The sequence below is a fragment of the Tenrec ecaudatus genome, chromosome 4, assembly GCF_050624435.1.
Source record: "Tenrec ecaudatus isolate mTenEca1 chromosome 4, mTenEca1.hap1, whole genome shotgun sequence".
NCBI lineage: Eukaryota > Metazoa > Chordata > Mammalia > Afrosoricida > Tenrecidae > Tenrec > Tenrec ecaudatus.
Window position 1 is genome coordinate 16,207,276 of NC_134533.1, and position 72,089 is coordinate 16,279,364.

At 37.7% G+C, this 72,089-nt stretch overlaps 5 protein-coding genes and 2 pseudogenes across 5 annotated transcripts; 2 read left to right on the top strand and 5 right to left on the bottom strand.

Annotated features, from left to right (window-relative positions):
- Positions 1 to 2,111: 2,111 nt before the first annotated feature.
- On the bottom strand, positions 2,112 to 3,839 carry LOC142445651 (olfactory receptor 5B12-like). The gene is made up of 2 exons (XM_075547595.1): positions 2,925 to 3,839; positions 2,112 to 2,183 (listed from the first exon to the last, which is right to left on the bottom strand). The coding sequence occupies exons 1-2, from the start codon at positions 3,837 to 3,839 to the stop codon at positions 2,112 to 2,114; spliced, it is 987 nt and encodes a 328-aa protein (XP_075403710.1).
- Positions 3,840 to 8,045: 4,206 nt separating this feature from the next.
- Positions 8,046 to 9,555, top strand: LOC142446330 (heterogeneous nuclear ribonucleoproteins A2/B1-like; annotated as a pseudogene).
- A 3,098-nt stretch (positions 9,556 to 12,653) lies between these two features.
- On the bottom strand, positions 12,654 to 13,607 carry LOC142446331 (olfactory receptor 5B12-like). Its single transcript, XM_075548092.1, has one exon. It carries the CDS (start codon positions 13,605 to 13,607, stop codon positions 12,654 to 12,656), a length of 954 nt encoding a protein of 317 aa, XP_075404207.1.
- Positions 13,608 to 24,053: 10,446 nt separating this feature from the next.
- Positions 24,054 to 25,004, bottom strand: LOC142446332 (olfactory receptor 5B12-like). Its single transcript, XM_075548093.1, has one exon. The coding sequence runs from the start codon at positions 25,002 to 25,004 to the stop codon at positions 24,054 to 24,056; it is 951 nt and encodes a 316-aa protein (XP_075404208.1).
- Positions 25,005 to 29,248: 4,244 nt separating this feature from the next.
- On the top strand, positions 29,249 to 30,758 carry LOC142446333 (heterogeneous nuclear ribonucleoproteins A2/B1-like; annotated as a pseudogene).
- A 3,103-nt stretch (positions 30,759 to 33,861) lies between these two features.
- LOC142446334 (olfactory receptor 5B12-like) lies at positions 33,862 to 34,815 on the bottom strand. The gene has a single exon (XM_075548095.1). It carries the CDS (start codon positions 34,813 to 34,815, stop codon positions 33,862 to 33,864), a length of 954 nt encoding a protein of 317 aa, XP_075404210.1.
- A 14,125-nt stretch (positions 34,816 to 48,940) lies between these two features.
- LOC142446335 (olfactory receptor 5B12-like) lies at positions 48,941 to 49,894 on the bottom strand. Its single transcript, XM_075548096.1, has one exon. It carries the CDS (start codon positions 49,892 to 49,894, stop codon positions 48,941 to 48,943), a length of 954 nt encoding a protein of 317 aa, XP_075404211.1.
- Positions 49,895 to 72,089: the final 22,195 nt, after the last annotated feature.

Here is a 72,089-nt window from a genome sequence, read left to right on the forward strand (position 1 = left end):
AAATCTATTTTCATAAAGAATATTTGTCTGTAATTTTCTATTCTGGTAATGTCTTTGTGTGATTTTCATATCAAGGGTATGCTTGCTTTGTAAAACAAGTTTGAGAGTTTGCAGTCCTTTTTTTATTTCTGGAATAGTTTGAGTAGCATTAGTGCTAGCTCTTAATTGAATGTTTTGTAGAATTCTTTGGTAATGCTGTCTGCTCCTGGGCATTTTTTTTGTTAGAAATTATTAATGACCTAATCTATTTATTTATTTTTAATGCTCTGTGGAGATTTCCCATGTCAGTCTTTATTAATTTAGTTAAGTAATGTGTTTCTAGAAAATGTTCCATTTCTTTTTGTTTTTCAGATTTGTTGGAGTAGTCTCATAGTATTGTGTTCTTAATTTCTTTTATTTCAGTTCATTCTGTATTAAGCCTACCCATTTCATTTCAAAGCAATGATATTTGTATGTTATCTTTCCTTTCTTTTGTTAAATTTGCCATTGGTTTGTCAATTTTGTCAACGTTTTCAAAGAACCAAGTTTTAATATTTTCAATTCTTTCAATATTTTTCTAATCAATTTACTCTCTTCCTTACCTTAACCATTCCTTTTCTTCTGCTGGTTGAGATTTGATTATGCTGATCTTGCTCCAATCAAAGATGAGGTTAAGATGTTGATTTTACCTCTTTAATCTTTTTGATGTGTGCCTTTATTACTTCAATTTCCTTCCCAATAATACTTCTGCTGTGACCAGGACCTATCTTATAATGCCTTGTTACAAAGGTCAGAAAGATGCTGAAATCTATTTTTTTAATGATGTTTACTTGTGTTTTATTCACTATGTAAAGGCATTTGACTGTGTGAATGATAACAAACCTTGGGTAACATTATAAGATGAGGCATTCTGTAACACTTAATTATGTTCCCTGAAACATGTATATAGGTCAAGAGACAGTCATTTGAACAGAACCAGGTAATATTGCATAGTTTAAAATCAGGATAAGGTGTGTATTCGGATTGTATAATTCCAATACGTATATTCAATTTGTATGCTAGGAAAATAAATAGACACTGGATTATAGGAAGAACATGAAGTCAGAATTGGAGGAAGGCTAATTAACAACCTTTGATATGCAAAAGACACAACCTTGCTTTCTAAAATGAAAAGAATTTGAAGCACTTACTGATGATGATGAGAAATTACAGCCTTCAATATGGATAAAGCTCATTGCAAAGAAAAGAAAAATTCTCACAACTGAACCAATAAATATAATCAATGGATAATGGACTGAAGCTGTCAAGGATTTCATTTTACTTGGATCCATGATCAACACTCAAGGGAGCAGTGGTCAGGAAGTCAGATGATGTATTGCAATGGGCAAACTTGCTGCACACGGCCCCTTTTCTTCTCCAATAGCTTTTTTTTTTCACATTTTATTAGGGGCTCATACAACTCTTATCACAATCCATACATATACATACATCAATTGTATGAAGCACATCTGTACATTCTTTGCCCTAATCATTTTCTTTTTTCTCTCCTTTTTTCTTTTTTTTACATTTTATTAGGGATTCATACAATTCTTATCACAATCCACACATATCTATGTATATATATGGATGCTGCAATCTATTTTTATGATGTATAGACTCAAGAAGTAAACTAGTATGTAAAGTCTTGGATGTTGTTGAATATTCGATATAGTAATTATTGTTTCACATAAAGAAGGTAAGATCAGATAAGAAAGAAAATGGAGCATTACGATAATGTTGTGTTTCTTTTCTGGATGTTGACTCCAAGGCCTTCTTAAGTATTTCTATTAAGTACATGTATATTTAAGACGGTAGTATCATAATCCAATAATAAAAATTTTAGAATACAAATAACACAGGAAATTTATTTTTAAATAAATTTCTCTTTCCATTGATGTTAGGATGTCATGAGTCTCTCTAGAGCAATAAGTGTGCAGGCATATTACAGTCACAGTATGTACTTGCAAGTACACATGCTTGTGTGTTGCAGAGTTTAAAATGATTCTATAAACAAATGAAGTGATAACATACAATAAAGGAAGGTTTTAAATGAAGACATCCCAAATCACAGGCCATTATTTTCATACCGATTACTATTTGTACTCCCAATGGGTTACATCACCATCAAAGGAGAAGAGATGGAAGTTGTCTAGGATTTCATCCTGCTTGGACCCACAAGGTACATTCAGGGAGGCAACCCACAACAGATCAAATACCTGATTGGCAAGGATGTTGCTCTGAAGACAAAGGTAAGCCTGGCCATGTAATAATATTTTCAATAACCACATATACGTGTGAAAGTTGGACATTAAATAAGGAAGACTGAAGAAGATTACATGCATTTAAATATTGGTGTTGGTGAGGAATATTCAAAGTACCATAGACTGCTAAAGAAACAAACAAATCTGTCATGGAAGAGATACAGTTAGAAAGCTCCTTAGAGGCAAGGATGACAACCCTTATCTCATGTGCTTTGCACATGTTATCAGGAGAGAGCAGTCACAGAAATGTGACATCATGCTTGGTAAAGAAGAGGGGCAGTGAATTAGAGAAAGGCCTTAAAAAGATGGGTTGACGTATGTCTGCAACAATGAGTTCAAACATAACACTACTGAGATGGCACAGAGGGTAGTTTTTCGTTCTCTTGCACATAGTGTCACTGTGAGTCAGAACCCACCGGACACCTAACAACAGCAACAGCAACAACAACATGATGATTTAGACCTCATGTCTTCAAAAAGCTCATTTTGGGGCTTGAAAAAAGTGATGGGGAAGTTATTTCTAGAATTTAGAAATTCATTGAGTTAGGAGAGCAACTAGTTACATGCATCTAGCAGCAAAGAGTCAATATGAAATGGGTTCTAACTAAAATGTGACATGTATAAAAGACTTTGCCATCTCCCGACAACTTTTAGGAAGGCATTCTTGACCTCTTTATTCCTCAAACTGTAGATTAGAGGGTTCAGCATGGGGATGACGATGGCATAGAACACAGATGCTATTTTGTCTGTTCCCATAGAGTGACTGGAGCTGGGCTGCAGGTACATGAAGGTGATTATCCCATAGAGGATGGAGACTGCAGTGAGGTGGGACGCACAGGTGGAAAAGGCCTTCTGGCGGCCTTCAGAGGAGCGCATCCTCAGGATCGTAGCAAATACTAATATATAAGACGTCAGTATTACCATCAGAGAAAAGACGGTATTGAAAGATACTATCAAATAAATAACTAGCTCAGTGATGTATCTGTCAGAGCATGAGAGGGGCAAAAGCGAAGGAGCATCACAGAAAAAGTGGTCAATCACATTGGACCGACAAAAGGAGAGCCTGAAAATGTTCCCAGTGTGGATGGAAGCATCCAAGAAAGCAATGGCATAAGATCCTATGCTCAGAGCAGTACACACATTTAATGTCATGGTGGTGGTGTAATGGAGCGGTTTACACACAGCTGCGTAGCGATCATAAGCCATTGCGACCAAGAGGTTACTTTCTGCAATGGCACAAGCTGCAAAAAAGAAGAATTGAGTGGCACAATGATTACAGGAGATGATGTTGTCTCCCGTGAGAAGCCCTGCCATTACCTTGGGAGTGACAGCTGAGGAGTAACCAAAGTCTGCCAGAGAGAGGCTGCTGAGGAAAAAGTACATGGGAGTGTGGAGACGGGAGTCCAGCAGGATCAGCAGGATCATCCCTAGGTTTCCAACCAGAGCGATGAGGTAGATGAGGAAAAACATTATGAAGAGCAGAGTCTGCAGGGTGGGATTATTGGTTAATCCCACAAGAATGAACTCAGTCACCTCTGAGTCGTTTTCCCTTGGGAACATTGGGGGATCTTGTGTCTGTCCTGTAGAAATGAGAAACAGGATCAGAAGGACAGAGGATAGAACACTGCTGTTATCAATGAGATGTCTGCCTCTAAGTTTCGCATTTCCTTGATTGCTTCCAGGATTCTCTAGATTTAATACATTGCCATTAAACAACCTTCTACTTTCAGTTATTAATGAAATGATATGGTACTCCAATGAAGGAATTTCCCAAAGTAAAATCAGAGAAGGAAAACATGTCATTCAAGATCACAAGTTTAGCTACCGATCCAAATGGGACAGGATCCCAACTCAGATTTTCTAACATTGGCACAAAATATTGTTGTAATTAATGAAAATAGATTAGCCCAATTAAGCTTGTGTGAAATTCAATTTCTTTTACTTCAACGCACAATATTCTGTCACTTGCATTTTGTCAAGAACAGTTTTCTGTGAGAATGAAAATCTATAAATAAAAGATGATATTTTCCTATTTTTATAATTAACATTTATTGTGGGCTTTTACCGCTCTTATAACATTCTATACATCAGTGGTATCAAGCACACTTGTACATATGTTGCCATCATCATTTTCAAAACATTTTCTATTTGAGCCCTTTGTATCAGTTCCTCTTTTCCCATCTTCCCCCTTCCCACCCTCACTAAAAGATATTTTTATCCTAAAAAATATCACTGTATTGTAAGTACCCAGTGTATGTAAAACCACTAAATCATAGTACCCTATTTAGGTTTTCAAACGCTATGTCTCCTACAGAAGGAGGTAGTGTCATCTGTCTTCTGCAAGTAAGGAACACTGGTGGTGGTGTCGATATCCATTGGGCTACGAAATGAGGTCAGCCTTTTGGAACCACTACAAAATCTGAGGGCGAAAGATTCCAATTCTTACTCCCTTAAAGAGGAGGTGGGAATTGGGACCTGTGAGCAAACAAAGCCATAGACAGGGGAACAACTAGGGAATTAAAATCAACAAGGAGGAGGAAATAGAGATTCTAAGGGTGTTGAGCCAATGGCAATCCAGCTGAGAGGAATTACTAAGAGGCAGAAGAAAGGCAAGCATGATGGTGGGGCAGGAGCAAGGTAAAGGGAAACAGAGGAATGATCAAGAAAGCAAAGATATGCATAGATGTATAAGCATAGGTGTGTACATATGTAAATGCATTAATTCATATTAATAGAGGTATTAGCCTATGTCCATATATTTACATGGCAATAACTGAGGTAGTGGATGGATTTTGGGGTTCTGCTAAAGAACTCTTGCCTTAACGCAGGAACACTTTGTTTTAACATTCTGCAATTCTCACCTTGGCAGGATCACTGAAGACAAATGGCTGCATATGAAAATGTGGTGAAGAAAGAAGATTGTTTCAGGCTATCAAAAGATATAGCATCTGGGGTCATAAAGTCTTGAAGCTAAACAAGCGACCATCTAGCAGTGAAGCAACAAGCCCACATGGAAGACGCATACCAGCCTATGCAATCAGGAGGTATCAACAAGATTAGGTAGAGGACGTCAGAAGACACAATACAAACAAGCAAACAAAACCATATTGTTGAGAACCAGCTGGGTTGGAGCAGAGACCTGAAACCTAACTGTGAAAAATTGGATATTCCCTCACAGAAGGGTCACAAGGCTGGGATGAGTCGACCAGGGCACAGTAGAGCACTGATGAAACACACAATATTCCTTTGGTTCCATGAGGCTTCCTCACCCCCCACTATCAAAACCCCGATCCTGCCTTTCACTGTGGGACAGCTCAGAGCATGTACACAGGTACAGATAAAAGCACATGATACCCAGAATCCAGAAACAGGAATGGTAGTAGTGACACCAGGGGTTAAAGGGTAAGGTGGTGAGATGGATGGAGGTCGGGTAACCAATCGATATGATAAACACGTAACCACCACCATACCAAGGGGTTGAACAACAGAAACCATAGGGAAAGGGAGACAGTGTTCAGTGTAAGATATGGAAATGCTAGTAATTTATCATTTTTCAAGGAGTCACAAGGGTGAGAGGGGTCAAGGGAGGGAAAAAGGAGGAGCTGATACCAAGGAGTCAAATAGAAAGTAAATGTTTATAAAATTCTGATGGCAATATATGTACAAAAATTCTTAATACAACTGAGGTATGGATTGTTATAGTAGCTGTAACAGCTGCCAATAAAATGATCTTTTAATAAAAAAAGAAATAACGCCAGAGCATATTACTGTTGTATATTAATTTTTTTAAATGTATATCTAATACCAGGTTTGTCTTTAGTAGTTAAAATCATATCTGGAGTGGAGATCTAATTCCTCTTTAAATTCTTAGGTGATATTTCCACATCAACATTCAGTGTGTTTTGTAGTTCATGTTCAAGATGATTCCAACTCTTGTTCTTTATACTACTTCTTTTATTGATAGGAATATGGACATTCAAGTTTCGATGTCTTTTCATATTGATTTCCTACTCAATTCTCTCAATAATCATGGAATAAACATAGAGAATTAATACTATCTTATTCCTTAAAATAAAATTCCAAGATAAAATTTAAATAACCTTTCAAAGACATACACACTCATACTAGGAAAGGAAGAACTCAATGTCTTTCTGGTATCTTTCCTTGCTGTCACATGTTTGAGTGCATGTTTTAATAGGCCATCCATAATGCTTAATATATATACCTTTTATCTATATGATATAAGAACAATATATAGTGAAAGATTCAAAGCTACGGTCTTAATTAGAATCCAAGTAAGTGGATGCCTTGACACATTTTCCCAGTTTTCTTTATCTGTACTAATTTACATACACTGCATGGTTCACCTAAAGGCTTACCTGGTGGCCTGAGCAAGGTAAATTATAAATCCAGCATCTTCACATATGAGTATTTCTAAAATAAGGCATTCTGTCCATAAGCTTCTCTGGAAGTTCTTCTTCTATGAATATTCAAAAGATTAAATGCTCTTTAGTTGTAGAAATAAGATAGAGAATGCTTTTGGTTGGAACCAGCTAGCATGACTTGTAGTCTTGGATCTGTTGCTCCCTGTTGTCAGATAAGTCCACTTCTTCAAGCCTCATATCAGGATGAGGAAATAATCTAAAACTAACTTCCCCAAGATTCTCACTAAAAGACAGATGCTATGATGAAAAGCAATAGGGGATCATTATAAGCACAATCAACATTATTCTTTTGGACTTTTCTGTCCTCATTTATGTAGGATTTAAGTCATATCTCAGATTGAAGGAAGTTCCCTGTTAAAAATAAACAGCTCTTAGCAACCAGAGAAATGAATTAATGACCTTAGTAGCCTTGATTCTTGCATTTTCCATTCTTATATGAGGGCAGTTGGATACATGTGGAAATTTAAAAGGGTAAATGCTAGGAACCAGGACGTAGTGAGGCTGTCATGGATCTCCCAGCTGACAAATCTCCCATGTGGGATATAAAAACTTTCTCCCACGTGACAAAGGATTATGATTACATCATCCTTGGAGCCTCAACTTTGATTATTGAGGAGACTATAAATGGATTTGCATCACTTTAGCTAATTATGTGTGATAATGCACCAATTAACCTAAAGCAAAAGCTTCATAGAAGCAATGGGGTGTGATCCCCAAGGTCCATGGTTTGAAACCACCAGCTGCTCCTCAGGAGAAAGACATGGCTTCCTACTCCTGAAAGACTTGCAGTCTCAGACACCCACAGGGGGTGTCACTTAAGTTGACATTGAGTGGAGGGCAGAGAGTTTGGGTTTGGGTTCAGTTTTTGTGTATGTAACTCTTATGTGTGTTTACTTGTTTAATTTCTGTTTTCCCCATTAGATTGAGCCTTGTAAATACATGAATATGTTTACACACCACAGAGCTATATCCAGGAATTATATATGTATCATTTTGTATATCTTATGCTTCAAGTTATGTTTAAGAATGTGTTTTCATTATACCTTTAAATATTTAAAGATATTTAAATTGCATTTATAAGAATGTAGAAGAAATGACTTTATATTAGCCACTCATAATAATTCCCAAGAAAGTTAACACTGCAGTCATTCGTCAGCATGACGAAGCCGCTAGATGGGGAGAAGCAGCAGCACCTCGAATCCTGAGCTGAATTCTTCCTTGCTGAGTTGTTTCTTCAGCAGCACAATTCTCAGAGCCAGGACTTGTCGGTTCTTGTTCTCCCTGGCGATTGCTCTATCTCGCTGAAGCGAATGAGTCCGTGATGGAGAGCAAAAAGGAGTAGTTTTGTAAATTCTTCATTGGTGGATTAAGCTTTGAAACCACATAAGAAAGCTTGGCATTAAAACTTACAGACTGTGTGGTCATGAGGGATCCTGCAAGTAAAAGATTGAGAGGATTTGGTTTGGCAAGTTTCTGATCCTTGGCTGAACTTGATGCTGCCATGGCTGCAAGACCCCATTCAAGTGATGGGCCAGTGGACTTAAGGCGCTGTAGCAAAAGAGCAATCCGGAAAACAGGGCCTCAAGTACGGTGACTGTGAAGAAGCTGTTTGTTGGTGGTATTAAAGAAGATATGGTGGAACATCTCTTTAGAGCCGCGGTTCTCAACTTGTGGGTTGCAACCCTTTTGAGGGATTGAACAACACTCTCACAAGGGTCCCCTAAGACCATCAGAACACACATATGTCTGATGCTCTTAGGAACCGAGACACCACTCCTCTATCATCTCTAGGCGGGTCCACCCACAGGCAGATACCCAGATCTGGTGAGAAAGAAGCTACTTCAACCTTCGCACTGAGGTTGGCTTTTTGCCCATCCCATCCTAAAATGTAGCATATTAGTTTACTGTTGTTATATTAAGACTGTTACCCATCCTACACTATGCTTCAAGAAAATTTCATTTATTTGTAATTCAAAATAAATATTTAACAATTGTAAATTACATCTTGTTTTGTGATGAATCATTATGTTTTAATTATTTTAAATTTGTTACAATGAAAAGACATCCTGCTATCAGATATTTACATGATGATTCATTTGGGGGTCACCACAACATGAGGAATTGTATGAAAGGGTCGAGCCATTAGGAGGGTTGAGAACCACTGCCTCAGAGATTACTCTGAGGAATATGGAAAAGTTGATACTATTTAGATAATTACTGATAGACAGTCTGGAAACTTTTGGTCCTTTTGGTTTTGCTAATTTTGATAACCATGATCCTGTGAATAAAACTGTATTGCCGAATAGCACACGTTTCAGTGATCATAATGCTGACGTAAGAAAGGCTATATCTAGACAAGAAATGCAGCAGGTCCAAAGTTCCAGAAGTGGAAGAGAAGGCAGTTTTGGTTTGTGGATTCACGTGGTGGTGGGGAAATTTTGCACCCGGACCAAGAAGTAACTTCAGAGGAGGATCTGATGGATATGGAAGTGGTTGTGCACTTGGTGATGGCTACAATGGGCATTGAGAAGGCCCTGGAGGTGGCAAGTTTGGAGGTGAGCCTGGTTATGGAGGAGGATGAAGAGGCTGTGATGGTGGAAGACCTGGCAGCCAGTGTGGGGACTACAGAGGTGGTTATGGCAACTAACTATGGAGGAGAAAATTATGGAAGTGAAAAGTACAATGCCTTTGGATATTATAGCCCACAACCATCTAAATACAGTCCAATGAAGAGTGGAAACTTTGGGGAGCAGGAAAATGGGGGACCATATGGTGGAGGAAACTATAGTCCAGGAGGCAGTGGAGGTAATGGAGGGAGGAGCCAATATTGAGCTTCTTCCTATTTGCCATGGGCTTCACTGTCTAAATAGGAGAGTTTGAGGGCCCAGAGGCAACCGAACAGCCTTAGGTTATCCAAATAACAATGTTAAGGGGCAGCTCCTGGGCAATCATAAAGTCCGGTGACCAGTCTGGGATTTTTGTATATTTCTTCTCTGTTTGTTTTTGGGGTTTTTGGTCCCTTTTCTTTTTCTTTTCTCTTTCATGTCTTTTATATTAGTTTGGGTTATGTCATAGTCGGTGTGTCTAACTATATAAGATAAGCATGAGGAGAAAGCAGTAGGACCAACAATCCCGGGGAGACCTGGGGGGGCGGTGTTGAAGTGAGAGGGGGAAGGAGGTGGTGAGCAGACAGCGCCATAGACAGGGGAACAATGAGGGTACAGGAGTCAATAACAAGGAGGAGATAGGGATCGAGGAGAGGGGGTTGTTGGAGCAATAGCAAACTAGCTAAGTGGAGGTACCAAGAGACATGAATAAGGGGAAAGTAATGGTGGGGTAGGAGGAAGATAAAAGGAAACAGAGGAAGGATGTAGGAATCAAAGCAATGAATAAAGGTATAACATAGCAGTGTACATATGTAAATATACTAATCCACCAAAATAAAGTATTGGCCCATGTACATATTTTTATACGACAATACACTGAGGTAGTGGATGAACTTTGGGCCTATGCTCATTCCCTCCCTCAATATAAGAGCACTTTTTCTAACCAATCAGCACACTGAAGTGTTCATCCTCTCGACAATTGCTGATGGCAAAACAGGTGTGGATAAACAAATGTGGTGAAGTAGGCGGTTGGTGCCGGCTATTAAAAGATATAGAATCTGGGGCTTTAAAGGCTTGAAGTTACACAGCCACCATTCAGCAGAGAAGCAACATGCCCATATGGAAGAAACACACCACTAGTGCTATCATGAAGAGTCATTAGGACTGAGTAATAGGCATCAGCAGACACATAACAAATAAACAAAAACCCCAAAAGCATATTGTTGAGAACGAGGGGGGTTGGAGCAGAGATCCAAAGCCCATCTTAGACAATGGAACAATCCAAGCACAGAGGGACCACAGGGAAAGGATGAGTCAACCAGGGTGCAGTAAAGCACCGATGAAACACACTATATTCCTCTGGTTCCTTGAGGCTTCTTTACCCCCTACTACCATGACCCCAGTGCTGGTTCTCAATTCAGACTCGTCCAGAACATGTACACAGGTGTAGATAAAAGATGGGCGCTCACAGCACACAGAACCCAGGAACAGGAGTGGAATAGCGATCCAAGAAGAGTAGGGGGAGGTGGGGGAGAGGAAGGAAGAAAGGGACAGCCCATCGTAACGATCAATACATAGACATACACATGTCTCCAGGGGAAAGAGCAACAGAAAACACGGGGGAAGGGATTCAGCAGTCAGTGTGAGATACAAAGAATAACAATTTATAATCTATCAAGGGGCTATGAGGGTAAGGGGGGTGGAGAGGGTCAAAAGAGATACTATTCATAAAATATTTTGGAAAAGTTATTAAACATGAAAAATATTGTATTAGATATCTACCCCATTTACTTAATAAATGACAAGTCAAGTTGGGTTAACGGCTTAAACTTTTAAAAGAAGATTTAGGAAAATATATTTATGTCATTTTTTTGAAAAAGTTTTCTTAAATGGACAAAAAAGTTCAAAGGAATAAGAAAAGGTGATACATTGAACTACATTCACACTGATATTTTGGCCTTAGCAATCACTCTAAAAATAAGAAAATCAATAAAAGAGGAAATAGTTGTAACACATCATCACTAAAGGAATGATTTACAGAATTATATATGATGCTCAAATTCATAAGCAAAATCTTGTGGTAAACACTTAATAGAAAATGTGGAAAGCAATATGAATTGTTATTTTCAAGAAATAAATTAGAAATAGTGATACAATATAAACTATTCTTCATTGCAATCAAAGAATATGCCAAATTAAATCATTTGGCACTCACTATATTGACAAGACTCATTGTGGTTATGTCCAGTTATGTGTTAGAGACAGAGCATCAAGAACATTCACACAGGCCTGTAGATGTGCATTTGTGATACAAGGACATATTATCTTAAAAGTCGAATAAGTTAGCTACCTTCTAACCCAGAATGTTTTACAAAGTTTATCAATGAAATGGAGAAAAAATCAGTCAGGCACCTGGAAACCAAGAAGCCGATTCAGAGTATTGTGTGTGTAGAAAATATTAGGAGAAAACATTCTTTTGGATAAGTAATCCACAATTGACCCACATAGTTAGGCATTAGATCACAGTAAAAATAAACCATAACTAGAGACATTAGCATGGATGAAACTACATGTGCACTCATATGAAAAAAGTCAGCTTCCAGAATCTTACAAACTTTATTATTCTTTCTTTTTTAAAACAAATGGCACAAATAAATACCCAACTAAAATATATTTTATTAAGGTCAACAGGCACAAGATGTAAAATTATCACTGAACATTAGATAGAGTATGTTTCAAGACCATAATTATGGCTTCTGAGTAAAGAGATGGAATCAGGGATGGAGGAAAATAGAACATCAAAACTAATCTCTCTTTTCTATTTCTAAATGTCTATTGTAAAATCTTTTTACATGTTATAATACATACGTGTGTATCCGAGAATGTATTGTCGTACTCAGATAATGCATGAAAATCTGGAATAAAAATAGACTCATAATAATTAGTTTAAAATGAATTTCTCAATCCATGGGGTTGAGATGTCATGGGTTTTCCATAAGCAATGGGGTATGACCTTTGACAACATAAGTATGTGCCTGCAAGTTTATGGGCTTATGTATGTCAGAGTATACATTATTATGTTAACAAATAAAGTCACGAAATGCAATAAGGATTATTTTTAAATAAATTCTACGCTAACAAGTGAGTTTTCTTTAGAGAGTATTCCTATGGTTTCATATCATTGAAGTTTTACTTTGCAGACTAAAGTACCTGAGAACGTTGTTTCAGTAATGTGGAAACTTGTAAGTTTGAAAGGTAAATATATTCCATGATTATACACATATCTCAGCTGCATGAAACAAAAGTTGATGGATTCAATATCATTAAATTATGATTCCTTTAAAAGATTTTGCCTTCCCAACAGTTTTTAGAAAGGCACTCTTGACCTCTTTATTCCTCAAGCTGTACACTAGGGGGTTCAACATGGGGATGACGATGGCATAGAACACAGAGGCCATTTTGTCTGTGTCCATAGAGTGACCGGAGCTTGGCTGCAGGTACATGAAGGTGACTGTCCCATAGAAGATGGACACTGCAGTGAGGTGGGACGCACAGGTGGAGAAAGCCTTCTGGCGTCCTTCAGAGGAGTGCATCCTCAGGATAGTAGTAAATATAAATATATATGAAGTCAATATTATCATGACAGAGAAGAAGGAATTGATAGATACCACTATATAAATGACTACCTCTGTGATGTATCTGTCAGAGCATGAGACAGCCAGAAGAGGAGGAGCATCGCAGAAAAAGTGATCAATCACATTGGACCGACAGAAGGAGAGCCTGAAAATGTTCCCAGTGTGGATGGCAGCATTCAGGAAACCCAAAACATAGGAGCCTATGACCAGACAAGCACACACATTTGCTGTCATGGTGGTGGTGTAATGAAGGGGTTTGCACACTGCTGCATACCGATCATAAGCCATCACAACCAAAAGGTTGCTTTCAGTAACAGCAAAAGCTCCAAAAAAGAAGAATTGAGCGGCACAAAGATTATAGGAGATGACGTTGTCTCCTGTGAGAAGCCCTGTCATTACCTTGGGAGTGACAGCTGAGGAGTAACCAAAGTCTGCCAGAGAGAGGCTGCTGAGGAATAAGTACATGGGAGTGTGGAGACGGAAGTCCAGCAGGATCAACAGGATCATTCCCAGGTTCCCAACCAGACTGATGAGGTAGATGAGGAAAAACGTTATGAAAAGCAGGATGTGCGCTTCTGGGTCATTGGTGAACCCCACAAGGATGAACTCAGTCACTTCTGTACGGTTCTCAGTTGGGATCATGGAGGATTTTGTGGCTGTTCTGTAACAACAGGAAACCAGTATCAGAATTTTAATGAAAGACCATATTGAGGTCTCTGAGCATGTTTAATATATGTTTTATTTCAAACCTGCAATGATTGTTTTCAGTACGTAAAGCCTAGTTGTGAAAATCAAATTTTAGGTTTATTTATTCATGCTATAATAGGATTTTCAGTGAAAAGAAGTTCCACAGTTTTCTAATCAAACTGCTCAATGTCAGAGATTAAGGATAAGCTATGGAAAGTGATTTGTGCAAAATAATGAGATTAGTTGGTAAAAAAAGCAAATCCGAGTCCTGATTAAAGGAATTTCAAACCAAACTAATATTTCACCTGGAAAGGTTTTTTATTTCAATTGTTTCAAGAACAGCGTTCTAGGATAATGAGCGAGTTGTATAAACAGTTATATTTCTAGCCAAAATGTTTTCATGCTATATCATAGTTGTAGAGAACATAATATTTAACACCAAATGTCAAATATTATAATGTCATGAAAAAATGAAAGAAAACTTCAAAAAATATTATTTTAAACAGATCATTAATCAGGGACTTTTGGATACACATTCCGGACTACAGAACCGATGATAACTGATTTTTGATTAAAATAACACAGGCCACTGTTTTCCAGTATCTGTTATTTAATTAAATTGATGAAGAAAACAATTGTGTAAATTTTTATATGATTTGGAGACAGAGATTAAATTAGTCAGGGGACGGTAGCAATGAAAGATGTAACAAAGGATTTCCAGATAACTATGTAAACAAGCATTCTATAATGTCTTTCAGTACATTTGCTTTCCTTTAAGATTTCTCCACTCTTCTATTCTTTCTACACTTTCCTTAACATTTCCAGTTGTATTTCTCTGTACCTATATGAATACCTAATTCAGTTTCATCAGGTAACAATGCAAATGATTTCCTCACTGACCTTAGGTATGCACTGACTTATATTGACCTCGCTTTTCCCATCTGTAGGAAGATAAAATAACCCGGGATGCATTCTAGACATTGTACCAATAAATGCATGTAGTCCATGAGAATTGTATCGGTGACGTCAAGAGGGCTTCCTTGTGATAATAACAAATGTAGTGGTGTGATAAGCCCCATAATATTTCGCCCTAATCTCTTTTCTTCTCTCAGTGTCAGTTACCTTGGATTCAGCTATTATAGACCAAAAAAAACCTCCTAAATATATATATATATATAAACTATGATGCTAACTTATTTTGGGTTATTTATTTAAGTCTGCATTATTGTGTATTATGACATTTCCACTTATATTATGAAGGCTAGAATTTTCCTAAATGAAACTTGCTTTATTTTACATTCTAAAATTTTAAGTATACCACATTTAGATTAGAGGGTTTTCAGAGATTAATTCCCACTGCACAAATTGTTTAGAATACTGAGACATGAACATCTTCATGTTTCTTCATCAATAACTTTTACTAAGTGGCTGCCAAGACCAAAACAGTGCTTCCTAGAATTCATCCACAATTTCTTCTTCCGTACACAAGGCTTTGCCATTATAATCAGTAGAACAACATTTATCAAGTTGTTACTATAAAAAGTGGGCTTTATGTTTGTTTTTTCTCTACCCACATCAAATATCAACAAAATACATATAAAATATCCATATGCAGGTCAATATTTAGATAATGACCTAAGTTTTAATAAAAAATGCAACCAACAAATTATTATTGAGTTGATTCAACTCATTATTAACTCTATCATGTAAGAATACAATGATTCTTCATAGAAGTTTAACAACTTATTTTTGAGACAGAAATAACTAACCTTTTCTTCCAAGGTACCTCTTGGTGGAAACAAGCCATCAACCTTTGTTTCTCCTTGGAACCCATTAAACATTTATACATCTCAGGGATTATTATATATATGCATAATCTATATATTTATTATTTATATATTAAATATAAGTAACATATCTAATTTATATAGTTATCTATATCATTCTCCATGGTCTATGTATATAGGTATATTTATATGTATGTGCGTAGGTATATCTATATTCCATTTAAATTTTCATTATACTAAATGACAAGCCCATCTAATAATTTACAAAATAGTTGTTCAAGACCAAGTAAGTCATTCTTGGTAGAATCCTTTCTGCAGTTCACATCTTCTCATTCCACTATCTCCGCACGTACTCTTTGTGATTTTTTTCCCCCTTGTCTCTATTTAGTCTATGGTGTTTCGTCATTGATGTCTAACAATATTCCAACTCTTTTGCTTCATTACATCTAAATATTATGTGGTCATAATATTAAAATGTTTTCATACTGGTGGATTACTTGATTTTTATTGAAAACAGAACTTATTGATTTAAGAAATATTATAACATGCCTTAAGGTAAAGTCTTTCAGATTGTAATAAGTAGAATAATGTTTTCAATGTCATATAATCTGATATTTGTCAAGGAAAACACAATACCCTCTGTGACTTACCACTATCCTATGCAATAAAAACACATGTTTCAGTAGGATCTCCACTGTGTTCCTGATATGGAACCTTTGATAGTAACTTGCAAATACATGGGAAAAAACAATTTCTAAACACTTATCTCAATTTTAATTAACCAAGGGACAGAAAACTGCTTTGATAAATTTTGCTGGTCAGCTCTCTCTTCCAAAATTTTCACTTACTGGAGATTTGATCTAAAGCAGTACCTTGTTCCATGAGTAAAACTTCCTTCTTGAGTGATTCTCAAATCAGAAATTCAATCCAAGGAAGAAAAAAAAATCTACCCTACTTGGAAATTCTTCTCTAGTGCTTTTCAAAAAGGTTGAATATTCTTCAAGGGGACACTTTAGGGAAAAGAGTCCTGATGACCTTGAAATTGGCTTGCATGAGTTTTTGTCCTTGATCTGTTGTTTTCTCCCCTCACTCAACCTCTCTGAACCTGACATCACAATCCACACTATGCATTTAATATAAAGCAGCCCCCCAAAAAGTTAGGTCCAAAGGACTGCTACTTGATGAGAAAATAAGAAGTAACAACCTTACTCATAATCAAAACCATGATCAATTATGCTTTCCTTACTTACTCTTCAAGATTCTCAGTAATAGCTCAGCTTGAAGGGGAATAGCTGTTAGAAATTAGCAGCTAGCAGCAGTCAGATAAATAAATTAATGATCAAATAGGTTCTGGTTTCGGGGAGTTTCCTTTCCTACGGGGCCAATAAGGGGTAGAACAGTTAACTACTGGGAACAGGGAGATAGTGATTCCGTTATGGACCTCTCCAGAGACAAACCTCCCATGATGCTAACAGGAACTCTTTCTGACACATATAATTAAAGGGTCTATGGAGACCCAGCTCTGCTTGTTGAGGGAAACCATGGTGCATAGACATCTCTAGAATTAATCCTCAGCAATAATGTATATATGAAGCCACAACATTACCTTAGGGATTCATTAGAGTATACAGATGCAGGCTCTGTCACTACACAAACCAACTGAATGCCAGAAATCACCTATTTCCTTAATAAAGCAGAAATGATTGCATTTTGAGAAGAAGAAATGTCAATTCTTTCAATGATTTATTGATCTCCATGAGTTTAAGGCAAAATGGGTATATACACTTTTTAAAACAAACATGGCATTGACCTCATGGCATTTAATTCTAAAGGCAGAGACAATCAACTAGATATATTTCATATATCTATGATAGTTTTATAAATGCACATATATGTAAATACATAATTTGTATAGAGTAAATACATCACTACATATGGAATTTTGAGAAAGGTAAAGTAAACATGCTTCACTTGGTGGCCAGACCTTTATAAGGAAAATTAGCATTTCAGCCACCTAGAGAATATCATAGAGCCAGGGTGGAAAATGTTGCTAAAAGAAAATTGAAGAGTGATAAAGGCCCTGAGTTTCAAGAATGCACAAAATTAAAAGAAGTGAGTGCAATTCCAGAAAGGTTCACAAGACTTTTCCGTGGCTCTTGCCGTTTTATCTTCTATCAGGAACAAAGTCTGTAACAAACCAAATAACAAACAAAGTTATTGTAGGTTTTATTGGCTTGGATTGTGTGATCAGGATAAATAGTTTCAGGGATGACTCAAAGTTTATCTTGCCTGATGCTATGACAATTGTAATTCATAATTAGCTTCACAGTTGGGACATTTTTATCCCACTAATGTGATGACAGGTATCATTATAAGAATTGTCATAATTTGTACTTCAATCTCCAAATCTATTTGTATTATATAAAATGAAATAATTATAAGGATATTAAATACTATGGTTCTTGTTGCTAGGTATGCTCCAAGGAGTTTCAATTCTTAGAAACATGTACGTAATAGAATGAAGCTGCCTGGCCCTCACAAGGTTTGCTATGTGTGAGCACCTTGTTGTAGCCACTGCATCAGTCCGTCTTGAGGGTCTTCCACTCTTTCACTGATGCTCTACTTTACCAAGCAAGCTATCTTCCTCCAGGACCTGGTTCATCCTTGTCACCTGTTCAAAGGACGTGAGACCATGTTTCAGCATCCTCTGTTCTAAGGAGCACGTTGGCTGTACTTCTTCCATGACACACGTGTTTCTTCTCCGGGCAGCCAATAGTCTATATTCACACCAAAATTCAAAAGCATCAGTTCGTTTTTAAAAATCTTTATATTGTGAAGTGATTGGGGAGTTATATTTTTGACCATCTTTTTTTTTTTTTACTTCAACCATATGGACAACTTCTCACACTTCCAAATAGTTGCCTTTCCCTTCCCTCTCCTCACTCGTTTAGATTATCTTCTCCTTCATTCCGGTAACATTTGTCTAATTTCAAACCTATTGATTCTGTTCTCTTTCTGAATTCCCCCTGCACCCAAGACACACACAAACACACCACAGACCATCAAAATCAATTTCTTTGGGTATGAAAACATTTGTCTTAATATTTTTTTTCTTTTGTAACAGTAGTATCGTACAACTTGTGTCTCTTTCTGCAGGACTAACTTAATTCAGTAAAAATTTCTTTAAATTCATCTGTTTCCTGATGTGTTTCACAGTTTCATCATTACTTGTTGTGATGCACAGAGTTCCATTGTGAGTGTGTGTGTGTGTGTGTGTGTGTAATGGTTATTTGTGCATTCCTCATCCACGGGCATTTAGGTTCTTCTCATCTGCTTGCTCATGACAATAGTACTGCAATGAACATGAGGGTTTACATATATGTTAATGAAACACAGCGGGTATCAACCTGTGGGTCACCACCCCTTTGGGGTTGTACCACCCTTTCACAGGGGTCACCTAAGACCATTGAAAAACACATAAAGATTTCACAATATATCACTACATATTGTTTTGTGATTAATCACTATGCTTTAATTATGTTCAATTTGTAACAATGGAATACATTCTGCATATCAGATATTTACATTATGATTCATAACAGTAGCAAAATTACAATTATGAAGTAGCAACGAAAATAATTTTATGGTTGGGGGGATCACTACAACGTGAGGAGCTGTATTGAAGGGTCGCAGTATCAGGAAGGTTGAGAACCCCTGATGTAATAGCCTTTCTTTCTAGTCAAGGGATTGCAGGGATGTATGTTATTTCTACTATCAATTGTTTGAGAACATGTCATATTACTTTCCACGGTGCTTGTATATTTTGATCGTCCCACCAGCAGGGTGAGAGTGTTCAGCTTTGTCCACACCCTCCTCATTCCTTATTTTTGGATTTGTTGTTATTTGGTTTTTAAATTTAATATTAATGTTGAATTGACTCATTGGATGCAGCAATGGCTCAAGCATGACAACAATTTTGAGGAAGGCACCGGACTTGGTAGTGTTTAGTTCTGTGGCACATAGGTTCACCATGCACTAGACCTGACTCAAAGGCACCTAACAACGCAGCATCATCGATGCTTGGGGTGAGGGAGTATCTCATCTTTAGTTTGATTTGCATCTCAAATAGCTAGTGATTGTGAATATTTCTTGGCGAACTTGTCTTCCTTGGTGAACTGTCTGTGCATGTTCTCAGCTCAGTTTTAAATTGGGTTTTAACTCTTTCTTGTTGACATGTTGCAGTTTTTTTATAGATTTTTTTTTTAGATTATTCTGTTACCTGATAAATCATTGCCTCAATTTTTTCTCAGTTTATGGGTTATCTTTTAACTCTTTTGATAAAGTCTTTTAATAAACACAAACATCTTATATTCAGGAGGGCTGATCTTCTATTTTGTCTTCTCTTGTATTTTGTTATGCTTGTCTCTATTTCTTCATTGATGAATTTATTTTTTGGAGTTTATTTTTATATCTTTAATTCTTCTTGAGTTCATGTTTGTATATAGAGTGAGGTATGGATTCTGCTTCCATCGTCTGCAAGTGGAAATCTAATTTTGCTAGCACTCTTTGTTGGACACATTTTATCTGACCCTGATTTAATATGTCTGAGTGCTTTTTCTAAATAAGTGTCTATAGGTGGAGAGCTTTATTTCTGAGTGCTCTATTCTGTTTCATTGCTCTGTGTATCTTCTGTTGGGTCAGTACCTAGCTGTTTTGACTAGTGTGGCCTAGTAGTAGGTTTTGAGGTCAAGAAGTGAGAAGCCTCTACCTTGTTTTTCTTTTCTTTTTTCATGGTGTTTTGTTTAATATGGGCCTCTTTACATATAATGTTGAGGATTAGTTTTTCCAACTGTTTAAAGACTGTTTCTGGGACTTGGATCAAAATTGCATTGTGTTTACAGATAACTCAGGATTATATGGACATTTTCACAATATTTCTACCCCCATATATGAATCCCCATGTGTGTAGGTCTTTCTCTAGTTTCTGGAGCCCTGATGACCTAGTGGTTATGCACTGGGCTGGGACCTGTAAGATCGGCTGCCCCAAACCACCAACATCTCTGACCATGAAAGACTGGACTTCTTTCTTACTCCTGTCAAGTGCTCTGGTATTGGACACTGTCAGGGGCAGTTCTCCTCTGTTCAACGGAGTCGCTGTGAGTCAGGATTGAATCCATGGCAGTGAATCTGTTTGTTCTTTCTTTCTATTTTGTATTATAATAGTGTTTTGTAGTTGTCTTTGTAGAAGACTTTTGTTTATCTGGTTAAATTTATTCCAAAGCATTTCATCTTTGGGGTTGCTACTATAAATAGTGGCATTTTCTTGATTTCCTTTTTAGAACTCTCTTCATTAGTACACAGGAATTCAGTTGATATCTCTATGTTGATCTTATATCCCCCAACTTCTTGAATAAAAAACATATTCCCACCTATTTTCTTGTCAAGCTTTCATGATTTTTGAAGTTTAGAATCATATCTGCAGATACAGTTTAACTTCTTTGCCAAAATGGATGCCTTTGATTATTTTTCATTGTATAATAGCTCTGGATACAACTTCCAGCACAATATCAAATAAATGTGTTAGTAAAGGGTATCCTTCTCTGGTTCCCATACACAACAGAAATTCAATTTTGTTTTTAGTAATTTTTAATCGTCTGATCTATCTATTTCTTTTTTCTTCTTAATGATGCATTGCGATTTTCTACCACACTCTTTCAGCTTCTCTTTATTGAGTGAGATGTTTCCTTTGGTTTTCTATATATGACTTTTATTGTGTTGAGGAATTTCCCTACTATTTTTCTGAGGTTTTTTTTTTTTCAGGAATGGGAGTTGTTTTTTGTCACATGCCTTTCCTGCATTAACTAATATGATCGTGTCCTTCTCTTCCTTTGTTTTATTTATAGAGCTAATTGCATTTTTTTACTGTACTTGCATGACTGGCATGAGCCCTACCTGTTCATACTTGTGTTGGTCCTGGTAAACAAGAGAAACCAATTCACAGACCCTCATATGTATATAAGAAAGAATTTTATATAAAAGAGCAATTTTATATTGAGAAAACATCCCAGCCTAGTCCAGATCAAGTCCATAAGTCTGATATTATCCCATATGTCCAATATTGGTCAATAAATTGCTCTTCAGAGTCATTCAACACATGCAATGACGCCAGCTGCAGGAAGATAACAGGCCAGTGGGTGGTAAGTCTTGTGTACCCAGTGGTGGTGGAAGCATCGTAGTGCATGGCTCTTCCTGATCCAGGAACATGGCTCCATCGGTTCAGCTCCATTGGACTTGTCAACATGGATGTCTCTCAAGGAGTCAAAGAGAGACTGTATCTAGCCTCCAGCGAACTCTTTAGCTCCGTTGCCCCTGGAAATGAGCTCATCAAGCTACCAGCTGTTTAGCAGGCTACACCACCCCTTCATAAATTGACAGATTATGTAACTGCCACAATAATGTATTTAAAAATATATCTTATTGGACTATCTTTGCTAGGATTTATCAATAATTTTAAAAATCTATTTCCATAAAGGATATTTGTCTGTAATTTTCTATTCTGGTAATGTCTTTGTCTGATTTTCATATCAAGGGTATGCTTGCTTTGTAAAACAAGTTTGAGAGTTTGCAGTCCTTTTTTATTTCTGGAATAGTTTGAGTAGCATTAGTGCTAGCTCTTAATTGAATGTTTTGTAGAATTCTTTGGTAATGCTGTCTGCTCCTGGGCATTTTTTTTGTTAGAGATTATTAATGACCTAATCTATTTATTTATTTTTAATGCTCTGTGGAGATTTCCCATGTCAGTCTTTATTAATTTAGTTAAGTAATGTGTTTCTAGAAAACGTTCCATTTCTTTTTGCTTTTCAGATTTGTTGGAGTAGTCTTATCGTATTGTGTTCTTATTTCTTTTATTTCAGCTCATTCTGTATTGATCCTACCCATTTCATTTCAAATCACTGATGTTTGCATCTTATCTTTCCTTTCTTTTGTTAAATTTCCCATTGGTTTGTCAATTTTTTTTAACCTTTCTAAAGAACCAAATTTTCATGCTTTTAATTCTTTTCCATTTTTTTCTAATCAATTTACTCTCCTCCTTCCCTTAACCATTCCTTTTCTTCTGCTGGTTGAGATTTGATTATGCTGATCTTGCTCTAATTGAAGATGAGGTTGGGTTAAAATGCTGATTTTACCTCTTTAATCTTTTTGATGTGTGCTTTCATTACTGTAAATTTCCTTCCCAATAATACTTCTGCTGTGACCAGGACCTATCTTATGATTCATTTTTACAAAGGTCAGAAAGATGCTGCAATCTATTTTTTTGCTGTATAGACTCAAGAAGTAAACTAGTATGTAAAGTCTTGGATGCTGTTGAATATTTGATATAGTCATTATTGTTTCAGATAAAGAAGATAGGATCAGATAAGAAAGAAAATGGAGCATTACGATAATGTTGTATTTCTTTTCTGGATGTTGACTCCATGGCCATTTTAAGGATTTCTATTAAGTACATGTATATTTAAGACGGTAGTATCATAATCCAATAATAAAAATTTTAGAACACAAATAACACAGGAAATTTATTTTAAAATAAATTTCTCTTTCCATTGATGTTAGGATGTCATGAGTCTCTCTAGAGCAATAAGTGTGCAGGCATATTACAGTCCCAGTATGTACTTGCAAGTGCACATGCTTATGTGTTGCAGAGTTTAAAATGATTCTATAAACAAATGAAGTGATAACATACAATAAAGGAAGGTTTGAAATGAAGACATCCACAATCACAGGCCATTATTTTCTTACAGATTACTATTTGTACTCCCAATGGGTTACATCACCATCAAAGGAAAAAAGATGGAATTTGTCTAGGATTTCATTCTGCTTGGACCCACAAGGTACATTCAGGGAGGCAACCCACAACAGATCAAATACCTGATTGGCATTGGGTAAATCTGCCGCACAAGAACTCTTCAAAGTGTTGGATGCAAGGATGTTGCTCTGAAGACAAAGGTAAGCCTGGCCCATGTAATAATATTTTCAATAGCCACATATGTGTGTGAAGGTTGAACATTAAATAAGGAAGACCGAAGAAGGTTACATGCATTTAAATCTTGGTGTTGGCGAGGAATATTCAAAGTACCATAGACTGCTAAAGAAACAAACAAATCTGTCATGGAAGAAATACAGTTAGAAAGCTCCTTAGAGGCAAGGATGACAACACTTATCTCATGTGCTTTGGACATGCTTTCATGAGAGAACAGTCACAGAAAAGTGACATTATGCTTGGTAAAGAAGAGGAGCAGTGAATTAGAGAAAGGCCTTAAAAAGATAGGTTGACATATGTCTGCAGCAATGGGTTCAAACATAACACTAATGAGGATGGCACAGAGAAGTTTTTCATTCTCTTGCACATAGTGTCACTATGAGTCTGAACCCACCGAACATCTAACAACAGCAACAACAACATGATGATTTAGATCTCATATCTTCAAAAAGCTCATTTTGGGGCTTGAAAAAAGTGATGGGGAAGTTATTTCTAGAAATTAGAAATTCATTGAATTAGGAAAGTAACTAGTCACATGCATCTAGCTGCAAAGAATCAATATGAGATGGGTTCTAACTAAAATGTGAATTTTATAAAAGACTTTGCCTTCCCAACAACTTTTAGAAAGGCATTCTTGACCTCTTTATTTCTCAAACTGTAGATGAGAGGGTTCAGCATGGGGATGACGATGGCATTGAACACAGATGCTATTTTGTCTGTACCCATGGAGTGACTGGAGCTGGGCTGCAGGTACATGAAGGTGATTATCCCATAGAGGATGGAGACTGCAGTGAGGTGGGACGCACAGGTGGAAAAGGCCTTCTGGCGCCCTTCAGAGGAGCGCATCCTCAGGATCGTAGCAAATACTAATATATAAGACATCAGTATTACCATCAGAGAAAAGACGGTATTGAAAGATACTATCAAATAAATAACTAGCTCAGTGATGTATCTGTCAGAGCATGAGAGGGGCAAAAGCGAAGGAGCATCACAGAAAAAGTGGTCAATCACATTGGACCGACAAAAGGAGAGCCTGAAAATGTTCCCAGTGTGGATGGAAACATCCAAGAAAGCAATGGCATAAGATCCTATGCTCAGAGCAGTACACACATTTAATGTCATGGTGGTGGTGTAATGGAGCGGTTTACAAACAGCTGCATACCGATCATAAGCCATTGCGACCAAGAGGTTACTTTCAGTAATGGCAAAAGCTGCAAAAAAGAATTGTGCGGCACAATGATTATAGGAGATGACGTTGGCTCCTGTGAGAAGCCCTGCCATTACCTTGGGAGTGACAGCTGAGGAATAACCAAAGTCTGCCAGAGAGAGGCTGCTGAGGAAAAAGTACATGGGACTGTGGAGACGGGAGTCCAGCAGGATCACCAGGACCATCCCCAGGTTTCCAACCAGAGCGATGAGGTAGATGAGGAAAAATGTTATGAAGAGCAGAGTCTGCAGGGTGGGATTATTGGTTAATCCCACAAGCATGAACTCAGTCACCTCTGAGTCGTTTTCCCTTGGGAGCATTGGGGGATCTTGTGTCTGTCCTGTAGAAATGAGAAACAGGATCTGAAGGACAGAGGATAGAACACTGCTGTTATCAATGAGCTGTCTGCCTCTAAGTTTAGCATTTCCTTGATTGCTTCCAGGATTCTCTAGATTTAATACATTGCCATTAAACAACCTTCTACTTTCAGTTATTAATGAAATGATATGGTACTCCAATGAAGCAATTTCCCAAAATAAAATCAGAGTAGGAAAACGTGTTATTCAATATCACAAGTTTAGCTACTGATCCAAATGGGACAGGATCCCAACTCAGATTTTCTAACATTGGCACAAAATATTGTTGTAATTAATGAAAATAGATTAGCCCAATTAAGCTTGTGTGAAAGTCAATTTTTTTTACTTCAACTCACAATATTCTGTCACTTGCATTTTTGTCAAGAACAGTTTTCTGTGAGAATGAAAATCAATAAATGAAAGATGATATTTTCCTTTTTTGTATAAATCACGTTTATTGTGGGTTTATAGCTCTTATAACATTGCATACATCAATTGTATCAAGCACACTTGTACATATGTTGCCATCATCATTTTCAAAACATTTTCTTTCGGTTTGAGCCCTTTGTATCAGCTCCTCTTTTCCCCTCTTTCCCCTTTCCCACCCTCACTAAAAGTTATTTTTATCCTAAAAATTATCACTGTGTAGTAAGTACCCAGTGTGTGTAAAACCAAATCCCAAACCAAACCCATTGCTACGGGATTGACTGTTACTCATAGTAACCCTATTTAGGTTTTCGAAAGCTATGTCTCCTACAGAAGGAGGTAGTGTCATCTGTCTTCTGCAAGTAAGGAACACTGGTGGTGGTGTCGATATCCATTGGGCTACGAAATGAGGTCAGCCTTTTGGAACCACTACAAAATCTGAGGGCGAAAGATTCCAATTCTTACTCCCTTAAAGAGGAGGTGGGAAATGGGACCTGTGAGCAAACAAAGCCATAGACAGGGGAACAACTAGGGAATTAAAATCAACAAGGAGGAGGAAATAGAGATTCTAAGGGTGTTGAGCCAATGGCAATCCAGCTGAGAGGAATTACTAAGAGGCAGAAGAAAGGCAAGCATGATGGTGGGGCAGGAGCAAGGTAAAGGGAAACAGAGGAATGATCAAGAAAGCAAAGATATGGATAGATATATAAACATAGGTGTGTACATATGTAAATGAATTAATTCATATTAATAGAGGTATTAGCCTATGTCCATATATTTACATGGCAATAACTGAGGTAGTGGATGGATTTTGGGGTTCTGCTAAAGAACTCTTGCCTTAACGCAGGAACACTTTGTTTTAACATTCTGCAATTCTCACCTTGGCAGGATCACTGAAGACAAATGGCTGCATATGAAAATGTGGTAAAGAAAGCAGATGGTTCCAGGCTATCAAAAGATGGCATCTGGGGCCATAAAATCTTGAAGCTAAACAAGCGACCATCTAGCAGTGAAGCAACAAGCCCACATGGAAGAAGCATACCAGCCTATACAATCAAGAGGTATCAACAAGATTAGGTAGAGGATGTCAGAAGACACAATACAAACAAGCAAACAAAACCATATTGTTGAGAACCAGGTGGGTTGGAGCAGAGACCTAAAACCTAACTGTAGAAAATTGGCTATTCCCTCACAGAAGGGTCACAAGGCTGGGATGAGTCGACCAGGGCACAGTAGAGCACTGATGAAACACACAATATTCCTTTGGTTCCATGAGGCTTCCTCACCCCCCACTATCAAAACCCCAATCCTGCCTTTCACTGTGGGACAGCTCAGAGCATGTACACAGGTACAGATAAGAGCACATGACACACAGCATCCAGGAACAGGAATGGTAGTAGTGACACCAGGGGGTAAAGGGTAACGTGGTGAGATGGAGGGTGGATGGGAAACCAATCGAAATGATAGACACGTAACCACCACCACAGCAAGGGGATGAACAACAGAAACCATAGGGAAAGGGAGACAGCGCTCAGTGTAAAATATGGAAATGATAGTAATTTATCATTTTTCAAGGGGGTCACAAGGGTGGGAGGGGTCAAGGGAGGGAAAAAGGAGGAGCTGATACCAAGGACTCAAATAGAAAGTAAATATTTATAAAATTCTGATGCCAAGATATGTACAAATATTCTTCATACAACTGAGGTGTGGATTGTTATAGTAGCTGTAACAGCCGCCAATAAAATGATCTTTTAATTAAAATGAAATAACACCAGAGCATATTATTGCTGTATATTAATTTTTTATAATGTATATCTAGTACCAGGTTTGTCTTTAGTAGCAAAATCATATCTGGAGTGGAGATTTAATTCCTCTTTAAGTTCTTAGGTGATTTTTCCACATCACCATTCAGTGTCCTTTGTAGTTCATGTTCAAGCTGAATCCAACTCTTGTTCTTTATACTACTTCTTTTATCGATATGAATATGGACATTCAAGTTTCAATGTCTTTTCATATTGATTTCCTACTCAATTCTCTCAATAATCATGGAGTAAACATAGAGAATCAATACTACCGCATTCCTTAAAATAAAATTCCAAGATAAAATTTAAACAAACTTTCAAAGACATACACACTCATACTAGAAAAGGAAGAACTCAATGTCTTTCTGGTATCTTTCCTTGCTGTCACATGTTTGAGTGCATGTTTTAATAGGCCATCCATAATGCTTAATATATATACCTTCTATCTATATGATATAAGATAATATAGAGTGAAAGATTCAAACCTACGGTCTTAATTAGAATCCAAGTAAGTGGATGCCTTGACACATTTTCCCAGTTTTCTTTATCTGTACTAATTTACATACACTGCATGGTTCACCTAAAGGCTTACCTGGTGGCCTGAGCAAGGTAAATTATAAATCCAGCATCTTCACATATGAGTATTTCTAAAATAAGACATTCTGTCCATAAGCTTCTCTGGAAGTTCTTCTTCTTTGAATATTCAAAAGATTAAATGCTCTTTAGTGGTAGAAATAAGATAGAGAATGCTTTTGGTTGGAACCAGCTAGCATGACTTGTAGTCTTGGATCTGTTGCTCCCTGTTGTCAGATAAGTCCACTTCTTCAAGCCTCATATCAGGATGAGGAAATAATCTAAAACTAACTTCCCCAAGATTCTTGCTAAAAGACAGATGCTATGATGAAAAGCAATAGGGGATCATTATAAGCACAATCAACATTATTCTTTTGGACTTTTCTGTCCTCATTTATGTAGGATTTAAGTCATATCTCAGATTGAAGGAAGTTCCCTGTTAAAAATAAACAGCTCTTAGCAACCAGAGAAATGAATTAATGACCTAATAGCCTTGATTTTTGCATTTTCCATTCTTATATGAGGGCAGTTGGATACAAGTGGAAATTTAAAAGGGTAAATGCTAGGAACCAGGACGTAGTGAGGCTGTCATGGATCTCCCAGCTGACAAATCTCCCATGTGGGATATAAAACCTTTCTCCCACGTGACAAAGAATTATGATTACATCATCCTTGGAGCCTCAACTTTGATTATTGAGGAGACTATAAATGGATTTGCATCACTTTAGCTAATTATGTGTGACAATGCACCAATTAGCCTAAAGCAAAAGCTTCATAGAAGCAATGGGGTGTGATCCCCAAGGTCCATGGTTTGAAACCACCAGCTGCTCCTCAGGAGAAAGACATGGCTTCCTACTCCTGAAACACTTGCAGTCTCAGACACCCACAGGGGGCGTCGCTTAAGTTGACATTGAGTGGAGGTCAGAGAGTTTGGGTTTGGGTTCAGTTTTTGTGTATGTAACTCTTATGTGTGTTTACTTGTTTAATTTCTGTTTTCCCCATTAGATTGAGCCTTGTAAATACATGAATATGTTTACACACCACAGAGCTATATCCAGGAATTATATATGTATCATTTTGTATATCTTATGCTTCAAGTTATGTTTAAGAATGTGTTTTCATTATACCTTTAAATATTTAAAGATATTTAAATTGCATTTATAAGAATGTAGAAGACATGACTTTATATTAGTCAGTCATACTACTTCCCAAGAAAGTTAACACTGCAGTCATTCGTCACCATGACGAAGCCTCTACATGGGGAGAAGCAGCAGCACCTCGAATCCTGAGCTGAATTCCTCCTTGCTGAGTTGTTTCTTCAGCAGCACAATTCTCAGAGCCAGGACTTGTAGGTTCTTATTGGTCCCTGGCGATTGCTCTCATCTCGCTGAAGCGAATGAGTCCGTGATGGAGAGCAAAAAGTAATAGTTCTGTAAACTCTTCATTGGTGGATTAAGTTTTGAAAACACATAAGAAAGCTTGGTATTAAAACTTACAGACTGTGTGGTCATGAGGGATCCTGCAAGCAAAAGATTGAGAGGATTTGCTTTGGCAAGTTTCTAATTCTTGGCTGAACTTGATGCTGCCATAGCTGCAAGACCCCATTCAAGTGATGGGTCAGTGGCCCTAAGGCGCTGTAGCAAGAGAACAATCCAGAAAACCGGGACCTCAAGTACAGTGACTGTGAAGAAGCTGTTTGTTGGTGGTATTAAAGAAGATACGGTGGAACATCTCTTTAGAGCCGTGGTTCTCAACCTGCAGGTTGCAACCCTTTTGAGGGCTTGAACGACCCTCTCACAGGGGTCCCCTAAGACCATCAGAAAACACCTATGTCTGAGGCTCTTAGGAACCGAGACACCACCCCTCTATAATCTGCAGGCGGGTCCACCCACATGCAGATACCCAGATCTGGTGAGAATGAAGCTATTTCAACCTTCGCACTGAGGTTGGCTTTTTGCCCATCCCGTACCAAAATGTAGCATAGTAGTTTACTGTTGTTATATTAAGACTATTACTCGTCCTACGCCATGCTTCAAGAAAATTTCATTTATTTGTAATTCAAAAGAAATATTTAACAATTGTTAATTACATCTTGTTTTGTGATGAATCACTAGGCTTTAATTATTTTAAATTTGTTACAATGAAAAGACATCCTGCTATTAGATATTTAAATGATGATTCATTTGGGGGTCACCACAACATGAGAAATTGTATGAAAGGGTCGAGCTATTAGGAGGGTTGAGAACCACTGCCTCAGAGATTACTCTGAGGAATATGGAAAAGTTGATACTATTTAGATAATTACTGATAGACAGTCTGGAAACTTTTGGTCTTTTTGGTTTTGTTACTTTTGATAACCATGATCCTGTGAATAAAACTGTATTGCCGAATAGCACACCTTTCAGTGATCAAAATGCTGACGTAAGAAAGGCTATATCTAGACAAGAAATGAAGCATGTCCAAAGTTCCAGGAGTGGAAGAGGAGGCAGCTTCGGTTTGGGGATTCACGTGGTGGTGGGGAAATTTTGCACCGTGACCAGGAAGTAACTTCAGAGGAGGATCTAATGGATATGGAAGTGGTTGTGCACTTGGTGATGGCTACAATGGGCATTGAGGAGGCCCTGGAGGTGGCAAGTTTGGAGGTGAGCCTGGTTATGGAGGAGGATGAAGAAGCTATGATGGTGGAAGACCTGGCAGCCAGTGTGGGGACTACAGAGGTGGTTATGGCAACTAACTATGGAGGAGAAAATTATGGAAGTGAAAAGTACAATGCCTTTGGATATTATAGCCCACAACCATCTAAATACAGTCCAATGAAGAGTGGAAACTTTGGGGAGCAGGAAAATGGGGACCATATGGTGGAGGAAACTCTAGTCCAGGAGGCAGTGGAGGTAATGGAGGGAGGAGCCGATATTGAGCTTCTTCCTATTTGCCATGGGCTTCGCTGTCTAAATAGGAGAGGTTGAGAGCCAAGAAGCAACCGAACAGCCTCAGGGTATCCAAATAACAATGTTGAGGGGCAGCTCCTGGGCAAACATAAAGGCCAGTGACCAGGCCTGGAATTTTTTTATATTTCTTCTCTGTTTGTTTTTGGGGTTTTTTGTCCCTTTTCTTTTTCTTCTTTTCTCTTTCATATCTTTTATATTAGTTTGGGTTATGTCATAGTTGGTGTGCCTAACTATATAAGAAAAGCATGAGGAGAAAGCAGGGGGATCAACAATCCTGGGGAGACCTGGGGGGTTGAAGGCAGAGGGGGAAGGAGGTACTGAGCAGACAGCGCCATAGACAGGGGAAGAATGAGGGTACTGGAGTCAATAACAAGGAGGAGATAGGGATCCGGGGAGAGGGGGTTGTTGGAGCAATAGCAAACTAGCTAAGTGGAGGTACCAAGAGACATGAATAAGGGGAAAGTAATGGTGGGGTAGGAGGAAGATAAAAGGAAACAGAGGAAGGATGTAGGACTCAAAGCAATGAATAAAGGTATAAACATAGCAGTGTACATATGTAAATACACTAATACGCAATAATAAGGTATTGGCCCATGTACATATTTTTATACAACAATACACTGAGGTAGTGGATGAACTTTGGGTCTCTGCTTATACCCTCCCTCAATACAAGAGCACTTTTTCTAACCAATCAGCACACTGTGGTGTTCATCCTCTTGACAATTGCTGATGGCAAAACAGGTGTGGATGAACAAATGTGGTGAAGAAGGCGGATGGTACCCGGCTATTAAAAGATATAGCATCTGGTGTTTTAAAGGCTTGAAGTTACACAGCCACCATTCAGCAGAGAAGCAACATGCCCACATGGAAGAAACACACCACTAGTGCTATCATGAAGAGTCATTAGGACTGAGTAATAGACATCAGCAGACACATAACAAACAAACAGAGAAACAAAAACCCCCAAAAGTATATTGTTGAGAGCGAGGGGGGTTGGAGCAGAGATCCAAAGCCCATCTTAGACAATGGAACAATCCAAGCACAGAGGGACCACAGGGAATGGATGAGTCAACCAGGGTGCAGTAAAGCACTGATGAAACACACTATATTCCTCTGGTTCCTTGAGGCTTCTTCACCCCCTACTTCCATGACCCCAGTGCTGGTTCTCAATTCAGACTCGTCCAGAACATGTACACAGGTGTAGATAAAAGATGGGCGCTCACAGCACACAGAACCCAGGATCCGGAGTGGAATAGCGATCCAAGAAGAGTAGGGGGAGGTGGGGGAGAGGAAGGAAGAAAGGGACAGCCCATCGTAACGATCAATACATAGACATACACATGTCTCCAGGGGAAAGAGCAACAGAAAACACGGGGGAAGGGATTCAGCAGTCAGTGTGAGATAGAAAGATAACAATTTATAATCTATCAAGGGGCTATGAGGGTGAGGGGGGATGGAGAGGGTCAAAAGAGATACTATTCATACAATATTTTGGAAAAGTTATTAAACATGAAAAATATTAGATTAGATATCTACCCCATTTACTTAATAAATGACAAGTCAAGTTGGGTTAACGGCTTAAACTTTTAAAAGAAGATTTAGGAAAATATATTTATGTCATTTTTTGAAAAAGTTTTCTTAAATGGACACAAAAAGTTCAAAGGAATAAGAAAAGGTGATACCTTGAACTACATTCACACTGATATTTTGGCCTTAGCAATCACTGTAAAAAGAAAATCAATAAAAAGAGGAAATAGTTGTAACACATCATCATTAAAGGAATGTTTTACAGAATTATATATGCAGCTCAAATTCATAAGCAAAATCTAGTGGTAAAAACTTAATAGAAAAAGTGGAAAGTAATATAAATTGTTATTTTCAAGAATTAAACTTGAAATAGTGATACAATATAAACTATTCTTCATTGTATTAATAGAATATGCCAATTTAAGTCATTTGGCACACACTACATTGACAAGATTTATTGTGGCTATATCAAGTTATGTGTTAGAGACAGAGTCAGAGCAGCAAGAACATTCACAGAAGCTTGTAGAAGTGCGTTTCTGAAACAAGAACATATTATCTTAAAAGTTGAATATGTTAGCTACCTTCTAACCCAGACTGTTTTACAAATTTTATCAATGAAATGGAGAAAAAATCAGTCAGGCACATGGAAACCAAGAAGCTGATTCAGAGTATTGTGTGTGTAGAAAATATTAGGAGAAAACAATATTTTATGTAATTAATCTGCATTCCACCCACATAATCAGGTACTAGACAACAGTAAAAGTTAACTAGGCCCAAAGGCATCAATGTGGTTGAAACTAAATTTGTACTCATATGAAAAAAGTGAGCTTCCAGAATAGTGCAAAGTTTATTGTTCTTTTTTTTACAAAGGTCACAAACAAGCCCCAAACTAAAATATCTTTTGTTCACGTAAACAAGCAAAAGTAGTAAAATTGTCAATGAACGTTAGATACAGTTTAATTTTCAAACCGTAATTATTGCTTCTGAGTAAAGAGATGGAAAAAAGGAGGGAGGAACTAGGACATTAAAAGTGATATCTCGTTTTTTCTATTTCTGAACCTCTGTTGTAAAGTCTTCTTACATTTTATTAGTGTGTATTTAAGAATGTATTGTCTCACTCGGATAATGTTTGAAAATCCAGAATAAAAATAGACTCAGAATGCTTATTTTAAAAGTAATTTCCCAATCCATGGGCTTGAAGATGCCAAGTTTCCAATGAGCCTTGGACATTTGGGCTGTGACAAAATGTAAGTAGGCACCGGCATGTTTATGTGCTTGTGTATGGCAGGGCATAAAGCATTATGTAAACAAATAAAGCAATGAGCTGCCATAAATAGTATTTTAAAAAATAAATTCCAATTTATAAATTTTCCCTTAGGTAGTATTCCTAAGAACTCAGATATTTGAAGGTTTACTTTGTAGACTTAAAGGCCCGAGAAAGTTGTTTCAGTAATGTGGAAACTTGCAGGTTCAAAAGATAAATATTTTCAATAATTATATACATATCTCAGCTTCATGAAACAAAAGTTGACGGATTCAATATAATTAAAATATGCTACCAATTAAAGATTTGGCCTTCCCGACAACTTTTAGAAAGGCACTCTTGACCTCTTTGTTCCTCAAGCTGTAGACTAGGGGGTTCAACATGGGGATGACAATGGCATAGAACACAGAGGCCATTTTGTCTGTGTCCATGGAGTGACTGGAGCTGGGCTGCAGGTACATGAAGGTGACTGTCCCATAGAAGATGGACACTGCAGTGAGGTGGGATGCACAGGTGGAGAAAGCCTTCTGGCGTCCTTCAGATGACTGCATCCTCAGAATAGTAATAAATATAAATACATATGAAGTCAATATTATCATGACAGAGAAGAAGGAATTGAAAGCTACCACTAAAGAAATAACTAGCTCTGTGATGTATCTGTCAGAGCATGAGATAGCCAGGAGGGGAGGAGCATCGCAGAAAAAGTGATCAATCACATTGGACCGACAGAAGGAGAGCCTGAAAATGTTCCCAGTGTGAATGGAAGCATCCAGGAAACCCAAAGCATAGGAGCCTATGTCCAGACAAGCACACACATTTGCTGTCATGGTGGTGGTGTAATGAAGGGGTTTGCACACTGCTGCATACCGATCATAAGCCATTACAGCCAAAAGGTTGCTTTCAGTAATGGCAAAAGCTACAAAAAAGAAGAATTGAGCGGCACAAAGATTATAGGAGATGACGTTGTCTCCTGTGAGAAGCCCTGTCATTACCTTGGGAGTGACAGCTGAGGAGTAACCAAAGTCTGCCAGAGAGAGGCTGCTGAGGAAAAAGTACATGGGAGTGTGGAGATGGGAGTCCAGCAGGATCAACAGGATCATCCCCAGGTTCCCAACCAGACTGATGAGGTAGATGAGGAAAAACGTTATGAAGAGCAGGATCTGCGTTTCTGGGTCATTGGTGAACCCCACAAGAATGAACTCCGTCCCCTCTGTATGATTCTCAGTTGGAATCATGGAGGAATTATGTGGTTGTTCTGTAACAACGGGAAACCCAGAATCAGAATTGTAATGAGAGAATACACTGAGGTCTCTGAGCGTGTTTAATAGATGTCTTATTGCAACCTCTGAGCATGTTCATGTCTTCTTTCAGCCTTACAATTACTGTTTTCAGGAGACAGAGAATGCTATGAAAATCAAATTTGATTATTGTTTATTGATAGCATAATATGTTTTAAAGCAACAAGAAAAAGAAAAGAAATTCCAACATAATGCAATCAAATTGTCCAATCCCTAGATTGGATTCTAATTAGGTGATGGGAAATGATTTATGCAAATCATGATTACTAGTTGGTGAAAAAGGTGGGCCAGACTTCCTACTTAGATTTTCTGAAAAGAACACAAAATATTTTAGTCAGCTAGTTGGATGAGATTAATTAAAGTGATTTTGAATTGCGCTCATTTCATTTCAAAACACAATTTTTTGTTATTACAATTATTTGAAGAACAGTGTTCTCTGATAGTGAAAGACTGTTATGTAAAACATCCCTAGTAAAAATGGTTTCACTGTATATAATATAAAGAATATATAATTTACCACATAATGTCATAAAATTAGAAGATAATGAACAGGGAATAAAAAAATGTTCAGTATCCTTTTAAGAAGAAAGCTACACAAGGGACATTTGGATACAAAACCTAGACAAACCCTCTACAGAATTCATTAAATTGTCTGAGTTTTTTTTTAAATAACCTAAGTAGTTTTACAATATCTGTTATCTTACCAATTTGATGAATGAAATGCTTGTGTAATTTTTTATATACAATTTGGAGATAGAGATTATGTTCATCAGGGGATGGTAGACATGAATGATGTAACTTAGGGATTTATATATATAATATAATATAATATAATATAGATATAATTCTTTCTGTACTCACCTTTTCAATTTCTATTCCTCTATTCTTATATAAATCCAGCTTCATCAAGTAAGATTAGAAATAATTTCATCAGTTACTTTGGGTATAAACTAACTTATATTAGCCTCAGTTTTCTTATGGTATGATGGTAAAAATAACACTGGGAACACTCTTGTTAACATCAGGTCCATAAATGTATATAATCTATAAGAATTCTTTGTATTCATGAAGTCAAGGAGGGCTTCTTTGTGTAATAAAACATGGGATGCTGTGCTAAGACAAACGTAGTCTCCCCCCCTCCCCAGTATTCTGTTCCTCTTGTGCAAGTAACCATGGATCCATTTATTATAAATAAATTCTCCCTCCCTCAAAAAAACAGATGCTACAAATATTTACATATTAACTTTGATGCTATAACTTATTAGATGATCTTTTGACATCTACTATAGAATTTCCACTTAAAGTCTTTGTACTTTCTACTGTTAGTAAAATCCTAGTACTTTCCTAAAAGAAACCTATTTTTTTACATTCTAAAATCCTAGTTATACCACTTAGAGAGTAGAGGGTCTGTAAGAAATTAATCTCTATTGCACAAATTGTTTAGCATACTGAGCCATGAAATATCATCATGTATTTTATTCAATAATTTTTATTGAATGGTTACAGTGACCCACAAAATGCTCCCTGGAAATCATCCACAATTTCTCCTATACACACAACTTTGCCAATTTATTCAATAGAACAACATTTATCAACTTTCTCCTATAGAAAGTTTGGGTTTTGTTAGTTTTTTCTCTTCCTGCATAAGCTATTAACAATATTTAAATGTAGGTGAATATTAAGCCAATGATCTATGTTATAATAAAAACACACAACCACAATGTGGTATTGATTTCAACTCATTGCTTTAACTCATCGTGTCAGAATAAAATAACATTCAAAAGAATTTCAACAGTTTACTTTTGAGACAAGAATAAACTTTTTTTGCTCTCTATCTTCTCATGTACTCTGTGATTTTTTCATCTTTCCATTTATTCTAGTGTATTTAATAATAGATTTCTAAGCAATATTCCATACTCTTGTATCTCTCTATTTCAATTCTAAGTGTAATATAGGCAATCATATAAAACGTTTTCATAAGAATGGGTTATTTGATTTTCTCACTAAAAATAGATTTTACCAGGATTTGTAACACTATAAAAATTTTTAACAAAAAACATTTTAGATTGAAATAACTATAAAATTTTTTCAATGTCACATAATTTAATTTCTGCCGATGGAAGGATTCAATGCTCTCTGTGATGTTCCATTATGTCATGCAAATAAATAAGCATTTTCCTAATAGGATCTCACAGCTTTTTTTTATATGTAACCTTTGCTTGTACCAAGCAAACACAAGAAAAATTTAAAGTATTTACGTCTAAACTCTGAACGAGCCAAGGGACAGGCAACTGCTTTGATATATTTTTCTGATCATCTCTTGTCTGCTGATCCCTCCCTTTAGATCAAATCCACAGTCAGTTAAAATTTGTTACCTGAACAAATCTACCCTCTTGCATGACTCTCAAATCAGAAATTCATTCCATGAGAGAAGAAAGCACGCCTCTTGGAAATTCTTCTTCAGGTTTTTTTCCCGAAGTTTGAGTGTTGTTCAAGGACACAGTGTAGCGTAAAGGAAAATAAAATGCTATTCACCTTGAAATTGGCTAACATGTGCTCTTGCAGTTGATTTGCTGCTTTCTCTCATTACTTGAACTTTTTGAACGCAACGTCATTATCTACGCTATGTAATCAGTATAAAGTTGCTTCCAACAAAGTTCTCTCCAAAGGACTGCTGATTTGATGAGAAAATAAGAGATACTTACCTTAATAATAATCAAAACCATTATTGTTTCAAAATGTTTTTCCTACTCACTGTTGCAGATTCTTAAATACCTCAGTTTGGAAGGATGTTACTGTCAGAAGTAAACAGCTATTAGCAATAAGATAAATAAATGAATGGCCGAAGGGCCTCTGGCTTTGGGGATTTTACTTCTAATATGAGATCAGTTGGGAAACAGAAAGATTAAACACTAGGAACTAGGACATAGTTTTTCAGACACAGAGCTCTCAGGAGACAAATGTCCCATGATGGTTATAAGAACTCTTTATGTCACAAATAGAGAACAGATGATTAAAATGTCTATGGAGATCCAGCTCTGATTGTTTAGGGATACTATGGGTACATTTACATAAATTGAATTAATTTTCTGCAATAATGCACATATCAAGCCCCAACATTAGCTCCAGGGAAACAATTTGATATAAACTCCAGAGGATACAGAAGCAGGCTCTGTCACTAAACATCCCAACTGGAACCCAGAGATCACGTCTTCACTTAATTAAGCTTCAATGTTAGCATCTTTGAGAAGAAATGTCAGTTCTCTCCATGGTTTATTGAGCTCGATGAGTTTCAACTACAATGTTGAGCCCTGGGTATACAGACCCATATGAAACAAACATGGAAATACCCTCATGGTATTTCATTCTAAAGGCAAGCACAATCAACTAATAAACAAACTAATATATACATATATGAAAATTATACATACACATGTACATGAGTTTCAAAGAATGCAGCAAAAGTTGAGAAGTCAGTGAAACTTCAGGAAGGTTAAAGACTCTTTCATTGGCAGTTGCCATTTCAGCATCCATCAAGAACAACATCTCTAACAAAACAAAGAATACTCTTTCCCAATATCAAAGTTATCATTGGAGTTGTTCTTGTGTCTCACAGAATTAGGATAACCGGTTTCAAGGATTACTCAAATTTTGTCCTGCCTGATACTATGACCATTGTAATCTATAATTAGCTTCATAGTTGGAGCCTTATCCCCCACTAATTTGGAAATAGGTATGAGAAATGCCATAATTCTTAAAATGTCAATATCCAAATCTAGCTTTTAAAATGGAATTATTTGTAACTTGATTTCAAAACATGATTATTATTGTAGTTACCCTCAAATCAGTTCCAACTCATAGAGATATACAATAGAATGAAACACTACCTGGTCTCACAATATTTGGTATGTTTGGGCCCACTGTTACAGTCATTGCATCAACTCATCTTTTTTGATAGTCTTCTGCTTTTCCATGATCATTTCCATATCGCTACTTTGCCAAGCGATATCCATCTCCAGAGACTGGTTCATCCTTATAACCAAAGGACATAAGGCCATGTCTTAGCACCCTCAGTCCTGAGGAGCATTGTCTGTACTTCTTCCAAGGCACAATTGTCTCTTCTTCAGGAAGTAAAATAGTCTGTAGGCATATCATGCTTTAACAGCATCAATTAGTTTAAAAATTCCTTTTATTGTGAGTTACGTTAGGGGAGCTATATTTTCAGATCTCCTTATAATTCAACAATTTCAACAACTTATCAAACTTCCCAATACCTTGCCTGTCACCTCCACCTCTCCACTTTTTTAAAAATCTCTTCTTACTCTTGAAGAAGATTATCTTCTCTTTCGCCTTAGGTGGGTAACATTTGTCTACCCTCTAGTCTTGATTCCCTTCCAATTTCACCACCCCTCTCCCCACCTGCCGTCAAAGTCTGTTTCTTTTGGTATGAAAACTTTTATCTTTTGTCATAACAATGGTCATATAAAATTTGACTTTTGTGTATGACTAACTTTGCTTTTCATAAGGGCTTTCATGTCCTGAGGTGTTGCATTGTTTAGTGATCCATAGAATTCCACTGTGTGTATGTACTGAAAGTACTGAAAGTACTTTCTTTTATGTACATTATCCATTCTTTTCTTCATGGGCATTTGACTGTGTTCTTCTCTTTGCTAGTGTGCATAGTGCTACAAGGAACATGAGTGTGCACATATGTTTGTGATACAGCTCTTATTTCCTTGGATTTATCCAAGTAAAGGGATTCCAGGGTCATATGATATTCCAACTCCCAGTTGTGTGAGGAAATGTCACATTTCTCTCCACAATGGTTGTACATGTTTACTGTCCCATCAGCCATGTGTGAGTGTTCCACTCTGTCCACATCCTCTCCAGCATTTGTTAATTTTTGTTCTTGCTGTTGTTTTTAAGTTCGATGTCAGTGATGAATTGACACATCTCCTGAAACAATGGGCTCAAATGTAACAATTGTGAGGATGTTGCAGGACCAAATTGTGTTCTTTGCTGTACCTAGTGTCATTGTGAGTTGGACCCAACTAAAAGGCACATAGCGACACAACATCAATGCTGGGGTGGGGTGGAATCTCTTCTTTACTTTGATGTGCATCTCTCAAATGGCCAATGATAGTGAGTGAGCTTTTCTTAATATATTTATTGGATATTTGAATGTCTTTTTTGCCGAACTGTATGTTCATGTCCTGTGCTCATTTTTAATTGGATTATTCATCCTTTTCTTGTTAAAGTGCTATAGTTTCCTATAGATATTTGAGATTAGTCCTTCTGTAATATATCATTGCAAAAAATAGCTCAGGCCATGGGTTATCATTCGATTCTCTTGATAAGGTGTTTTTATATATGCAATTGTTTTATTTGTATTTAGTTATTTTAAAATCATTTTACTGGGGACTCTCACTGCTCTTGTCACAATCCATACATACATTCATTGTGTCAGGCACATTTGTACATATGTTAACATCATCATTTTCTTTTTTTCTTCTTAAAATCATTTCATTGGAGACTTGTACAACCCTTATCCAAAGCCATACATCCATCCATTGCGTCAAGCACATTTGTACACCCGTTGCCATCATCAGTCTCAATACATTTTCTTTCTACTTGAACCCTTGGTATCAGCTCCTCATTTTTCCCCTTCTTCTCACATGAACCCTTGATAATTTTTAAATTATTATTATTTTTCATGTCTTACACTGTCTGATCTCTCCCTTCACCCACTTTTTTGTTGTCCATCCCCAAGGAGGGGATTATATGTACATCTTTGTGAACAGTTCCCCCCTTTCTATCCCACCTTACCCTTCCCCTCCTGGTATCGCTACTCTCATTATTAGTCTTGAGAGGTTTATCAGTCCTGGATTCCCTGTGTTTCCAGGTATGATCTGTACCTGTTACATCCTCAGGGTTACCTGGATTTGTAAGGTAGACTTGGAATCATAATAGTTGTGGTGAGGGGAAGCATTAAAGAACTAAAGGAAAGTTGTATGTTTTATCGGTGCTATACTGCACCTTGACTGGCTCATTTTCCTTCCAAGACCCTTCTGTAAAGGAATGTCTAGTTGCCTGCAGATGGGCTTTGGGTCCCCACTCCGCACTCCCCCTCAGTCACAATGATATAATTTTTTTGTTCTTTGATTCCTGTGTATCTTATCGACACACAAGCTGGTGTGCTTCTTCCATGTGGGCTTTGTGGCTTCTCAGCTAGATGGCCGCCTGTTTACCTTCAAGCTTTTAAGACCCTAGACCCTATATCTTTTGATAGCTTGGCATCATCAGCTTTCTTCACCACATTTGCTTATGCAATAGCTTTGTCTTCAGTGATCGGGTCGGGAAGGTGAGTATCATGGAATGCCAGTTTAATAGAACAAGGTGTTCTTACATCGAGGGAGTACTTGAGTAGAGGTCCAATGTTCCTCTGCTACCTTAATACTAAACCTATAAATATATGCACATAGATCTATTTCCCCATTGTTATATATAAATATATTTACATATGAACACACCTATATTTAGACCTCTATAAATGTCCTTTGTCTCCTAGTTCTTTCCTCTATTTCCTTTTACTTTCCTGTTGCCCCACTATCATGTTCAGCCTTCATTTGGGTTTCAGTAATCCTCTCAGTTACATTGCCCTTGATCAAGCCCTACCAGGCCTCCTACACCCTCCTTGCTATTGATTTTGAATCACTTGTTCTTCCCTTGTCCCTGAGTTTGTTAACACCCGCTTTCTTTCCTCTGCCTCCCCCGCTCCCATGTCCCCCTGGAACTGTCTATCCTGTTGTTTTCTCCTCTAGATTGTTAATTCCAACTATTTTATTTAGATAGACCTGCAGAGATAATAATATGCACACAAAAAACAAGACAAAGCAAAAGAAAGCAGCAAAAGAAAACAAACCAAAATCAACAAAAAAGAAAAACCTGCAAATAGTTATAGATCTGTTTGTTAACTTTTAGGCGTGTTTTCTGATCAAGCCTGATGGGGTGACACACCTTGGCCCCAAAGTCTATTTTTTGGTGTTTCCTGGAGACACCATTGCTCTGTTCCCTTTGTTGTTATGTTGCACATCCTTAGTGTTTCGCCTCAGTGTGGTGGGTTCACATTTGGCACAATTCCCCCACTGTATCTCCAGTGTTGTCCCCTGTGGTGTTATGGGTCAGTGAGGGACATTGTGTTTTATAGTGGGGCCGGCCCTATGGTTCTCTCTGTGCTTTGGCTGCACTGAACAGGAGTATCGTCCTCAGAACTTGTTGAGGCAGGGTGTGTTCCACTCTGTCTTCCTACCTTCATTTGCTCTTGTATACTCTGATCAGACTTGTCCCTCTCCCTAAGCTGTAGCTTCAATGCTATCTTCTGAAGTGAATGCTTATGTGGGGAGGGGGGTGGCTTTCTACCTAGTTCGGATTGGCGCCAGCCCCCAGACCTCTGTATTTGGTTCCCCGCTTCATGTTGCATTCACATCTGGGAGCACTGTTTTAAAGTTTGATCCCTCTTTTTGGGGAGATATAAACAATACCCTCCCCTTGGGTGGGTTAATGCCCTGTGCCCCCGCTACCCATGTATCCCCGCCCCCCTTTAGTTGGCTACTGTATGTATTCCCAGATTTGTTCTGGCCTTTGCCATACTAACTGGACCTCACCCCAGGAATGTTTGTAGACAGTAGCATTTTCCCTGTGCCTCTTGCACTTTTAAGCTTACCTCAGTGAACTCGTGTTGTACTTGTCCTTTTGTGCTTGGCTTACTTCACTTAGCACAATTTCCTCCAGTTCTTCCCATGTGCCAATGTGCATCATGTGTTCATCACTGGATTTTAGGGATGTGTAGTACTCCATTGTATGTATGTACCACAGGATTTTAATCCATTGGTCTGTTTATAGACATATGAGTTGTTTCCAACGCTTAGCAATTGTGAACTGTGCCGCAATCAGCATCATTTTCAAACATTTTCTTTCTTGATATCAGCTCATTTTCCCCTTCCCCCTCCCTGTCTCATGAACCATTGAAAATTTATAAAAAATGTTTTCATGTCTTACACTGACCGCTGTCTCCCTCCACCCACTTTTCTGCTATTCATCCCCCAGGAAGGGGTTATATGTAGATCATTGTGATCGGTTCCTCCTTTCTACACCACCTTACCCTTACCCTCTTGGTATCCCTACTTTCATTATTGGTCCTAAGGGATTTATCTGTCCTGAATATCCTGTGTTGTGAGTTCTTATCTGTACCAGTGTACATGCTCTGGTCTACTTATTTTTTTACATGTTATTAGGGGCTCATACAAGGTTTACTTATTTTTACAAGGTAGAACTGAGGTCGTGATAGTGGGGGAAGGACACATTAAAGAACTAGAGGAAAGTTGTATGTTTCATTGGTGCTATACTACACCCAGACTGGCTGGTCTCCTTCTAGTGACTCTTCTGTAAGTGGATGTTCAATTGTCTACAGATGGCCTTGGGTCTCCACTCTGCACTACCCAAAAATTCATGTTGATATGGTCTGTGTCTTCTATTTTGTTTGTGCTGTGTTTATTTTTGTTATGTTTATCTCTACTTTTTCATTGATGAGTTTTACAGTTCTGTGTTTACTTGTAGGTCCTTAATCCATCTCCAGCACATTTCTATATATAGAAGGAAGTATGAATTCTGTTTTATTCTTCTGCAAGTGGAAATCCAATTTTGCCAGTATTATTTGTTGAAGACATTATTTCTCACCCTTATTTTAATGTGTTTGGGCATCTTCTCAATAATTAGTGATCTGTGCCTGGATGGATTTATGTCTAGGGTCTCTATCTCTTTTATTAGTCTATGTATCTTTTGTTGTACATTACTAAGCTGTTTTGACCACTATGACCTTGTAACAGGTTTTGAAATAAAGAAGTGAAAGACAGACCTCGTACTTTGTTTTTCTTTCAGGATGTATTGTTTTACATGGACCTCTTTCCTTTACACATAAAGTTGATAGTTTTTCTAACTCTTTAAAGAATGCTTCTGGGATCCAGTTTGAAATTGTATTATATTTATTGATAACTTTGGATAGTATTAATATTTTCATAATATTAAGTCTTCCTATTTATATACATAGTATGTCCCTCCATTTATGTAGATCTCTTTAGTTTTACTATAATAGTGTTTTGTAATTGCCTTTGTACAAGTCTTTTGTTCAACTGGTTAGATTTATTTAAAAATTTTAATATTTGGGATTACTACTGTAAGTAGTCTGATTTCCTTGCTAACCTTTTCAGAAATTTCTTCATCAATCCACAGAAATCCAGTTGATTTTGTCTCATAAGTTTGAAATCAACTTGTATGTCACTAAAGACTCCAACTCCATTTCAGTTTTAATTTTCTTCTTCTATTTTTTTTGTTTAGCCACAAAGAACACTATTAAGAGCTGAGGGGTAAGGAGTCTGGCAGAATTTTGCTGGTTGTTTCGCTTTTTTTTAGATTTTCAAGTTTCCAATGTTATTTTTTAAAACGTTTTATTAGGGGCTCGTGCAACTCTTATCACAATCCATGCATACATCAGTTGTGTAAAGCACATCTGTACATTCATTGCCCTCATCTTTTTCAAAGCATTTGCTCTCCACTTAAGCCCTTTACATCAGGTTTTCTTTTTTGCGCCCTGCCTCCCCGCTCCTCTCTCCCTTATGAGCCCTTGATAATTTATAAATTATTATTTTGTCATATCTTGCCCTGTCAGATGTCTCCCTTCACCCCCTTTTCTGTTGTCTGTCCCCCAGGGAGGAGGTCACATGTTGATCCTTGTAACCGGTTCCCTCTTTCCAACCCACTCTCCCTCTACCCTCCCAGTATCGCCACTCATACCCCTTGTCCTGAAGGTATCATCTGCCCTGGATTCCCTGTGCCTCCAGCTCCTATCTGCACCAGTGTACATCCTCTGCTCTCTCCAGACTTGCAAGGTAGAATTGGGATCATGATAGTGGGGAGGGGGGTGGTAAGAAGAAGCATTTAGGAACTAGAGGAAAGCTGTATTCTTCGTCGGTACTACATTGCACCCTGACTGACTCATCTCCTCCCCTGGACCCTTCTGCAAGGGGACCACATGGCCAGCCCCACTATAAGATATGATGTCCCTCACTGACCCATCACCCTGTGGGGGACAGCACCGGAGACACAGTGTGGAAATTGCACCCAACCTGATCCCACGACAACCGAGGAAAAGCACTGGGAGAATGCAGCAGAACAGCAAGGGAATGGAACAGCAAGGTCCCCCAGGGAATGCTGAAGGTGGACTTTGGGTCCAGGGCATGGTGCCCCAACAGACTGGACTGGAAAATGCTCCTAAAGGCCAACAAATAGTCCTTGAACTAACTACAAGCTTTTCTTTCTTGTTGTGTTGTTTGTCATTGTTTTGTTGTTGTTTTGTTGTATATTGTTGCTTAGTTTTTCTCTTTCTTGTTTTTGTGCATATTATCACTCCTCAGACCTGTCTAAATAAGTAGGCTGGATGAATAATCTGGAGGAGAAAACAACAGGACCAATAGTTCTGGGGGGACATGGGATAGGTGGAGGTGGGGGGTGGGGGGGTAGTGGTGTTAACAAACCCAAGGACAAGGGAACAACAAGTGATCCAAATGGGTGGTGAGGTGGGTGTGGGAGGCCTGGTAGGACATGATCAAGGGTAATGTAACGAAGAGATATGGCTGAAACCCAGGTGGGGACGGAGCATGATAGTGAGATAGGAGGAAAGTCAAGGGGAATTAGAGGAAAGAGCTGGGAGACAAAGGGCATTTATAGAGGTCTAGACAAAGACATGTACATATGCAAATATATATATATATGAGGATGGGGAAAGAGATCTATGTGCCTATATTAATAGGTTTAGTATTAAGGTGGCGGAAGGACATTGGGCCTCTACTCAAGTGCTCTCTCAATGCAAGAACACGTTCATCTATTAAATTGGCATTCTTTGAAGCTCACCCTCCCGACACAACCGTTGAAGACAAAGCGGGTGAACAAGCAAATGTGGTGAAGAAAGCTGATGGTGCCTGGCTATCAAAAGATATAGCATCTTGGGTCTTAAAGGCTTGAAGGTAAACAAGCGGCCATCTAGCTCAGAAGCAACAAAGCCCACATGGAAGAAGCACTAGCCTGTGCGATCACGATGTGTCAAAGGGATCAGGTATAAGGCATCATCAGAACATAAAAATCTTACCATAGTGAATGAAGGGGGGGGGGGTGCAGAGTGGAGACGCAAAGCCCATTTGTCGGTTGTTTTGCTTTTACAAGGATGACACTGCATGCAGTTACACAGCCCATCTAAACAACTGAAATCAGCAAAAAGATCCCACTAATCCTTCCATTAATGTTGTTCTCTCCCTCTCTTTTTAACCTCAGTCTTCCTTCTTCCTACCTCAGTAGTTTATTCTCCCCATCTTTCTGTTCCCACCGTTGGCCTCCACGTAGTCATCACTGGTGTTATTAAATATTTACCTCTGTATGATTGACTAAGCATAGTGTTCTTTAGTTTGAGAATGTATTATGATGTTGAAGAGACTTATCATTGTTTCTTATTGATGCATAATCATCCATTGTGTGAATATACTACAGTTTATTTATACATTCTATTATAATCAGAGTTTTGGACTGTTAGCATGTTTCCAACTGATTTTTGTATGTTGATCATATGCTCTTCAAAGTTGCTGATTCAATTATTTCCATCCATTTTTCTGTCAAGTCTTTGAGAGTTTCTAAGTTTAGAATCATATCACCTGCAAGTTTAGAATCATAGCCTCTCCAATTTAGATGCCTTTGATTTCTTATTGTTGTCTAATTGGTCTGGCTACAACTACCAGCACAATATTGAATAAGAGTGATAAAAAATGGCATCCTATGTGATCCCATTCACAACACGGATTTTCCTTCTATAGTTCTGCTATGTTTTGTTTTTTTAACCAGGAATGGGTATTGGATTTTATCAAATTCCTTTTATGCCTTCATTTTTTATGATCATGTGGTTCTTTTTAAAAATCACTTTATTGGGGGCTCTTATAGCATTCCATCCACCAATTATTTCAAGCATATTTGTACATATGTTGCCATCATCATTTTCTAAACATTTTCTTTCTATTTGAGTCCTTGATATCAGCTCCTCCACCCCCACCCCCACCAAGTTATGTGGTTCTTTATGGTCTGTTGTGGTTTTCTACATCACACTGTGTTTACTTAGGTAAGTAACGTGTTTCTAAAATTTTCCCCATTTCTTCATGGTTTTCAGATTTGTTGGAGTATGGTCCTGTAAAATATTGTATTCTTATTTCTTTTATTTCAGTAGGTTCTGTATTGGCCCCATCCATTTCATAGCCATGATATGTGCATCTTCTTTAAAATTGCTAATGGTTTGTCAATTTCGTAAACCCTCTCAGAGAACCAGCTTCTCATTTTATTTATCCTTTCCATTATTTTCCTATTTTCTGATTCACTTATTTCTGCTCTTTATCTTTACAATTCCATTTCTTCTGCTGATTGAAAGTTTGTTTTGTTAATTTTGCTCTAATCTAGACAAATGTTGGCTTAATGTGTTAATTTTTAGCTCTTGGTTCTTTTTTGACATGTGCTTTTATTGCTGTAAATTGCCTTAAAGTAAGACTTTTGCTGTGACCAATACATATCTCGTCATTCCTTTTAACAAAGGTTACCAGAATGCTAAAAGCTAAATATTTTGTTAAAATGTATAGACATAAATAGCAAAATTGTGAATAAAATGTTGGACATTGGTTAATACTCAAAATAATAATTACCATTTCAGAAAAAAAATGGAATCAGGAAGGAAGGAAATTTAAGAATCAACAGTAATATGCTCTTTCTTTTCTGGATAGCAATTTTAACACCATCTTAAATATTTATATTAAGTTCATCTATATTTAATAAGGTATTATCACACTGCAATAGTGATTGAAATTTTAGAATATACATAGACTCATATCAATGTTTAAAACACATTTCTCTATCCACTGGTTGGAGGATGTCATGGGTTTGTCACAGGCATGTGAAAATGTCATATATGCCTGCAAGTGTAAATGTTTGTGTATGGCAGGAGTTAAATGATTACATAAACAGAGTACTGATGCTCAATAAATGAAGATTTTTAAAATATAAATTCCACATTTACGGGTGAATTTTTTTCATAGCTATTACTATTTATTGTACAAATGGGTAACATTGTGATAAATGGAGAAAAGGTTGAAGTCATCAAGGATTTCAGTTTTCTTGGGTCTGCCATCAATTCTCATGGGAGCAGCAGTCAAGAGATCCAATGACACATTTCATTTGGGTAAAACTGCTGCACAAGACGTCTTGTGTTGAAAGTGTTGAAAAGCAAGAATGCTACTTTGAAGGCTAAGGTGACCCAGACCCAAACCATAGTATTTTAATTGCTCCATATCCATGTGAAAGTGGGATTTTGAATTGGTAAGATCAAAGTAGAATCTATACATTTGAATTATGGTGCTGGAAAAAATACTGAAAGTACTGTGGCCTGCTAAAAGAACAAGCAAATCTACCTTGGAAGAAGTACAGCCCAAACGTTACTTAGAGTAAAGAATGGTGAGACCTCATCTCATGAATTATGGATATGTTGTGAGGAGAGACCAGTCCCTGCGAAGCATATCAGGTTTGGTAAAGTAGAGGGTCCAGGGAAAGAGAAAGGCCCTCAACAAGACGGATTGACACAGAGGCTGAATTGAAACAAGGGGCTCAAGTATAAGAACAATTGTCAGGACCAGGATGCAGGACCAGGAGGTGTTTCCTTCTGTTGTACATAGGATCATCGTGAGTCAGAACTCATCCAAAGACACATTCCAACAAGAACATCACTATTAAAATCTCATATTTTCAAAAAGTTCACTTTGTAGATGGAATGGGGAAGTTGTTTCAAGAATCGGGAGATTTATGAATTATGAAGAGTATTTATGAATTTTATGAAATTTATGAATTAGGAAGTTACTTTTCATAGTAACATGCATAGCTGAGCTTCTCAAACCCAACATTTGAATTTATATAATTAGATTCACTATAATTAAAATATGAGTTTTATGGATGATTTTGCCTTTCCAGCAACATTTAAAAAGGCACTTTTGACATCTTTATTCCTCAAACTGTAGATTAGAGGGTTCAGCATGGGGATGATGATGGCATTGAACACAGATGCTATTTTGTCTGTGCCCATGGAGTGACTGGAGCTGGGCTGCAGGTACACGAAGGTGATTATCCCATAGAGGATGGAGACAGCAGTGAGGTGGGACGCACAGGTGGAAAAGGCCTTCTGGCGGCCTTCAGATGAGCGCATCCTCAGGATCGTAGCAAATACTAATATATAAGAAGTCAATATGACCATCAGAGAAAAGACGGTATTGAAACCTACTAAAAGAAAAATAACTAGCTCCGTGATGTATCTGTCAGAGCATGAGAGGGGCAAAAGCGAAGGAGCATCACAGAAAAAGTGGTCAATCACATTGGACCGACAAAAGGAGAGCCTGAAAATGTTCCCAGTGTGGATGGAAGCATCCAAGAAAGCAATCACATAGGACCCTATACTCAGAGCAGCACACACATTTGTTGTCATGGTGGTGGTGTAATGGAGAGGTTCACACACAGCTGCGTAGCGATCATAAGCCATTACAACCAAGAGGTTACTTTCTGCAATGGCAAAAACTCCAAAAAAGAACAGCTGAGTGGCACAGTCATGAAAAGAGATGATGTTGTCTCCTGTGAGAAGTCCTGCCATTACCTTGGGAGTGACAGCTGAGGAGTAACCAAAGTCTGTCAGAGAGAGGTTGCTGAGGAAGAAGTACATGGGAGTGTGGAGACGGGAGTCCAACACGATCAGCAGGATCATTCCCAAGTTTCCAACTAGACTGATGAGGTAGATGAGGAAAAACGTTACAAAGAGCAGAATCCGCAGTGTGGGATTATTGGTCAATCCCACAAGAATGAACTCAGTCACCTCTGAATTGTTCTCCATTGGGGACATGTGAGAATTTTGTGGCTGTCCTGTAGCAAGGAAAAAGGTGTCAGAATGACAGAGGATAGAACACTGTTGTTATCAATCAGATATCTGCCTCTAAGTATAGCATCTCCTTCATTGCTTCCGGGATTCTCTAGATGTAACGTGGTCCTAAACAATGCTCTACTTTTAATTATTTATGGAATGATAGGATGCTCCAACTATAGGACTTCTAAAAATAAAATATTGAGAAGAAAACAGGTTTTGCTAGATCACAAGATTAGCTACTGACTAGAATTGGACAGTATCTCAAGTCAGACTTTCTAACATTGAAAAAAGTATTGTAATTCACCAAAATAGATGAACTCAATTAAGCACGTGTGAAAGTCATTTTTTGGGCTTCTACTCAGAATTTTCTGTTATTTTCATTGTCAAGAACCATTTTACATGACAATGAAAATCAATTAAATAAAATATGTTTTTATCTTGGATGATATCATTGTATTGAATACCCAGAATGTGTAAAAACGAACTTCAAACCCAACCAACTGCCATAGAGTTGATTCTGACTCGGAATGACCTGATATAGGTTTTTCCTGGCTATATATCATACAAAAGCACACGGTGCCATCTGTATCCTGCAAACAAAGAGCCAGGCTGGTGTGGTGGTTACACATTGGGCTCCCAAACATATGGTCATCTATATGAAATGACCAACCAATCCAAGGGAGAAAGATTCAACTTTCTGCTCCAGTGAATAGCTTCCATATTGGAAACCAACAAAGGCAGTTCTATTTGGTCCAATCAGATCACTGAGTTGGAATTGACTCAGTGACAAGCCATGCATTTTGAGTCCTCTTGCAAGTAGCTGGAAGTTGGAGCTGCCAACCTTAAGGGTTAGCATTCCAGTGTTTACCCAAAAACACCAACAGACCTACAGTGATAACAGTTGAATTCATGAAAAAGCATTAAAATATCTGTAAAGTAATAGTTTAAAGCATAGGTCATTTATATCCAAATTCCAGTCTCACCATTTATGGACTCAATGGTCTTGATTCAGCATAACATTGCTTAGCCATACATTTTCCTATCGATTTATTACACAGCCCAACAAGACCATTTTTTTCCTTGATGTCTTGCTTTGTAAGTCTGTTTCTGGAGCTATTTGGGCTCTAATTCAGAAAATTGTGTTGTATAGATGGTATTAACTCTAGTTTCTTAGATATGGTATTCCACTATATTTTCAGCTTTTAGGTTATGCTAATTTATTACTTTATCATCCTAGTTTTAAATATGAGGATAATTCTGATGTGCAAATTACACAATAAAGCCAAAACGGTAAGAAATATCTGAAAAAGTATTAGGAATTAAGGGCTTTCCAAGGGAAGCTGTATGTAGACCCATGATGGTGGGTAGTTGGTTATACATTGAGCTGTCCATCATACAATCGGTGGTTCAAACCCATCAGTCACTCTGCAGCCTTTAACAAATGTAAAAGCTTGGGAACCTAAATGGGCAGTTCTGCTCTGTCCTACCAGGTCACTATGTGTTAGAATCAATTAGATGGCAAAAGGATTTTTTTTTTATGGTCTGGGAGGCTGTGCACCATATATACAAGGAACTGCAAGTTGGACACTGAAAAGCCAGAACAAAGCTTGGAAAAGGTAGAAATATAAAAGAACATTGAAAAGGCACCTAGACTGAAGGGCTGAGTGAAACCCAAGAATGTGGAAAATACAAGAATTCACAGAAATTTTCTGAAATATTTTGGAGATGTAATTTCTTCTTCAAATTATGCTAAGGTGAGATTGACTCCAGTATTCTTTATAAGAAAAATTGGAACTTTTCTTTTAATAGTTTCCATGAGTAGCAGGAATTTTACTACTTATAACAAGACTGAACCATTTTAATTTTAATAAAGGAGTTTGAACTCCGACAGACCCATTTTGCATTTCAGAACATTTGAAGCTATTTATTGCACCAAACTCACTCCCAGTCATTTGATAATGACTCATAGCGATCCTCTAAGATAGAGCTAAACTTCTGCTGTGAGTTTCTGAAACCGCAAGTCTTTATGGGAACTGAAAAGCCATCTTTCTCTTGCAGAGCAGCTGCTGAACATAAATAGTTGCCTTGTGCTTAACAATCAAATGCATAACCCATTACACAATCAGGGCTCCTTACTTATTACACATTAACTGATATTTCTGGCCCTTTTGAAAATTAACAATTTGAAACTACCTGTTATTCAGTTTTTGCTGAAGATGAAATGATACTTAGAGAAAACTCCAAGCTCATGTAATTTCACTGTTCAAATACATCTTTGGCTTTAAAGACAAGCGTGTGAAATACAATTTGACCTAAATATTAAATACAGCACAAACTACTTTCTATGAGACAAAAATATTTAGATAGTGTTCAGCTACCATTACTAAATATTTTGATCAAATACTTCACAGAAGAATTTTTATCAAAGGGGCAACCAGGTAGACCAGAATTTAACCCTTCAGGAGTCACAATACTTGATAAAAACCCTCAAACAATTGCCATTTAAACCTTTGAAATTTGGAAACCAAACAATAGCTTATCTTAACTAGTAAAGACGGTCTGCCTTGAGCATTGTGCTTTCTAAAGATATATCTATATGGAATCAAATAAACAAAAACATCTAAAAGTTTAGATAGAAACTTAGGGAATATCAACTTTATATAAATGGGAGAGACAAAACTCAGAAAAGAGGATAAGAATGATTGCATAACTTGAAGAATGTAATCAATATCACCGAATTACATATGTAGAAATTCTTAAATTGTGTATTCTGTTGTGTATAGTCTCTAAAATAAAAGTCTACTGCGGAATCTCCACTCATTTTTCCAATTTTATTCACCTTCCAAAATGACTTGTGAAAGCTGTATCTATTTAAATCTTTGAAATATCATTTGGAAGCTTACAAGTTTTTAAAATATTCATTCTTATTGTAGGAATTGTTTGGAATCTAGAATTTGAAGACCTAGCCACGCAGTTGACTCTGTTTTATTATCTGATTATAATGGAAAAGAATATGGTAAGTAATGTGGAAATAAAAAGGGGAAAAACAACATTTTTGTAAGATGAAAGTTTCAAAGGAGACAAACATAAAATTAACAAGAAAATATATGGGATGTGAGTGGATAAATGCTATGAATATGTTCTTTTAAAGCTCAATATGGATAGTTAAAGGTAGAGATACCAACAAAGCAAAAGAAATATAAAAAATGCAATATCATTGAATGAAATGCCAACTCATCCAGACCTTAAAGGAGCCCTCAGCATATGACTGCTTTCTGAAATAGTGATAGTTTAAACACACTCAACTACTTCATAGAAGAAAGCTCTCAAATTCCACCTCTTTAAAGATTACAGTTAAGAAAACCACGTGGGACCATTCTACCATATCATGTATGGTCACTATGGGTTGGAATCAACCTGGTGGCTCCCAACAATAGCAACGGTGTGGTCTTAATGTGAGCGTAGAATTAGAAAAGTACGTGAGGGTATTGAGAGCAGCATCAGAACTTCACTTCAGCTATTGGTAACGTTGAGGTCGCTCATCCAGCACAGTTTCAGAGTGCTCTCTTCACTTCTCATCAAAATACTTGTTGAATTCATGCCATAGATAGGAATTATTCAAATTCGGCACCATTTGAATCTTATTTCCAACTTTTGACGTTTGCATCCATATCTGAAGCCTTCGAAGTTCATCTCAATTCTTTCTAGTGTGAAAAACAAAACAAACAAGTTATGTGCCTTCCAATGTAATCACCTTAAGCTAATGAACATAACATAATAATTATCTCATTATTCTTTGCTCTCTAGATGGCACATGACTTCTACCTGGAAAAGTCTGTGCTATTTTGACTCCATTAATTCTCAAATATCATAGGAGATACCTTTTCGATCTCCTATGATAGGTAAGAACACTGAACTTATTTAGTGCTACGCAACTTTATGTACTGTTACGTAACGTTAAACTGGTGATGATGAAGAAAGTGACAAAGCTATAGCTTGTATCCACTTCACTCTGAATACAACGCTGGGCCATTTATTACTAGGAGATATTTTCTCAAGCTTTTACAAATTATATAACCTAAACTATCTAGCTCAATGCTGCAAACAAGGAAACTTGCATTGACTGATTAATGGAATGACTCATTAAATCTATCAGATTTTAATGTGTATAACTGAAAAACACATATAGGGGTATCAAATATAATCAATAGTTTGTTTGATTTAAGCAGCCAATCTACCTTTTTGAATCTCTACTGAATGACAAAAAGTGGTGTTCATAAATACTTACAGCCTACCCAGTATAAATTTTCTTCAAAAGTTCCTGAATAAAAAGGAAATTATTGCTGAGTGAAATTAGCCAATCACAAAAGGACAACTATTATAGAAGACCACTGTCATAAGAGGTAAACATAAGATAAAGACATTTTTAGACCAAAGTAAGCAGACTTGGAGATTTCCAAGTAAGAGAGGGAAATGAAACAATGGGATACACTGTTGAGAGGAGCTCATTTGGGTGAAACTGAAGACCGTGGTCCCCAACGGGGAGAAAAGAAATCAATGAGTTGGGGAAGGATTAACAAAAGAGAGAGAGAGAAAACAAGCAGTCTCTGACATTCCCACCTAGCAGGCTTTATTATTGTTATTCATTATATAAAACTACTGAAAATAGTTTTAATGCTTTAAAAAGAGTATGGTTATATGCATCTCGATGAATCTTCAATTGGCAGTTAAAGATGGCCAAAGGATAGCATGAAAGAATACAAGAATCTTAAGAAGTCTAAAAAAATTTTTAAAAAATATTGGCGCATTTGATGAGTAATTTACACTGTGGTGCATGCTGTGAACACACAATGCTGAATGTGTGTTTAAGATTAGTAGATGATCTGGAATATAAAATTTCACCTACTTTACAATAGAAATCTTGAAAAATAAAAGGAGGGGAGATGCATTCTTAGTAACATTAAACAAGGCATAAAATAAAGTTGTGGATGCTGTTAACTCATCCATCCTTCTTTCATTCATTCTCTATGCAAGTAGTAAGTAAATCTCTGTGATGTTCTAGGTATTGTATACTAATTTCAAGCCTACTGATACAGAAGACATATTCTCTGACCTTCTTATACTTATGGACCAAGACAAAGATATAAAATGATGAACACCTTTAGGCTCCATTCCAATGAGCAAGATTATTCCTCTTGCTTCCACCTATGAAATGGTAAAATGATCTCATTAACACTATATAATATCACTGTACCATGTTAAAACATTTTAATGCAAGTCTAACATGAAATTTGTCTTTAGTGATACTCATGCCTGGAGTTGAGATCTAATTCCTCTTTCAATTCCTGTGTAATTTTTACCCATAACAATTCAGTGCATTTTATAGTTTATTTTAAAGCATATTTCCCCCTCTTTTGTTCCTTTTCATTTCTTTAAAAATAAATTAATATGGGCATTTGAGTTGCAAGGTCTTTTTGTATTGATTTCCTACTTGATTCTCTCAGAAAACTTGGAAATAACCAACAGAATTAATATGATCACATTTCTTGGAATATAAAGCCAAGATTATGGTCATTTACATCACCTTTTCAGAGGCATACAGACTCATACACCACAAAAGAAGAATTCAATGCATCCTTGTATCTCTTTCCTTTAAGTCATAATAAAAAATATATGGTTTAATAGGAGATCCACCATGATTATTATATGTCACATTTGGCTATATGAAACAGATGCAATATATATTGAAGTGTTTAAGTCTAAAGTCTTACGTAGCTCCAGGCAGGTGGCTCCCTTGGCATATTCTCCTGGTTATCTTTATCCTGGAAAATTTGCATACACTGTATAGTTCACCGAAAGGCTTACCTTGTGGCCTGAGCAATGTAAACTAAAAATCCAGCATCTTCACATATGAGTATGTCTCAGATAAGAAATTCTGTCCATAAGCTTTTTTGGAAGTTCTTTTCTTTGAATGGTCGTCATGTTTAAAGTTCTCTAGCAGCAGGGACAGAAGAGAGCACGTATTGGTTCTGGGATCAGCTAGCATGATTTCTACTCTTGAATCTGTTGTTCATTTTCCACAGAGGAGTTAACTTCTCCTGGTCTCAAGATCACAATATGGAAACAATCTAAAAGTAGCCCCCACAAGCTACTGAAAAATAAAAGTTTATAGTCATAATCGCAATCAGCATCAGTATTATTTGGAATAGTTTCACCTACACATTGATGCAAGGCTTTAGTAATGTCTCAGATTGAAGGAAGTTCACCGTTATACACAGCTATCAACAATCAGAGAAATGAAGCAATTGCCAAAGCAGCCTTTATTTGTATATTTTATGAGGCTAATTGGATACCTGTGGGAATTTAAAAGGATAAAGACTTAAAACCAAGAGGTAGTTACGCTGTTATAAGAATTCCCAGGAAACAAATCTCCCATGAGGGCTACACGTGACAAGGAGACATGTGATTTCATCATCTTAGGGGGGGGGGCTCCACTTTTATTGTTAATGAACATCATGGATGTGTTTAAAATACTTGAACAATTTATGGTTGATTATGCACAAATCAACCTACAGCATGACCTTCATGGAAACAATTTGACATAAATATTGTGGAATACTATTGACTGTCAATAATCAAGCTAAGTGAGCCTCAAGAATTATTGCTTCTTTTAAATACACCCAAATGTGTGTACCAGTGAGAATAAATATCCATCATGCACTATTTATTGATTTCAATGTCTTTTTGCAATAGGAAGCCCAAAGTGCAGAAACCCATGTAAAACAAACATACTTAATGCACTTATGATGCTTAATCTAATGGGGAAGACAGAAACTAAAGAAGTAAACACACTTGGGAGTTATATAAAACAAAGTGATACACACACATAAGGGCGTCACCACCCACCCACCCCCCAAAAAGCAGAATTTTTTCAAAGCTATTGTGGTGGTTATATAATATCCCATCAACTTTCAAAGGGGTGGAGTCTGGCCTCTGAATCAGGTAATAGACAATGAGAAAGAGGCCTCTTGGTGGGTATGGCCTTCTCCTGAGGATTCTGGGATCTCCTATCTTCCTCCCAGGAGGCAGGAGACACACTCTCTTCTTCATATTCCTGATGACAAGACACATGGAGCTATTCTAGAGCTCTGGAGCTGGAGGAACCTTGTGGAGACTTACTCCAGCACTGAGATGCTTACACTCCCACCAGATCCACAAGACTTTCCACGCACTGGCCTGTGATCTTCCTGCATTCTGCATCATTGAATGTTTTGTGTCTGAAGAAGAATTTATAGATTAGTATCAGAAATATGGGCTAATATCAGATATATGGACTTGATATGGATTGGGCTGGGATGTTTTCTTAATGTACAATTGCTCTTTGATATAAAACTCTCTCTCATACACATATATGTGACTATGAATTTGTTTTCCTAGTCAACCCGGACTAATATATTATTATTTTAAAATGTTTTACAAAAAAATATTATCACCTTCAAAGTATTCTCCATTCAATTTAATGCATTTGTAACATCTGTGATTCCATTGTTGAAAACATTTTTCAAATTCATCTGATGGGATGGCTGACAGCACTTCCCTCATTTTTTTCGTCACCTCTTCTATGTCATAAAATTGTTGTCCTTGTAATGTCCCTCATCATTCGTAGAAACAAAAATAAGTCACAAGGAGTGAGGTATGGTGAGTAAGGTGCATTGAGCAAGAGAGGCATGATCTTTTTTGCCAAAAACGGATGCACTGAGATGACTGCATGAGCAGGTGTATTGTCATGATAACGAAACCAGCCCTCTGTCTGCCACAAATCAGGGCTTTTTGTTGCACACTGTTACACACTTTTCAGAACCTCTAAATAGAAAGCTTAATTAAAAGGCTGACCTGGTGGAATGAACTCCAAAATGCAGTATCCACCTCACATTAAAAAACAAATCAAACAAACAAAAAAACATTGTCTTGATGTTTGGTTTCACTTGACAAACTTTTTATGGGCGAGGTAACTATGGCATCTTCCACTGGCTTGATTGATGTTTGCTTTCAGCATCGTAAGAATAGCACTATGTCTATCACCAGTAATGACCTTGGAAAAAATGTCTGGGTGGCTTCGGAGCTGTTCTTCCAAAGCATGGCATGGTTCCAATCAGTGCTCTTGATCTTGGTCAGTCAGAACCCAAGGCACAAATTTCACAGCCACCCTTCTCATTCCCAAATCTTCCTTTAAAATTCACTGAACCAAGCTCCAAGATAATCCAGGCAACTTCCCATCTCATCAATGGTCCATTCTCAGTCTTTATGCCCAAGTGCATGAATTTTGCCAACATTTCGTCCATTTAGGAAGTTGAAAGATGTCCAGAATGATTGTCGTCATCAATCCAAAGTTCATCTTTTTTGAAATGAGGAGACCACTCTTACACTACAGTTTTCCCCATAGCACTGACCTTGCAAGCTGTGTTCAACATCACAACCATTTCTGTGACATTTTTCCTGAGAAGGAAATAAAATTTCACAGCCACAAGCTGTTCTCTTAAATCGACAAAAATGAGGTTGGAAGGAAATAACTTTTACGAAAAAATTCACTGTGACCAGAGAGAGCCTTCCCAGGGGGCGTACCCCCGGTGCTCCTTCTTTCTCTCTCCATAGACATATATATATAAATATAAAAACACATATCTATAGATAGAAGCTATATATCTCTATATGTTGAAAGTGTGTACTTATAGAAATTATATATATATAGAAATTATACATCTACACATAAGAACTATATGTATATAACTTATATGCCTTGTGCATATAATGATTACAGATAATCATGTAAAAGTTAGGTGAAAATCACTTTATATTGGTTAGTCATAATATTTCCTGAGAAAGTTACCATTTCAACTAGTCTTAAAAATGACACGGCTTCTAATTGAAAAAGATTGTTCTACACAAAATTAAAAGTGTGCCCTAAAGATCCTACATTTCATATAAAAATGAATTTGCAGGAAGCTTAAAAATAGACTAGAAGTAAAGGAGACAGGTTCTTTATTGAGAAGAATTGGTCAATATTCAACAATTTCAAGAGGCAGCATGTGATTAGGAATCGATGCCATTGAAGGAAGAAGTCCAAGCTGCACTGATCACCAGTCGAAAATTAGGCTTGATGGAATAATCATGAAATGTTTCAAACCCCTGATGCAACACTGCTGGCACTCGCTAGTCTAAGTCAAGAAATTTGGAAAACAACTACCTGGCCAACTAACTGTGTCCTTATTTCTGTCCATTCTAAAGAAGATAACCCAACGCAATGCAGAAATTATCCGATAATACTATTAACACCATCCAAAAACCAAACTCACTGCCATCAAGTTGATTCAGACTCATTGAGACCCTATGGGACAGGGTAGATCTACCTTGCTGGGTTTCTGATCCTGTCACTCTTTATGGAGGTAGCAGACCTGCTTTTTCTGGCAGAGCAACTGGTAGTTTAGAACTGCAGAACTTGTGGTTAGCAGCCCAACGTATTATCACTACCTACAAGTAAAATTCAAAAACAGTTGAAGCAGAACATCCATAGGGAGCTGTCAGAAATTCAAGTTGTATTCAGAAGAGAAGGTAATCTGTATCATAAAGAGACACTTCACTTTTTTATCTTCAATTAGACCTTAGCAAATAGTGAACAAGAATACATTACCTACCACCTATCCCATCATCTATGCTACCCCTGCCCATCTTCTGGAAAACAACCTATTTCTTACGTATGCCTTGGTCTACTCCCCACTGAAGAAAGTTTAACATGAATACCAACCTTCATTCAGAATTATTGAAAAACATTTAAAATATCTCATCCTTGCCTCAAATAACTAAAGTAGTTAAATGTGTTCCATTGTTTGTACATGAATTTTATTCCTCACTAAAATTGTATTTGAAAAAAAGGCTTACTTTGATACCTGTAAAAAGAAAGTCAATTGTGAACTGTGAGTTTGAATTCACAAATCCAGCCAAGATAATGAATAAATAGTATCATTCATAGTTGAGATCAACAAGGTTTCAGTCACATTGGACTATATTATATTAATTTTCCACAAACTGGTATTTTGACTTACCTGACCCAAAATTTGTGCTCTTAAATATTGACTAAGGTCTGCAAATGTTTGTTGCAGTTTTGCTAAGAGAACCAGACTAGAAATAATCAGATTTAATTCCAAAAGTGAATAGTTACATTTTGATGTTTTCATAAATAAAATAATACTTAATAACTTTTAAACTATCTGAACTAAAAATTCATAAAACAGCATAGATAATTTACAATGAATTTTGATAGGTGAAATAAGTCAAACCATAAGACTATGTGCTATCTGTAATGCTATTCATGTGGTCTTCTGGGAAAGGTAGAATCATACAGATGTAAAAGAGTTTAGAGTTCAGCACTTGCTAAGAAAACATTAACCCAGTTAATGTGTAACTAGGGTGGTGTACACATAACTCTACACATTTGCTAAAACTCACAGAGCTGTACAATACAACTCACAAACTTTAATACTTCCAATTGATGAAGGTGTTTCAGATGATAAAGATGCTTTATTATTCCCTTACTTATTTACACCATTACGCCCACAAGAATTTTACCGTTGTATCTGGATACCTCTGGCCATTCTCTTTCCTAAAGATCTTTATACTTGCTGTTTTGTCTGCCTGAAAAGTTTATGTTTAAGGTGAAGAAAATAGTGTCAAGTTCATGAGAAACAAAATAAGATTTTGAGTGTATCACACTTGAATTTACATACCATATCAAAAATCGATTTGATTGCATTGAACAACAATGACCTAATGAGTTGCGTGATGACATCAATAACATCATACTTGAAGAGGGAAAATGGTCATTAAAAAGACAAGAAAGAAAGAAGAGACTAAAGTGGATGTCAGAAAAGATTGTGAAAAGTTGAAAGCACTGAAGGAAAACATCTAAGTTTTTAGTTGCAATATTGAAGGAATCTTTGGATAAAATATTGGAATATGAAGGAAGTATCAAAATAAAATAGAAGAAATGCACAGAGTCACTGCAACAAAAAGGACTGATTGACATTTAACCATTTCAAGAGGACATTTATGATCAAGCATTGAATGGAAAATTCCAATTGGTACTTTAGGCGTTAGCAAAACACTAGGTTCTAGGAATTGATGGCACACCCATTGATTTATTTCAATAGACTAATGCAGCACTGGCAGCACTATTGGAAGACAGCTACCTGGCCAGTCAACTGGAAGAGATCCACATTTGTGCCCATCCACAAAAAAGTGTACATAGACAAAGAGCTACCAAAAATTGAAACTAGGTTCAGAAAAAAACATGAAATGATGGATATCAGTGTTGACTTCAGATGGGCATTGGCTGAAAGCAGAGAAAACTAGAAAGACATTTACTTGTATTTTATTAACTATACAAATATGGAAAACAAAAAACCCAAACTCATTGTCATAGAATCATTGCTGACTCACAATGACCTATTAGGACAGGGTAGAACTGCCTATGTGAATTTTCAAGACTGTAACTCTTTCTTGGAGTAGAAAGCCCCATCTTTCTCCATCTGAGCAGTTGTTGGCTTTGAACTGGAGACCTGGTGGATCACAACCCAACACATAAGCACTATGCCACCATGGCTTCTCATGCAAAGGTGGAGGGGCAATGAAAAGAAGAAGTCCCTCGATGAGATGGATTGGCACAATAGCCGCAAAAATGGGCTCCACCTAAGAACAATTGTGAATATGGCACAGAGCTGTACAGTGTTTCCTTCTGTTGAACATGGGTTTCTATGAGTTGTAAGCAACTTCATGTGACCTAGCAACAACATGAAAAGGTACTTCACTGTGTGTACAATAACCAGGTGTGAATAACATTACAAAGAATGGACATCCCAGGACTCTTTATTGTGCTTATATGGAACATGTACATAGCCCAAGAAGCAGTAGTTTGAAGAGAACAAGTGGATTCATAATTGTTTCAAATCAGGAAGGCTGTGGTGGTGGTGGTGGGGGGGGTGTCTTTCCTTCTTATACATTATTTGTATTTTTGTCTTTGTGCTTTTATGATTTTATGTTTACCACCTTTGGTAGTTACATATCATATTGTCAACTTGAGATTATTAAGAGTACAGGGATGGAGTTAACTTGTCAATCAGGTCGCAGCTTGATGACCTCATTGGAGGCACTGAAATAAATATCTTGCTGGAGGCAGGACCCATATTTACTCCCTGTGAGACAATCCTTTTGACAAACTACATGGAGCTATGCTGATGGCAGCCATAGACTTGGAGCTGGAGGAGCCATATAGAGACCCATGCCAGCACTAAGATATTTTCACCACCACTGGATCCACAAGACTTTCCATCCACTGGCCTGTGATCTTCCTGCACTCACCATAAGTTCCTGCACAACTTGCATGTATTGTGTGAGTCTGAAGAGGAATTTACAGACTGGTAATGGATATATGGGTTAATATTGGATTTGTGGACTTGATCTGGACTGGGCTGGGATGTTATCTTAATGTGCAATTACTCTTTATATAAAGCCCTTTCCTGTACACATATGAGTGTCTCTGGATATGTTTCTCTAGTCCACCCAGACTAACACACCACCTTAGTTCCATTTTGTTTTTTATTGTTTTCTGTTGAGTCTCCCACCAGGGAAGCACAGGAGGAGTGGATGCATAAAGATAATAACTGATAATAGGGGATAGATGGAATGTAGGGGTGGGAGATACTAGGGAGAGAAACAGGATTTCAGGAGGGAAAAAGTGAAGGAGGGAGGGGCTAACGAGCATCAGAATGGATTGTTAATGCTTAACTCATTTTATATGCAATGCAACCCTGAGGGTGAGGGGTTTGATACTGTAAAATTGATGTAATTATTGTGCAATTCTCCTTGATAGACTTTAACGATTGAACTATTGAATTGTATGATATGTAAGCTACATTACAATTAAACTGCTGGGGGGAAAACGGAATTATATATCCAGAAGTCTTTTAAGTACAGTTCAACTAAAGTCCATAGTCCAAAACTAGTCCATAAGTCCCTCTTCAGACTCATGTTGCCACATGTAATGATACAGAATGCAGGAAGACCACACATCTCTGGGTGCAGAGTTCTGTAGATCCAAGTTTGGTGGAAACATGGCAGGGTACTGGCAGCTCTCAGAGTCAATGGCAGAGTTACAGCAGCAGGAAGACAAAGGGACAGAGAGAGAGAAATTCCCAGTTTCTGTGGCTTAAAAGAAGGCCACATCCCCAAGGAGGCATCATCAAACTGTGACATGATTGACAAGTTACATTTTATCCCTACACTTTTATACATCTTAAAGTCACCATAAAATCATCTAACTACTATAGATAACATGGATAAGCTTAATATCATACATCAGAACAAGGCCAGGTGGCAACTGTGGACTAACCCATGATTGCTCTTGTTTAGATTCAGGTTGAAGTTGAAGAAAATGAAGATAAGTCCACAAGAGTCAAAAAAAAACCTCCAGTTTATCTCACCTGAATTTAGAGGTTATTTCAAGAGCAAATTTGATGCATTGGACTTGATGAGATGTGAAATAAAATCAATATAAGACATTAAAAAGATTATTAAAGGTAATTTAAAAGATAAGAAAGAATCAAAGTGGACATCAGAAGAAACACTGATTAAAGGCTTGAATATAAACAAGATGCCATCTAGCTCAGAAGCAACAAAACCCACATGGAAGAACACACCAGCCTGTGTGATCACAAGGTGTTGGAGGAATCAGTTATCAGGCATCAAAGAACAAAAAATCATATCATTGGATGCACACCTCCATGATACGATCGCTTAGGACAAACGGGTACATAAGCAAATGTGGTGGAGGAAACTGATGGTGCCCGGCTACCAAAAGAGATAGCATCTGGGGTCTTAAAGGCTTGAAGGTAAACAAGCAGCCATCTAGCTCAGAAGCAACAAAGCCCACATGAAAGAAGCACACCCGCCTGTGCGATCACGAGGTGTCAAAGGGATCAGGTATAAGGCATCTTCAGAACAAAAAAACTTACCATAGTGAATGAAGGGGGAAGTGCAGAGTGGAGACCCAAAGCCCATTTGTCGGCCACTGGAGATCACCTTGCAAAGGAGTCCAGAGTAGGAAATGAGTCAGTCATGGTGCGATGTAGTACCAATGAAGAATACAGCTTTCCTCTAGTTCCTAAATGCTCCCCGCCACACACACACTTTCATGATGCGAATTCTACCTTGCAAGTCTAGCTAGACCAGAGGATGTGCACTGGTGCAGATAGGAGCTGGAGGAACAGGGAATCCAGAGCGATGATCCCTTCAGGACCAGGGGTGTGAATGGTGATAGTGGGAGGGTAGAGGGAGAGTGGGTTGGAAAGAGGGAACTGATTACAAGGATCTACAAGTGACTTCCTCCCCGGGGGACAGACAACAGAAAAGTGGGTGAAGGGAGATGTCGGACAGGGCAAGATATGACAGAATAATAATTTATAAATTATCAAGTGCTCATGAGGGAGGGGGAGCAGAGAGGGAGGGAGAAAAAAAGAGGACCTGATGCCAAGGGCTTAAGTGGAGAGCAAATGCTTAGAAAAATGATTAAGGCAATGAATGTACAGATGTGCTTTACACAATTGATGTAGATATGGATTGTGATAAGAGTTGTATGATTCCCTAATAAAACGTTTTAAAAAATAAATGAATTAATTTTTAAAAAAGAAGAAACACTGAAACTTGGTCTTAAAAGTAAAGTAAATAAAGCAAATGAAAAACATGATGAAGTAAAAGAGCTGAACAGAAAATCTTTTTTTTTTTAAAGTTTTATTAGGGGCTCATACAACTCTTATCACAGTCCATACATATACATACATCAATTGTATAAAGCACATCTGTACATTCTTTGCCCTAATCATTTTCTTTTCTTTCTTTCTTTTTTCCCCCCTTTTCTTTTTTTACATTTTATTAGGGACTCATACAACTCTTATCACAATCCATACATATACATACATCAATTGTATAAAGCGCATCCATACATTCCCCGCCCCAATCATTCTCAAAGCATTTGCTCTCCACTTAAGCCCTTTGCATCAGGTCCTCTTTTTTTTCCCCTCCCTCCCCGCTCTCCCCTCCCTCATGTGCCCTTTGTAATTTATACATCGTTATTTTGTCATATCTTGCTCTATCCGGAGTCTCCCTTCCCCCCCCCTTCTCTGCCGTCCCTCTCCCAGGGAGGAGGTCACATGTGGAGCCCTGTAATCAGTTCCCCCTTTCCAACCCACTCAACCTCCACTCTCCCAGCATCGCCCCTCACACCCTTGGTCCTGAAGGTATCATCCACCCTGGATTCCCTGTGCCTCCAGCCCTCATATGTACCAGTGTACAGCCTCTGCCCTATCCAGCCCTGCAAGGTAGAATTCAGATCATGGTAGTTGGGGGGAGGAAGCATCCAGGATCTGGGGGAAAGCTGTGCTCTTCGTCGGTACTACCTTGCACCCTGACTGACCCATTTCCTCTCCTAAACCCCTCTGTGAGGGGATCTCCAGTGGCCGACGCTTGGGCCTTGGGTCTCCACTCTGCACTTCCCCCTTCATTCAATGTGGTATATATATATACACACACACATATTCTTTTTTTTTTTTTTTTTGCATGATGCCTTATACCTGGTCCCTTTGGCACCTCATGATCGCACTGGCTGGTGTGCTTCTTCCATGTGGGCATTTTTGCTTCTGAGATAGATGGCCGATTGTTTATCTTCAAGCTTTTAAGACCCCAGACTCTATCTCTTTTGATAGCTGGGCACCATCAGCTTTCTTAACCACATTTGCTTATGCACCCATTTGTCTTCAGCGATCCTATCATGGAGATGTGCAGCCAATGATATGATGATTTTTTGTTCTTTGATGACTGATAACTGATCCCTTTGGGATCACTCGCTCACTCAGGCTGGTGTTGAACAGAAAATCTTAAAGGCAAACTCAAGGAAACAAACGAAGGAATTATAATAAAATGTGCAAAAGTAGAACACAGCTAGAAAATACATAAGTAAAATAACTAAAGGAAAAACTGAAGTGTGTGTTGAAATACTGAAGAATTCTATAGGCAAAAAGTGAATGATGCAGGAATCATAAAAACAAGATTAAAAGCGTATTCCACATAATCACTACACCCAAAAAAAGTGGTCAAAATACAATTCAAATGGTAGTATATGATTAAAAACACATGGTACTGAGGAAAGAAGTCCAAACTGCACTGAAAGTATTGACAAACAAGTCTTCAGAATTGACAGAATACACATGGAAAAGGTTGAACTAGCTGATGAAGCTGTGGAAGCACTCACTCATCTATACCAGGAAGTTTGGAAGACCATTACCTGACTAACTGACAGGAAGAAGTCAATTTTATAAACATTCCAAAGAAAGGCTTCTCAAAAAAATTTGGAAATTATGGGCCCATATCATTTATTATTCTATTTACCTGTAAATAAAATTGTGTTAAAGATCTTTCTGTTTTTTAAAAAAAAAACATCATTCTATTGGGAGCTCTCACAGCTCTTATTACAGTCTATACATATGTCCATTGTGTGAAGCACATTTGTACATATGTTGCCATAATCTTTCTGAAAACTTTTTCTTTCTACTTGAGCCCTTGGTATCAGCTCATTTTCCCCTTCCCCCACCTTCTCTTATGAACCATTGATAATCCATAAATTATTATTTTTTTCATGTCTTTCACCAACCATTGTCTCCTTTCACCCACTTTCCTGCTGTCCATCCTCCTGGAAGGGGGTTATATGTAACTCATTGTGATCGGTTCCCTCTCTCTCTCCGAACCTTCCCCTTACACTTCTGGTATTGCTACTCTCATTATTGGTCCTGAGGGGTTTATCTGTCCTGGGTTCCCCATGTTCCTAGCTCTTATCTGTACCAGTTTACACGCTCTGGTCTAGCAGGATTTGTAAGGTAGAATTGGGGTCATGATAGTGGGGATGGGGTCGGGGTGGGAAGCATTAAAGAACTAGAGGAATGTTGTATGTTTTGTCAGTTCTATACTGTACCCTGACTGGCTCGTCTCTTCTTTGTGACCCTTCTGTGAGGAGATGTCCAGTTGTCTACAGATAATGGGTCTCCATAATGGGTCTTCATTATGCACCCCCCCCATTTACACTGATATGATTTTTGTTCTGGCTTTTTGATGCCTGATACTTGATCCCATCTATACCTCATGATCATACAGGCTGGTGTGCTTCTGCCATATTGACTTTGTTGCTTCTCAGATAGATGGTCACTTATTTATCTTCAAGCCTTTAGGACCCCAGATGCTTTATCTTTTGATAGCTGGGCACCATCTACTTTCTTCACCACAGTTGCTAATACACCCATTTTGTCTTCAGCGATCAAGTTGGAAAGGTGAACATCACAGAATGCTGGCTTATTAGAACAAAGTGTTCTTTCATTGAGGGAGTAGTTAAGTAGAGGCCCAATATCCATCTGCTGCCTTAATACTTAACATAAATATATGTACATAGATCTATTTCCCTGTAGTTATATATAAATATATTTATATATGTACATGCCTGTATTTCAACCTCTATAACTGTCCTTTGTTTCCTAGTTCTTTCCTCTTTCCTTTTACTTTCTTCTTGTCCCACTATCATGTTTTGCCTTCATTCAGGTTTTAGTAATTCCTCTCAGCTACATTGCCATTGATCAAGCCCCTCCAGGCATCCTATGCCTTCCTTGCCATTGATTTTAGATCACTTGTTGTTCCCTTGTCCCTGGGTTTGTTGCCATCTCCCTTTCTTTCCCTGTCTCTCCCTCTCCTGTGTCCTTCCAGTGGGGTTAGATCAAGCACAATTCCCTCACTGTGTCTCCAGTGTTGTCCCCCTTTGTGCATCTTGTGGTGGGGCTGGTTCTATGGTCCTCTTTGTACATTGGCTGCTCTGAGAAGAAATATCATCCTCAGGGCTGGGTGGGCCAAGATGTTTTCCACTCTCTCTCCTGACCTCTTCATTTGCTCCTGTGTGCTCTGATAAGATGGGCCCCTCTCCCTGAGCTATAGTTTCAGTGCTGTGCTCTGAAGTGCATTCTTGGAAGGTTGATGGCTGGAGGTGGGGGGAGCAGTTGTCAACACAGTCTGTATTGGGGCCAGACCTCTCTATTTGTTCGCTGCTTCTTGCTGTTATGTTGCGTTCAGGTCTTGGTGCACCGGCTTGAAGTCTGGTCCCTCTCTTCCTCTCCTGTGGAAATATAAACAATACCCTCCCATTGGGTGAGTTAGTGCCCTGTTCCCCTACTACCCATATCTTTTTTTCCTCTTCTTTCCCCCTCCTTTTAAATGGCTGCCATATGTATCTCTAAATTGGATCTGGCCCCTGCCATAATACCTTGACCGCACCCCAGGAATGTATGCATATGGCAGTAAGCATACTTCACCAATGGTTGTAGCAGTACATTGACAGGGAGCTGAAATTCAAGCAGGATTCAGAAGAGAACTTGGCATGTGGGATAGCCCTGCTGACATCAGAAGGATCTTGGTGAGGGAAGAACATACAAGAAAGATATTTAATTGTGTTTTATTGACTATGCAAAGATATTTTACTTTCTGGAGTATAACAAACTATGGATATCATTAACAATAGGAATTCCAGAACAGTGCTCAAAGAGGCAGTTTTTCAAACAAAATATGGTACTATGGTTTGCTTTAAAATCAAGCAAAGTATGCTCCAAGGTTGTATTTCTTCATAAAACTGAGAATGCTGTATGGTGAGGAAATCATCAGAAAAACTGAACTACATAAAGAGGAACTTGGCACCAGGATTAGAGGAAGGCTTAATAACTGCCTCCATAATGCGGATGACACAACATTGCTAACTGAGAGTGAGGAGACTTTGAAAAACTTGCTAATGAAGAGAATTTGGATTACAAATTTATGTAAACAAAACTAAAATCATTAAAACTCATCCAGTAGATAAAATAACAAAGAAAAGTTTGACCTGGTCCAGAGTTTTATATTATTGGATCCACAACCAATGCTCAGGTAAGCAGAAATCAAGAAATCAAATCACATATTGAATTGGACGAATCTTCTGCACAACATACCTTTAAAGTGATGAAGAGTAAGGATGTCACTTGAGGACGAAGGTGGACCTGGTCGAAGCCTTAGTATTTTCAGTTGCACATGTGACAATTGATGCATTTGAATTATGCTGAACTCAAGTACTGTGGACACTGAGAACAATAAGCAAGTCGGACTTGGAAGAAATACAGCCAGAAATCTCCTCAGAAGTAAGGATGCAAGGTTTTCTCTCATATATTTTTGGACATGTTACAAGGACAGACCAGTCCCTGGAAAAAAGACATCATGCTTGGTAAAGTAGAAGTCTCAGGAAAGAAAATGAAAACCCTCAAAGAGATAGATTGACACAGTGGCTGCAACAATGGGCTCAACAGAATCATTGTGATGCACCGTGCTAGGCAGTGTGTCCTTCTGCCGTACGTCAGTTCACTATGTGTGCACTGGACTGACAGCCTCTAAATGTCCATAAAGCAACAATACAGGTCTCAATATAATGGAGCTCTAATATCCTATGCAAAGCATAACAACCTAGAGCCAAAGGCTACATATATGAAATATATGCAAAGGTAAAGTTATGGAGACAATGCAATTTAGTGGTGGCTACCCAAGTGCTGGGATACCAAGCTAGTATTTTGGCTCTCATGAAATTGTTTTTATTTTTTCTACTTAATCTGAATTTCAAAAGCCAAAGCCAAACTTATGGTCATCAAATCAATTCTGGCTCATAGCAACCCTGCAGACCAGAGTAGAACTGTCCCTGATGGTTGCTGATACTGTAACTCTTTAAGGGAATGGAACACCTCATCTTCCTCTTGCAGAATGCCTGGAGATTTTTAGTTACTGAGCTTGCAGTTCAGAGCCCCAAAGTTAATCACTGCACTATGAATACTCTTTTCAGCTTTATATATGAGCAATTGATGGATGTTCCCCGGCATCCTTTTAGCTGTGGATATTGAGCTTCTTCACCATTTCTTCCCACCGGTGTAGTCAATTTGATTTCTGTTTATTCCCTCTGGAGACGTCAATATGTGTAGTCACTTTTGTGTTGTTGAAGAAAGGTTTTTGTGAAGAAGGGTTTTGCTCAATTCTATCATGGAAGCTCCAACTTTATTTCTATTACCAAGGCCATTTTCTAAAAACTACTGTTCCTTTCTCTTTTTTCCCACTTTTGCATTCCAATCTCCAATAAGTATCAATGCATCTTGTTTGTGTGTTTGATCAATTTTAAATTGAAGGTATCAGTAAAATTAAATTTATTCAACAGTAACTTTAGTAGCTGGTGCATAAATTTGATTAATAGTTGTGTTGACTGGATTTATTTGTATGGGAATAAGTGTTATCCTCTCACATACAGGATTGTACTTCAAGATATATCTTGATATGACCTTTTTGATGATGAAAAGGGTGCTATTTCTCATGAATTTATCTTTCCCAGCATAATAAATCATGAGACTACCTGATTCAAAATGGCCAATACCAATCCATTTCTGCTCAATCCTAATGCATTCCCTTTCATTTTTTACAATTTCCAGTTTTCTTAGATTCATACTTGGTACTTTCCAACTTTCAGTTTTTGATAGGTGTTTGCAGCTGTTGGTTCTATTTTGAGTCATGCCTCCTCAGCAAACGTAGGTCCCAATGCCTGTCCTACCTCATACTCTGCTTCATCCATTAAGGTCAGCTCTGCTTTGTGAAGGCGCTCAGTCATACTATGAGTGTCTTCCAATCTAAAGGGCTCTCATTCTGGCAATATCTCTGACAATGTTCTGACGCAATGCATTAGGTTTTCAGTATCTGACAATATTTCACTGCTTGTCCATAAGGTTTTCAGAGGCCAGTGCCTCAGTAGGGACAGCCAATTCCTTCTTCGTAGTTTGTCCTTAGTCTATAAGCACTACTGAAATCTATTCACATTTAGTGAGCCTGTTGGTATTTGAAATGCCGGTGACATACCTTCCAGTATTAAAGAAACACACAAACCACCACAGTATGACAAACTGACAAACAAGTGTTGGGCATACACAGGAAACTACCAGAAATTCGAACTGGGTTTAGATGAGAACGTGGAGTAGGATATACCATTGCTGATGTCAAATAAATCTTGGTTGAAAGCAGAGGATAAGAAATGAACAATAGAAAAAAATGATCAATAGCATTGCAAAAATTATGTGCACAGTAAACATATCAGCAGGTGAAATGTAATTGGTTTTTCCCTAGGAAAATGAGATGAGGAAATATCGATGCCCTCATAGGGGATCCCTTGAGAGCTCTAAGTGTTTGTAACTCCCCATTGGTTTCCATGCATTAGTCTGTATTTACGTTTATCTTACCAATAAGTACGAAGTATGTGACTACTCTCTAGGCAGAAAGAAAATGCATGATTAATGCAGGGTTTAGCTTCCTGACTGTATGTTGATTTTTTTTTTCTGTCTTTGATCCCTGCCATGGAGATTCTGGAATCTTTTGACTAGCACCTGAGGGAGACATGGTTTCATGGCTAATGTTCTTATTTCAAACTCACAGCTCAGATTTGCCCTTCTCTTTTGAACACAGATCAAGGTAAGCTTTTGATTCCATATCCACTTCAAGTGAGTAGTGTAATTCATGAAAAAGTGATGGGGGAAGTATATATAATTTATTTGATTCAAGAATAAAATATTCTAAAGACTTTCGTAAAATAATTCTCGAATCAAATAAATTAAATACATATACTAGTTAATGGCCCAAGGTTTGATTCCATCAGAACTGAGTTAAATCCTGAATCCTCCTCATGATCGTGATAAAATTACACAATACAACATAACTTCTTAAATCCCTAAATAATCAGAAGGCAATAAAATAATAGAGACCGTGTAGTGTTTTTGAGAGAAATCACTATAAAGGTATTTGTATATATACAAATATTATCATTGGTTGGTTAACAATGTATGCTTAAAGCCGTTATGTGTACCTAACCTTTGTAGACAAAACCTTCCTAAGCCCAGCTTCTAAAGTGATACTGTGAAAGGATTAAGGGAAAGGTGGTAGAGAAAATCTAAATACTTCAAATGCAAACAAAGATGTAAAACATTTTGCCTGTGCA

Coding starts and splice junctions, on each gene's coding strand:
- LOC142445651 (XM_075547595.1), bottom strand. CDS start 3,839: ATGTTCCCAAGGGAAAACGACTCAGAGGTGACTGAGTTCATTCTTGTG. Junction 2,184..2,924: donor AGAATGCCTTCCTAAAAGTT/GTCGGGAGATGG, acceptor TGTGGGTCCAAG/CAGGATGAAATCCTAGACAA.
- LOC142446332 (XM_075548093.1), bottom strand. CDS start 25,004: ATGCTCCCAAGGGAAAACGACTCAGAGGTGACTGAGTTCATGCTTGTG.
- LOC142446335 (XM_075548096.1), bottom strand. CDS start 49,894: ATGTCCCCAATGGAGAACAATTCAGAGGTGACTGAGTTCATTCTTGTG.
- LOC142446334 (XM_075548095.1), bottom strand. CDS start 34,815: ATGATTCCAACTGAGAATCATACAGAGGGGACGGAGTTCATTCTTGTG.
- LOC142446331 (XM_075548092.1), bottom strand. CDS start 13,607: ATGATCCCAACTGAGAACCGTACAGAAGTGACTGAGTTCATCCTTGTG.